The sequence below is a fragment of the Lepidothrix coronata genome, unplaced genomic scaffold (genome assembly GCF_001604755.1).
Source record: "Lepidothrix coronata isolate B3197 unplaced genomic scaffold, Lepidothrix_coronata-1.0 Scaffold177, whole genome shotgun sequence".
NCBI classification, from domain to species: Eukaryota; Metazoa; Chordata; class Aves; order Passeriformes; family Pipridae; genus Lepidothrix; species Lepidothrix coronata.
The window spans coordinates 337,056-409,144 of record NW_016690357.1 but is presented as its reverse complement, the minus strand read 5'-3'; the positions used below and the strand labels follow the sequence as shown (position 1 = coordinate 409,144).

Here is a 72,089-nt window from a genome sequence, read left to right as displayed (position 1 = left end):
TGCAGAAGAGCATTCACAGACAAATTTCTTTAGAGATATACAAGATTGTACAGCTCACGCATAAGGTAATTCCATCTTCTATTTTATAATGTGATATCACTTTAAGCAGCTTTCCAGAAAGTAATTTTTTAAGTTCTAATAACACAATCTTGATTACACGCCAGTAAATCTCCTTTTCAGCAATAACACTCATGTACAAACACACAGTCCATTGACATCATAGAGCTGATGAATCATTAACCTTTTTAGAATTCCTTCAGACTTCCAAACACTACTCAAAATTTCTTTACATTACAGAACAAGTAATACTGTCCTTGATCCACATGGCAAAATAAAATCAGTTTCTTTCAAACACTGATGCTTCTTCAGCAACCAAAAGTAATTAGATTTGCTTTTCTAACCTAAGTGCCATCAGTCTGTTAAAATCAGAATGATGACTTCCCCAAACTGTCTTACTTCATTCTGAAATAGCTGCCTTATTATACTTATCAGTCATTTATACCTGATTATTTTTATCCTTTTTCCTAGAAAATTACACAAATGTAATGGAATTATTTCCATCCTTACCGTATGTGTTGACATTAAACGTGATTTCTATATAATTCAAATCTAGATCCTTTTCTACAGTAAGAAGTAAAAAAAAAAGAAATTGTCCATAATTTTAACTCAATCTTTTTGTCCCAATTTGTATATAAAACTTAGTGACAGCTTTAAACAGTTTAAGATCTCTGACAGAGAAGGAGGCATTTACTCCTTCCTTAATTGCAAAAGCTAAACACAATACTGTTACAACCAGTAAAAGGGGTGGTCCTTAGCTGGAGAAAACAGACTAGATTACCCTCAATCATTGCTGATAAATACATGTCTGGAGTTTACTTTCTAGGAGTAGTTCGGACTAATGTATATAAACAACGAAACAAAACTCAGTTTTGTGAACAATACTTTCAAATAGGTAATTAGGTAGTGTTCCCTAAATACTTTCTATTCAAGTCTTGGGACCCAACAGCTGAAGCCTAAATTTGATCTAATAATACTCACCACAATGAAGAGCTAAGTCTCAAAATTTATTAGAAACCACTTGTTAAGTATTTTGCAAGTATTTTAACTCAGAATTTTTCTTATGTTATGTTTGTTGAAAAGAGTCATTTGCTACTTTTGGGTTGTTAAGTGATAACAGAAATCAAAGGAGAGATCAAATTTCATCAATGCAATTTGATGACATCAATGACATCTAGCACAATCATAGTATTGCTTAAGATTTAGATGCCAAGTGTGTACAGGAGCAGATGTAATATTTGTTTTTCAGATGTACAAGGAACTAACCCCCACTTCATATCACTTCAATTGAGATAGGAAGGCAAAAGCAGTTTCAGAACAAAACCTTATTGTAGAAATATATCCATGTTGTTAAAAGTTTGAATTTCATTCCAAGTATATTTGAAACAATAAAAAGTTAAGATCATTACAGCATTCACCTGGGATGTGGAAGACTCAGAAGTCTCTGCCCAATCAAAAACAGAGCAAGCACATTAATCTATTCACCCATAATCAGTGCTGTCATCACGTGTGCTAGTTATTCCAGAATAACTAACTCAGTCTCTTCTGCAAGTTGCATCACTTCTATATATAAAACGTTATAGTATTTATTGTACTACATGTCTACTAATTCTGCAGCCTAACTGCAGCAGGTCAAAATTGTTCCAACATACCAGGAAACAAAAAAACTTCAATATCTTATAGTTTTTCAAGAAATCTATTTTCTGAGTATTAATTAGCAACCATAATGAAAACCCACTCAATATTCTGACTTTATTTCTTCTCTTGTAATCACAAATTGCAATAGAAAATGCCAGCAAAAAACGTAGTTTGGTCAGATTAACACCACATTTTTAAATAATATAATGCTGTGAACACCTTGTCAAAATCTAGAATTGTAGATAAACATTATCAAATACATTCAATCAAGAAGACGCAATTAATTAATGCTAATGAAAAAGATGAACTCTGCGCTTTTAGCAATTTCAAGTACCTTCATAATAATCATGCTAAGGGATTAATATTTCCCTTATTTCCCCTTTAAAAATGAGGAAAAAAGGTGTTTTCTACTGCATGGTTTTAACTGACTTTTTATCTGTTAAATGAGACCTGCAGTACAAAAGGCACTTGATATAAAATCTAAATGCATTTTTGTCCAAATCTATCAAAAAAGTTAAAATATGGAGATGAAGAGTTCTGAGGTTTTAAAAATAGCTGTATTTTCATATTCTTACCACAGGAATATTCTTTCATCTATAACAGACAAATACCTCTATAAATATATCATTTTAGGATCCTTAAAAATGCTGAATACAACAACAGTTCAACTTACTATCTGCCTTCTTTTGCTATGCTGAAAAAATTATTTTGGTCCAATTACCAAAAACTTTAAAAAGCATTATTTTTATGACTTCTCAAAATGCACAGAGATGTAGATACAAAGCTGCTGCTTGGTAAATCATTACATTCTAGTATTAAACAGCTGTGCTGATGATCAAAAAGAAGTTATTCAGTCCCACTGAACCATCGGGAATTGCTGGTGCTGGAACACAAGGCAACCTAAGGGCTCACTACAAGCAAAAGCATCAGGAGGTGATCTTTAGGGTCTTTCTAAAAGCATCACGATTGTACAGACAGTGTGACTACTTAAAGCTTGAAAGGATAACAGAAGAAAGGATACACAACTTGTAAAGGCCATGTTTAGTTCGCATTATTATCACTGCGCCTCTGACCTATTTGGCATTAATTCAACCTCCCACCTCTTTGATGGGAAAATATGCTGAAGAAAATAAAAAAACTTGTAACCACTTTGCTTAAAATGCTTCCTGCCTTTCCCTAATGTTCACAAAAATTCTGAAGTCTGGATCTACAGAATACCCCTAAGAGCTCCTTTTCAACTTAACTTCATTAAATCCTCATGTTCATATACTCTTAGATTACTGTATCATAACTCTATGTTTGACACCTCCTTGAACACCTTTAACCCTATATGATAAGACCGGTTTAGTATGAATTTATACACATGAAACTCAAGAAGTTACAATTCTCACACCATTTACTGTTCTGTTAATGGCATCTATATAGTATGATTACAGCCAAGCTGTCTATTGAATGTATGTCACTATATACAGAAAACAATATTTTTTATTCCCTGATTTTAAAGTCCTTGTACTATGTCAATAGCTTATTTTTTTTATGTGACTGTCAATAAAATGAAATGAAATTGCAAACACTTCAAAATGCTACCATTAAAACTATCCTTCTGAAATTTATATGACTGAGAGAAACAAGAAGACAGACCCAGTTGTTGCCTTGGCTGCAGCTCTTCCTCCATTTCTCTGGGAGGGTAATCTTTGCCAAACAGGGTATCTGCATACACTAACTAAATCTACATATACTCTGAAACACGATCTTATTGTAAAAATCATGAAAACATGAACTTTATGGTAAACCATACAAAAATCTGTGAGATCAGAGTATTCAAAACATTTCATTCAATCCTTAACTGGACCAACACTTTAAAATAAATACACTAATAATTCCATGCATCATAAATTCAGAACAGTATTTTTCTTTAGTAAATGGAGAGTACTAAAGTACATGATTTTGAAAAGTAAATTTTTATATTGGACAGCAGCAGACTATGGTATGGGGCAAAATTAAAATGCAAAATGTTTTACTACACTGTAAAGCATGTAGTGGTGACTACACTATTGCTTTTAGCAAGAAAAATTTTATTCCCTGACATACACATCAAAGTAAAGTAAGAAACAAAGACAGGGGATGGAAAAGAAACAGCTGAAATAATGTAGAACTTCTCTCATTTAATTCACAGCAACCAACCCAAGGGCAACAGCTGGCAAGTGTACTACCTACAGTTATGGCACATGCTATGACACGTGCCAGACATTTTCTTCAGACACGCTGCAATCAATATGTCAAAAAACCTGACAACACAGTTGGGGGTGTCCTGCTATTACAAGATCTCACCACAAACCCATTTATCCAAAATGACAGATTAGTGCCTAAAGAAGACTTTTATAAAAAGAAATGACAATTATCTTCACACATAAGTAAAAACTCTGAAGAACAGCTGTATAAATTCAGTAAAAAAGACTTTTTTTTCTCTTTTTTGGCAGGGCAGGGACAGGACAGGAATAGACTGATATGTGAAATGAGAATTAATTTTTAATTGATACACTTATGAATTAATTACAGGCTGTTTAGACACAACAGAGAGTGGGAATTCAATTAGCATTACATGTATGCTACTGAACAGTTTTAAAGGCAGTTACATTTTGAACGATTTATTTGCTCCACAAAGAATAGATTTTTGGACACGTGTCTGCAGACAAAAGGCAGCTTTTGGACAAGTGATGCAGGTCATATAGGTGATATGAACATTCCACAGCAAATAGTTTCTTTGGAAAGGAAACTGAATTTCTCACAATCACAAAACTTGTCAGTAAAGCAAGTAAAGGTGTATAGTAAGGTTCCGTGACTCCAGCTCTGAATGAGAACCCCTATCTAACCCTTGGCCATGTTGCTGTTTCCACATGAGCGCTGGTAGAGTTGCTCCCAGATGAATTATCACCCCTCTTCTTCCATGGAAGACCTTATGTAATACTCCATTAATGGAAGCAAGCAATCCAACAGAATACAAATCAAGACTGAACAGGCAGCCGCTGCACCACGTACTCAAAAGGAAAAGGTGCTGGTACCAAACACACAGGTGCAGAGGTAATTGAGCAGTATGCACAGCAATAAGCTGTCTTGTACTAGAAGAGCTAAAACTTAGCAGAGTAAGAGTGAATGGAGATCTAGACCCTGCCTGACTTTTAAAATGGAAGGCAGCATTGGCATACCCCCCCTTGAAGGAGGGTAACAGATTCTTGTCAACAACTATGCTGGCATGCAGCCACTTTGAGACTGCAACTGGAAGGTTCATCTTTACATGAAGGGGCCACACTTTGACCAACAGCTAAAAGTAGAGAAAGAGCACCCCTGCGAAGGGCAGGAGCCCTAGTGTCCTAAATAAGTTGGTTCGACTCAGGGGCAGCATTTTCATGGCTAGTAAATAACTTCATATTAAAACAGAGGCAGCTGTCATAGAAAAACCTTTCCCAGTCACCTGAAAGGTTCTGTGGTGGACAGAAATTTCCACTTCAGCAGAGCACAAAGGCACCACTCAAGGGTGTAAGAGCCCTCCCTGTGAAGCAGAACAGTTTCTGTTAACAGTCAACAAGGAAGGAGAAAAAAAAGTCTTCAGGGAAAGAACAATCAAATCGCCAATATCCTCATTACCTGAGTCCCTCGGTGGGACAACAGTAAGGTGTGAAAGGAGTGCATTTCCTTTCAAATAATTATCTATTGTGCTATAGAAAAGTAAAGAAAACATACTCATTTACAATACTACTTGAAATTGCATACAAAAACTATGAAGAAAACCCCTGTGGTATTCTAGCAGCTTTGTTTGAGCATTTCAGGACACCTGGTATCTTAGGTTTGATTCTAGGGAAAAGACAACTGCTAAGAATCAAAATCAGTTTGCAAGAAATGGGTGTATTACTCTTCCCAACTGCTGGTAAACATCACTGCATTGATTTCTATCCAATTCATAAATTGGAGCCTCTTCTTTCAATGCTGTGCTAGAAAGAGCATTTTATAAAAAACATAAAAGCTGAAATATTAGAACAAATTTCAGGACACAGCATGATGTCTGCATTCGCCCCAACCTATCTACTAAAGCAAACCTACAAAAATAAAAATAAATTCTTGAATTTCAATGTGTTTACAAAACAGACTCACTTATCACTGGAACATATTTTTTAAACTACAAAGCAGCTGCATGTTAAGAGTACAAAGGACTTCTTATAATACAGTCTACACCCATGATCTGGGTACACAGTTACAAGGTACAGATTAAAGCCAATGATATAAACAGTAAACCTTGCCTCTATTAACTTAAATAATTCTCAAGGTTGCAAGCAATCTTTATATGATTAGACAGTAATTATCTCTTTAAATAATTTTTAATTTATTTGTGGAAATCACCCGAGCTGAATGTTTAGGCCAACAGGAGCAAAAAGCAACTGCTGCATCGCATTTTGGTTTTGACTGCAACTTCTTAACGACTGGCTGTGTCTTCATATATTACTCATGCATTTAGAAGTAATAGAGTGAGTCAATGACCTCTGGGGGTAGTGCAGAAATCTCCAAGTTATTGAACATAGATACATATATAGATGTAGATATAGATGATCACTATATCAAACTAAAGCTTCAAATATTCCAAATTTTTTATAACATTTTTACTTGCTGCAATTACTTAAACAAATCAGTGAAAAAAGCTCTGATTTAAAATAGTACCTGCTCTTACTTAATATTACAAAATATCAAAGTACAGAAACAATACATCAAAATAAATGTTTATTTCAACTTGAAACTATATTAATATATTTACAAATTGACATACATATCTAGCAATGAAAAATACACATTTAACATCAAGTAAAACTCCAAATTATTCAGTTTCAAATTGTTGCTGGGGAAATTTACATTTTTTTCACAGCCATCAATTACTTTCACCTACAGATACTGCTTATTTTTCTCTAAGACTTCACCTATTCAAACAGAACATCAAAACTGCTTTATGTATGCTTTTAAGTATTTATCATTAAAATCAATTGCGAAGAGCTAAACAGTCAACCATAAGTGTGAAAAATTAACCAACATCTATAGTCAATTAGCTGGTACAGACTGTAACTGTAGAACTTATCAGAACAAACCAGCAAACTAAATCTTCTCAATTAATCTAATTTATTTTACTGCAATAACAACAAAAGAAACCTACATATTGTACTCTTTGTATCCCTGGGACTATAGGGAATCTTTGCTTGTAACACAGTAAAATGAAGAATAGCAGCAATTACTTTTAAAGACATTTTGAACGACTGAAATTCAAGTGACTTCTGACCTATGGAACTATTTTCCTGTACACGAAAGTCAGCTGTAATCTTACTTCTTCTAAGGACACAGGTTTAGTAAACTAAAGAAAATGAGAAAGTGATCTCCTAGGGATTCTAGTGTATTCCTCTTGAATAGTAGGCATTTATAACTATCAGCAAAAGACAGTTACAGTTTTTTTCCTTGTGAGTTATTATTAGACTGTGCCGGGGGAGGGGGAGCAGTAATCTATCGAGATTCTATAAAACTAACTTTTAGTCACTTACTGCATCTCAAATCAAATATATTCCGCACATTACTTTCCAAAAAGCATCACGGACACAGAGGAAGGAATTCTGCAAGCATATCAAGAAACCTAAATTTAGGAGCCTAACACTTGTGGTAGGCAATAAGATCTGATTAATGCCCTCAAAAGGCACCTGGAGTGTGAGTCAGCTCATCATAAATTAGGTCAACTAAACTGCTCTCTAAGCTCCACTGACAGTAAGGATTAGCTCTTCAAAAGTCCACAACAGGTTTAGGGGTTAAGAGTACACATGGACACTTAATATAAGGCACCTGAACCTGAGGAAGAAATTCCATCTTCAGTTTTCAAACTGATGTCAAGCAAAGAACCGAACTACATCCCAGGCCATAAAGTATACTATTTTGAAACAATTTTCAGTCACGTATGAGAAAACCAAAGGGGGATAAGGGAGTAATAAAACCATTTCCTAGCTGGAAAGGCATGCTAAACAGCTCAAAAAAATTCTAAATTAAGGGGGTCACATAAATGAAAGCCTACCTTCTTTTAATTTCAAGAATTGAAGTAGCCTACCTCATTTTCTTGGGAAACCTTAGAAAACAAAAGCAAAGTTCTAAAATGGTACAGAATATCAGGAAAAAAGCCCAAATTTATTAATGGAGAAAAAAACAGGTTTTGTTTTTTAACAAAATAGGTGTGCCTCTCTGTGTCAGTATCTACCCTATCTTCCAACCTCAAGAGAAAGAGCAACAAGACACAATACAGCCTCATCTTCCATGCAAGGCTGTTAAAATTCCATATATTCACCTAAATTATTATTCCTGAAGTGTTTCTTTAAAACCAGATCTCCTACATTCATTACACACATACAGTCTAGATTTTGAAGGAATTAGCGAAACAATTACTTGAATATGTTCTAACTTCAAAATTGTTTCAAATTGTCAGTGAAAATTACGAGGAAGTTCAAGACTAGCTGTTTTCACTTGTAATGAAATGCCACGGACAAGTCCTTTCCTCTTCCCCATCTCTCTGTCTTTTTGGTACAGCAAAAATACAGATGAAATAACCTTTCCTTTTATAAAGCCTCCTATTCTTATGATCTTATATCCCAGTTATGCAATCAATTTCATATACTCAAATAGCTAAGACAAAAATACATTAACGGAATATCCTAAAGCCCTGAAAATACAATGTACAGTATAGTTCCAACATCTGCACACTGATTCATTGTATCAGTATCTGCAGACCATGTTCTGTCCCACAGGTATTTATATTTGCTTTGCTGAAGTAGAAGATGGGTGTTACACCACTAAATATGATCCATGTAGTGTTACAAAAAAATTACCCCCCCAGAGTTGAAAAATTTCATTTATTTTGAAGAAACCAAGTAAAAATTTTATTAAAGGCAAAGCATATGCTTTCCTCCTGCAATGAGAATGAAGGGTTGTATTACCTTCATGCACTGTTATTCCACAGTTGTCACACTGGATTATTTCATCAGCATCTTCACTGTTATCTCCAAGACAAACGCAACAAATCAAAATATGGTCCATTTTCTGGGAACTCCAATTTTGAGACTTCTCAAGGATCAATGAGTCCTAATATTGAAAAATGAAGACACATATGGATTACACCAGGAACTTCGATTTTATTTAAAACAAAGAGAAGATCCGTTATTTGCCCAGTTTTTGAACAAGAATCAAAAAAAGATGGAAAATTATTTTCCCAAGGCTATAAGTTTCTCTGTTGTCAAAACATTCAAACACTTCACCCACGAATACAAGAACTGGGATGGATGGATGGATGTCAATAAACCTGTAACGTTACAGATCTGCTAAGATTCAAAGGCCAGAGAAGAGTTACTTCCTCAGACAGAAACATGTTTGCAAACCATTTATGTTCTACAACAAGGAATACCTAACAAGCCATTTAAAAGCAAAATTAAAAAAAAAAAAATGGCCACAGGTGACCTTCAAATGTTCCAATATTCAGAAAAGTTGCTTCATTTTGTTAAAATTTTAAATACAAGCCTGCCAAGTTTTCACTTACATATAATATAACAAATTATCAACTCAGTATGATTTTGTTGTAATGCAAATTTATATGGCTCCATGCAAAACTTCATGATTTATTAAAACTACAACAATTTACGTTGTTCTGACTATATACAGGAGTAAGGATTTGCAGAACAAGCACGCTGCCCTGTTCTGACAACCTGCAATATGAACTACAGATCTTATATAGAATGTGGGTTTTAACGGAGAATTTTTCTAAGGAAACACAGAGGAGTGCTTCACAAACCAAATAAAGCTGTATGTAAATTTAATTTTCTTAATAAACACTCTCTAGGACTCTCATTTTTTTCATTGTGAGATACAGTCACTGTATCTTCTGCAGTTTCATGGCCTCCGTGCAGTACAAAGAAATAGCAATAAATAGTTTCAAATCAGAGGCTGAGAGTTCAAGCCTAAATGGTATCCATTCAAAATATCAAAGATGTGAAAATATTCCAAAACTTCTGCAGCATCAACACAAAAAAAAAAAAGTGAAAGATGCCATCTCAAACATCATTTTCTAATTCTAACCTCCCATTAATGACATAAAATACAGCACCAATACCATGCCTAAGAAACCATCTAGAAGTAGAAAAGAACATTCAAGCAGTTATGTTGCTTACAGAAAGGCAGCTAACCATGAAAAATAAAAGATTCTCCACTACAGAGTTCAAACACCCTCCTTTTAGAACAAAGCATTTCAAGGAAAGCAATGAACTTGGACATTACTGTGGCCCACCATTACTCAAAATACCCTTGTTTAGCTTACCTCACATTACAGATAGGCAAATGGCAGATTAATTGTGCAATAGCACAGGTTTCCCTGATGTATCTCACAACTCTACAGATATAACTTATTCTGAGAGTACGTTTGACTTCAACCGTTATTTGGCTTTGCTAAGAGAAGTTTAAAAGGAAATTTGCAATCTCTACTATTATTATGGAAGCCCAAGGTCTGGTAATTAAAAAAAAAGCAGAAAAACAAAACTGTTACTTTAGATTGAATAAATAGGATTGCATTGCAAAAACAACATTAAAATAAAACTAGCTGTCTGGGCAGTGAGAACATGCAAAGACAGACAAAAAAACCCCAACAAACAAGCAATGATGAAAGGACATCGAATTTTTGATCTAATGATAGGATCCCCATCCATCATGGTTTACCTTACGTGAAGACAGTCAACAGGTCAAACAAAACAGCTGAGTAACTTGTTTTTCTATGCAGACACACAGAGAAGGAGTGATCTGGTAAGTATGCTGCTCTCCCCTGCTTTTAGTCCATATAAGCTGCTGAAAGACCCTACCTGTCTAAAACAAGGGAACATCTACAGAGAGATAGGAACTGCTGCCAACTCCTGAACTAGTCCTGCTCCCTACTGAGGTAAGAGAAATGATTTCACTATGTAATGAATCACTACGTAATTCCCATTTCTGCGGTGTTAATGAAGAAAGTGCGCATTTCAAACTATATGCCCATAGACTCCTAATTTAAAGGGAAAAAAAAAATTAAAAATACAATGACCACCTCCCTGAGAACAGGAGAATCCTATAAAGCGGTAGTAACTATAAAAACAGAAAAGCACCATTTATCTACTAACAATGCCTGACCTCAGGAAAGAAAGCCAAATTTTTATTCTGTGCATAATACAATAGAAAACCACATTGTATTTAATTACAGCACACGTTAAAATATTGTATATGCTGAAACAAGAGTCAGCCCTAAGAGAGTTAACTAAGATAGGCCCCCTAACATCTACTCTGCCTCAGCTACCAAGACTCGTTCTGTTCTGCCCACTGGACCAAAATTTAGAAGAATGCTAGAAGCAGTATACAATAGGCCTAGAGGTAATAAATTAGGATAAGGTAGGATAAGGTAGACATTTGAACAGGAGAAATAGGCCTGGAGGCAAGGCTTTCTCCAAGCTTCAGTGCGCGGGCCAAGAACAATGGAAAGGTAGAGAGGTCAGACCGATGACGATGAGAAGAAGACCCCAAAACCCGGGCTGAAGGTCGGAACCCCCACCGAAATTGGGGGCCAAGAAAAGCACCGCCTTTATCTTCTGATCACTGTCCTAAATCTAAAGGCAAGAAAGAACCTCATGTCCATGAATACTAAGAAGCTTCACAGAAGATACATCAGAGACAGCTCTGGGCTTCTGAAACAGGTCTAATTTTTCAAATCAATGGAAATTACGGCCATACTTAAGAATACATAACTCACAGCTTGATTCTGATATGGGAAACAACTCTGAAATAAAACTGCCTATCTCTGTTTCAAGTTCTAATCATCAGCAGAGCACTTTCAGCTCCTGAGTCAAGAGAATGCAAGTAACAATACCGGAATCACAGAGCTTAAAAATGAAAGAATATGCCCATATAAAAAGTTAATAAAGAAAAAAACCCTAACAAGATTTTTTTTTCTATCCCAATTATTACCAGTAATTAAAATAGCACAGCTCATTCACTATCATATATATACAATACATATCAAAGTATCAGAAATGGACACAGCTGATTCTTTCAAATACTCTGTAGTTCCCCGTCATTTTACACATGTAAATAAAGTTTTAAGGGAACAGCAGAACTCTAAATAATGCCATATCCCTATTATTTCTTAAATATTATGTTGACATTACAATTCTTTCCTGAAAATTGAATCCTGAAAAAGAATACAGCAATTCTTTTAACTTTGTTCAAAATTTTGCTACTGCAGGACATGAAGTCAGCCATACTGACAACCTGATATCTTAATTTTTCCACAGGCACAACCTTCAAAGCAACACTAATTGTGCATAGGGAAAAAAAGGTTGCTTTATTAAACACTTATATATATTTTTCACATTATGCAATCAGAAAATATTTAATATAATAATCATAGTTCCCAAATGCTTTTTAGTATGGTAAGAAATTAGTTCATTTGTGACTATTATAAGCAAACCCAACATAAATTATCATAATTATTCTATTTGATTTTAAACCCAGTGTGCATATTTCTTTACTTAAAATTCTTCAATTAGTGAACTTAGTGTTCAGACTTCAATGTCTGTCACAAAAAAGGGCTAGGATAAAGAATAACATATCTTTTATCTATTTTATGATTATGTCACAGATGCCTTTAACTTTTAGAACATTACAGATATGCAGCATTTACACTCAAACAGAACTAGAAGTCTTGCTAATACATGTTGGTTTGCATACTGGACCTCCTATTTTATTTTAGCGCTAATCCAACCTCCCTAAAGCCAAGAGAAGTCTCTCTATTGACTTTAGTGGCATTATGCTAGCCAAATGGTCCAAGCAAGGTTATTTCATACGCACTGCCTATTTAGCATAATTTTGTTGCTTCACTTATTCACTTATTATTGTGTTGTAAACACAATTCCAGCCAATCAGTTTAACTTTTCAAATTAACAGAATAGCTACTGGGGAGTAGTTTCCATTTGTCAAGAGATATATTATAGAAAGTTGGTTGCACTACCTCATTACTCTTGCTTTGTGAAAGAGCCAGGCTATCATTTGTCAATTCCTCATCATCTGCATTATTCCTGTTAAGAACTTTACTCTTCTTCTTCTTGGATCCTCCATCACTAGCAGTGCTGCTATTATCTTCTTCATTACCTTCCTCATCATTGTCATCCTCATCACTTCCACTCCCATCATCTTCATCATCCTCATTATCTCCATCACTCCCTTCTTTTCGCAGAGCATTTTTTCCTTTTTTTTTCTCAGCAGTAGGCCGCCAGTCATTGTCATCTTCGCTATCATAGTCATCCATATCATTTAGTTCTTCCATCGATACAAAATCCAGCAGAGGTCGGTTCCTGCGCAAATTCCATTTTTTTGGTTCATTTGTTTGCTCATCAGCCACAGCATCAGGTTCACCTGCTTTCTCTTTCTCTTTCTTCTTTTTTGGCTTTTCTTCTTCATCTTCTTGCTCTTTCTTTTCAGCTTTAATTACCTCTTTCTCTGCTGTTGGCACTTCTTCTTCAGTGGAGCTTTTTGGCTGTTGCTCTTCTACTTTCTCTTCTGCTGGTTCTTCCTCCAAGATATTTTCTTCTGATTCAGTACAGGAACCTTCACCACTGTCCTTTGATGCATCTTCACTCCCATGACCACTTCCTTCAGAATCTGTTGAGCAGATGAAAATTTAAAAAAAGTTCCGACACAAATGTACCCCCAAAAATAAAATCTGTTGAAGCAAGTTGTTAAACAAAAGAATGATGCCTGTTCCTCCCTTATAAGGTATTCCACCTATTTTTTCAGCTGGTATCCAAATATTGCTATTTCAAGTGGTATGTTGAGAATCTGTTAAACATGAATGCATTTTAAGATGCCAAAAAAAAAGATGGTAGAACTTATTAAATGAGCATTATATGTTCCTTTGAACTGCAGCTCATATTAACAATAAGCAGTAGCACAGAGTAATTTCCATGTGAAGTCACACCTTAAAGAAACAGCATTCCAGTTTTTAATTTCTGTAGGTATTTTCTACATCTTCAAAATAAAACAGCTATCCAATAGAGAGAAATTACAAAATGAAGAGTTTACGTAACAAGTACTAGTAACAGTATGGATAATCCCATACCTTCATTGTTAGTACATTTGTTTTTCTGGGTTTGAGGGTTCTTTTAATTTCCAGTGTTATTTCACTTATTAATCCCGTATAAGCTGTGCCTCATTCAGTGTTGCAGCTGCACAACAATGCATAAATTCTACCCTTATACCACCCATGGTATCATTCTATGTGTACTCACTATTTCCATTAATTAACACAGGCCAACTGTGCAATAGAAGAGGATTTGTATTTAAAAACTCATAAAAATAAGACAATTTTACTGTAAAGTACATGTAAAAAATATTGGAAAATGAAGTGAACATGTTAAATTTTATAAACATCATCCACCTTTACTATTTCTCATCTTATGGGCACCTACTGTTTTTCATTCGCAGTACTAGTTTTATTGAAGGAAAACTCAGAAAATGTGTTTTAAAATAAACAAGAAAATATAAAGTTGCTTGATCCAATGCAGGGATCTATTAGGCAATGGTTACAGTTTTCAGTTTGCTCAAAGCCATTACCAAGTTTTTGATCCAGTCATATAGATGCAAAGATGAAACATGTTGATGCTTGCAAATTAAAAAAAAATTCTTAATTGCTTTAGCTACCACCCAAAAATCTCCACCTCTCAGCATCACCTTACACAAAGAATTTCTGTGCACATCCATCTCTATATAAATCCAAATCAACAAACATTGGGGTCAGTGTGCTACACATTTCACATGGCATTTATTTCCACCCCACAGAACACTGCCAGTGATCAGCCAGTTGTTACTTCAATGTAATGGTCAGTTTTGTCTTCGTCTGCATATACCTGCATATAGAACTGTAGGAGATTATAAAATTATACACAAAAATAATCCATCAGTGCTATTATGGATCAGGACATTGATGCTATCTATCCCCTCACAAGCTAATAGAAACTAAAAGTTTCCAACAAATGTTCTAACCTTTAGAAACCCAGTAAAAAAAACAAGTTATTTTACAACCTTTTGAGAAGAGAGTAATTCAGTCAGTTACCTACACCTATCAGCCTTACTAACTGTAGTAATCAAAGTAAAACATAACTAACTGAAGTTCAAATAGTTGAACTCTCATCAGACATGCACGAAAATAAAAAAACAGTATTAAATACTATGAAGTCTAAAAATTTATTTTTCAATTATAATAACTTTGTCTGGATACAAAATCACAGAATACAGGATGAGTAAGGCAGGAAGGCACCACAGTGGGTCCTCGGATCCAACCTCCCTGCTCAAGCAGGGTCATCCTCGAGCGCATGGGACAGGATTGTGTCCAGACAGTTCTTGAATATCTCCATGGAAGGAGACTCCACAACCTCTCTGGGCAATCTGTTCCAGTGCTTGGTCACCTGCACAGCAAAGAACTTCTTCCTCATATTCATGTGGAACTTCCTGTGTATGTTTCTGCCTGTTGCCTCTTGTCCTATTGCTTGGCAACCATCAAGAAGAGCCTGGTTCCACTCTCTTGACACTCTCCCTTTCAAATACTTACAGACATTGGTGAAGTCCCCTCTTAGTTTTCTCTTCTCAAGGCTGAACAGGCCCAGATCCCTCAGCCTTCCCTTGTACAAGTGAGTGCATCCAGAGAAGGGCCAATGGTTAGAAGGCTGCAACACTCTATGGAGAAAGGCTCAGAGAATTGGGGTTGTTCAGCCTGGAGAAGAGAAGGCTGGAGGGAGACAGAAACAGAAACTTTTACCAAGGCTTGTAGTGACAGGAAAAGGGAAACCAGTTTTAAACTGAAAGATGGAGGGTTTAGATGAGACACAAGGAACATTTCAATGAGCATGGTGAGACACTGAAACAGGTTGCCCAGGGAACCTGTAAGTGCCCCATCACTGGAAATATTCAAGGTCATGTGGGATGGGACTTTAAACAACCTGGACTAGTGAAAGATGTTCCTGACGAGGAAGGGGGTTGCCTAGATTATCTTTAAAGGTCCCTTCCAACACGAACCATAATGTTGTCAACAGAATTTTGGGGTTTGGATATGTGTTGGTTTACAGGACACCAGGCCTGCTGGCAGCAGATACGGCACAACTGTCTCAAAGAAGGAAAAAGGATCTTTGCAGAGTAGTTAGCAGGGCTCATTAAAAGACTTTAAACTAGATCAGAAGGGGGAAAGAGATAAAACCATGTTCACTAGAGACATACCTGGGGGCAGCACACCAATGTTTGAGGGACAGAGTGCTAGCAAAGTCCTTTGGTCTGTGGCCTCTATGGAGGTAGGGTATCTCTCCACTGAGATCCATGTAGCAGTAAAGATACAAGGGTTTTGATGTGTTAGAAAACATGGAAGCAACTAAAAATAGTCATGTAAGACTTAGGGCTTGTCCCCCCAAAAAGGTGGTGAGATCAACAGTCCAACTGAAGTGCATCTACACCAATGTACACAGCATGGGTAAGAAATAGGAGGAGCTGGAAGCCGTTGTGCAGCAGTGAAACTAAGACATAGTTGCCATCATGTAGACATGAGATGACAGACAACTGGAGTGCTGTAATGGATGGCTATAAACTCTTTAGAAGGGGCAGGCAAGCAATGAGAGGTGGTGGACTAGCACTGTATGTTAGAAAGTGTTTTGATTGTTTAGGGCATAATGATGGTGACAATAGGGTTTAAGGGTAAGACTCAGGGGGAAGTCCAACAAGGTGGAGTCTGTTAAAGACCACCCACCCAGGATGAAGAGAAAAGCAAAACAGTCTATAAGCAGCTGGGAGAAGTCTCACAATCACTAGCTCTCATACTCATAGGGGACTTCAACTTACCAGATGTCTACTGAAAACAGCAGAGAGGAAATGGTCTAAGATATTCCTGGAGCATGTGGAAGATAACTGTCTGACACAGCTGGTGAGGGAGCCTAGTAGGGAAGGCTCCCCACTGGACCTGTTGTTTGTGAACAGAGAAGAACTGACATGATGGCTCTAAGCTGTCTTGGGCAGAGCAAAACTGAAATGATAGTTTTTAATTCTCAGAGAAGTAAGGAAGGCAGTCAGCAGAACAGCTGCCTTGGACTTTTGGAGAGCAGATGCTGCCCTGTTGGGAAGCCTGGTTGACAGAGTCTCTTGGGAGGTAGCAGAGGAAGACTGGACATTCTTCATGAAGGAAATCTTAAAACCGCAGGAGCAGGCTGTCCCCATGTGCTGAAAGACAAGCCAGTAGAAGACTGGTCTGGTTGAACACAGAGCTGAGAGCTTTGGTTGGAATGCAGGAAAAAAAGGAGAGTTTATGGCCTTTGGAAGAAGGGGCAGGCAACTCAGGAAGACTACAAGGATGTCATGAGGAAGAAAATCGGAAGGGTCAGAGCCCAACTAAAATTTAATCTGATTACTGCCATAAAAGACAATAAAATATGTTTCTATAAATACATCATCAATTAAATGGCTGAAGATAATCTCCAACCTTTACTGGATGTGGGGGGAAACATAGTGGCAAAGGATGAGGAAAAGGCTGAGAAACTAATTGCTTTCTTTGCCTCAGTCTTTAATAGCAAGACCAGTTGTTCTCCAGGTACCCAACCTCTTGAGTTGGAAGGCAAAGAGAGGGAGCAGAATGAAGCACCCAAAATCCAAGGGGAAATGGTCAGCCTGACCTCAGTGTTGGGGATGGTCATGGAGCAATTATCTTGAGTACCATCATGTGGCGGGTACAGGACAACCAGGGTATCCGGTCCAGTCAGCATGGGGTTGTGAAAGGCAGGTCCTGCTTGACCAACCCAATATTTTTTATGACAAGAGGACCCTCTTAGCGGATGACGGAAAGGCTGTTGATGTTGTTGACAGGTTCTGAGTGCTTATGTGCCCTACTTGTCTCACTGTAAACAAGGTAGTATAGGATCCTGCCATGTCAAAATTAACTGGATTTTTAAGTTAGCTTTTATTATTTTCTCTTATTTCCCTACCGTAAGTCCATCAGAGACATTTGTTTTGATGCTTTAATTGTGCTGTTGAGTTTCTAAATATACTTAAACCTTTTGTCAATTTAAGCTTCCATTTTATATTTTGTGGAGAATCTTAGTCTGAGTATAGTTTGATCTTTAACAGCACTCTAAATTACTAGCAGTGATTCTTGTACATCAATACTATGCCATGCAAACAATTTAAAGCAGAGAACAAATGAACACTATTTTCATTCACGTCTCTCCTTCAAACTCTCTTTGCCTTCTGTCTGCACATTTTGTTTCATACTCTCCTTTCTGCATTCATATACACACCAGAGATACCTATGGCAAGGTCTGAATGCACTCACTGTGATAGGTGCTTTTCCAGAAAAAGCTATTCTGTGATAACAGCAATTTTTTCAGGTGTTCTTCTGTCAGCTGTACTTTTACTGAGGAAGAGGCTGTAGTATACAATTTTCTCCTTGAAAGAAATGCTTAAAGAATGGCTATTTCAAATTGGCAACCATATCATGTCATTTCCTATAGGAAAGAAGTCAAGCTACTCTAAGTGAAAGATGGGGCCAGATACACCATCAAATAGTGAAGAATATAGAGTTCCACTGAGAACAAATATGAAAGATAACAGTCGGGAGAAAGACATCATTTATTCCTCTACACCTTGTATTCTTAGCTTTATTAAGCATAACAGCAGGTGGCAGTCAAATCCAAAGAGGATAACTGAAAGGAATTCTCCATAACAGAACATTATGCTACAGAATTAACATACCAAAAAAAAAGTGTAATAAAGAAACACTCCACTCAGCTGTGGAGTCTTGTATAATACGTACTATGCACAAGACTTCAGGGTAAAGCTACTAAAATCACTACAGCAGTCAAAAAGAAATCCTCCCAGGGTTTTGCAGGACCATTTTACAAACAACTCTAAACATGATACCCCAAAATTTTTTGTTTTTTTTAACATTCTAAGAAAATTCATCTATACAGAGAGTAAATGCTGCACAACATAAGTACATAGCCAACCACTCACAGTAGACAGTCTAATACTTCAATGCAGTATTTAGCTTAACAAGCAGCTCTGTAAAAAGCAGATTTATTGTTTAAGTGAACTCTAAACGATAAGCTAGTTAAAGGCAATCATGGACTCAATTTTGGACTTGCCTCTTCCATTAATAAAGCTTAACCAACTCCAAATAGTAGACAAGAAGCATTTGGAATCACATTAGAAAGTTCTTTTATTTGCACTGAGTCCTATCTGGTTGAGTCTTACCTGCATGCTCTAAGCTGCCTACCAAGAACACAATCAAGGATCCTGGAACATTGAAAAGTAGTGAAAAACCTGAAAAACTGACCATGCAATACAGAAAGAAACTACCAAGTTATTACTGCTAAATAGTATTGTTCTATAATAACCTACAGTCACCATGTGACAAGTTATCCAGCCCACAGAAGCCTTCACAATACCCTCTTTTTGAGGGCAGTAACAAAAACCATGATACAGGTGAGGTTAATGTCACTCAAGCACCACCACCTTGCCTATCCGTCCTTTAGCCTCTTTCTTCCCCATCACAAGGCGAACAAGTCTTTCACGTGGTGAAATTCTCTAGGTATCTCTGCTAAAACACCATGTTACATACCATGTACAACCCCTTATCCAGGGTGTTTGCATCCTGACAGATGGAACAGCCTCTGCCCATAAACTTCCTTACAAGAACAACTCCAGACTCACAAAAACTCCTTTGCACATGTGCTATACCAAACATGTAAAATCAGCTGTACTTCTCCAGAATACCTTAAGGAAATGTTTAAACTAATTAGGAAGTTACAACATTAATAACTGGATTTTAAAAAAAGGCAGGAAAACCTAGATCATACATGGAAAACAGGAAGTTTTAAACTGCCAAAGTTGTGTAACTGGTACATTTGTCTATTAGATTAAAGACACAGAAGTCCATTATGCTAAGACCGATATAAATATAAGCAAGAACTGAAAAGGCTTAATACCTCATTTTCAACATAAGTTCAAAAAAGAGAATTTAACACCAGTTAGATATCCCCCCCCCGGTTTTCTGTGCTTTTTTGCCACATATGATGATTAAACACTGGTAGACTACTGGCAATTCAACACCAGTAATGCTGGCAGTTAAAGAAATTGAACTGTCCAAAGTAAAATGATTAAAAACACACAAAACCAAACCAATAAAGACTAAGATCCTACTAAGATCTCTCCTATGGAGAGAAAGATGTTTCTCAAATAATGCTTTGAAGGGAAGTATCTAATCTGTATTAACTGCAGCTGTTGACTGGTCAGAGCAGGAAATGAAAATGACCACTGATTCGTGGTTACAGGTTTCACAAAACAAGTATTTAGTTTAATAGAAAAAACAATGGGAAAGGAACATAAAGGAAACTAATTTAGTAAGCAGTTTCTTCCCTTTTACACTAGCAGTAATTATATTATATGGCATTTCAGTAGATTTTTATTCAAGTCACAAAACCACTCAAAACTAAAGGTAGCCAATTTTGACTTGAGTAATTAGGAAGTGCCTTATTGACAATGTCATAACACAGATGAAACTGGTTGCCCTACCTCTTGAAGTTCCTTCACATTTTCCAGTTTCCTCATTTTTAACATCTCTTTGGGATAAAGTACTGCATAGCCCATGACTTTCCTCAGCAAAGCTGCAGTCCTAAATAATCCATAAAACTGACTTCCAATACAAATAATTGAATAATAAGCTAGAATATATATTTAAAAAAACCCAAAAACTAAGAGTTTTCCATCTTGTACAGGGGAACTGACATCTTAAAAGACAGATGAACGTGCATTTGGAACAAATTAAGACTAAGTCTCTGATGCCCTGTAACAAGTACATCCTCCTGAAACACTTGAAACATCGCATCCTCACTGAGCATGTCTAGACTCTCAGAGGAGGCCAGGCTACAAAAAGACCACCCCACCAAGCTGGAGTAACTAAAACACAAAAGAATCTTCTCCATGTGGCAGGGAATACACAAGAGATGGACACACACACACACACACACACAAAGGGGAAATGTAAAAGAAAGTAAAGTAGGAGCAGTAAAGTAGGAGACCACAAAAATCCTGTTCAAGACTGAGTGAACAAGCAGAACGACACTGAGCCAATGAGCAAGGGGTCTGTAAGGGGCAGACAGACTGGCAAGACAAGGCATAAAAAGTCACAGTAGGCCAAAACCAAAGAAAAATAATGTCATTCCATCACTAAATCCGCCCTGTACAGACACTGGAATGAAGCCTAGATTTCTGTTACATATCTCCTCTGGTGTCAATAAGCACACGGAATAACAGAAATCTCAGTGTTTCCAAAGGGAATGAAAGTTGGAAATGCTTGTCAGTCACTCCAAAGTTTTGCTTCAAGTGCCAGACGTTTGTACAGACAAATATTTTACTTGAAAGGAAAATAATCCAAGAGAAAATAATGCTTGCATTTTCCATTTTCTCAATTGGAAAAAGCCCTTGTGAATTCCACTCTTTGGAACTACACATTAATATGTAATTATGTGATAATTTACCAATGACTAACTCATCAATATTCTCTTTCACCTTCACTGTCTACTGAAAACACCTTACAACTTTACTGTTGCATATCATTTAAGTTTAGACTCAAAACCAAATGTATCAGTTTCTTCATCAAGATTTCAGTACTGTTTATCACTAGAGTATTTTGATGTTTTGCAAACATTTGTTTATATTACAACATTCTGTACAGGAAAGCAAAAGCAGAATCTCCATTGTGCTAACAGGAAACAAATTACAGAAAGGTAATTATATTTGCAACTTTTTATTTCTAGATCAAGTCACGGGTTTTTCAGAATACCTAATATATGCATTTATGCAGATCGTTACATGTTTTAAACAGAGCTCCTACTGACTTCAGTTGCAACAATGGTACATAATACATATGCAAGTCAGGCTCTACACTCAACACCAAAAAAAAAATTACCAGTGTGTCTAAAAATTTGAGTCTACAAGACTTGTAGCAGAAGTGGTGACAGGATCAGTTCTTCAAGGCAGCAATCAGCTGTGCTCTTCTTAGCTACGCTACGAGAGAGAGTCAATCCTTAAATTCACATATTATTATTGTTCAGGGACTACACTACATTTCTCTGCATCATTTCAATTTTAGTACATGTGCTGACGAAACTGAGTTCACTGGTAAGAGAGAAGAAAAGTGGTAAATCCTTGCTTTGGAGTTCTGCTGGGAATTACTCTACACCTATACTCTGATTTCTGACATCAGTATATCTCCAGCTGCTCTCACTGCAGGAAAAAAAAACTCAACAAAAAAACTTCCAAAGCATGCTCTGGTTAACTTAAGAGCCAAACTTCAAATAACCTTCAGTTGTGTATATTACAGTACCATCATTTCAACTCACATATTTGTACATTCCGACTCCAAAGGGACAGGTTTTTTGATTGATCCCACATTAAGATTACATATGACATTCTTTCTTAAGGAACAAATTATTCAGGATGTTTACAAAAAACAGAAGAATACAGTACTTTAGAACATGGCATTACTACTAGAAACAGAGAAGCTGTTCTAGTGCTTCGTCCAATATTAACATAATGAAAAGCCTGAAGGCCTGAAAACTATTTACATTAAGTAAATTTACAAAAATATAACAGTTTTAAAATCAGTTTCCCTAAAGAGATGTCAGAATGTTGAGATCTTTAAAGTGGTAAAGGCAGTAACTGACTACTGGTGTGACCTAAATCCAAAAGAAAAGAAATTAACTACACTGTAAGTAAAGGCCACATCTCCTATGGAACTTTTTGGTGGAAATGGAGGTTAGGTGATCTGAAATATTTTCTGTAATGAAAAAAATTTACCAAGGCACCAGGACTCCAAATACAAAAATTCAGAAATGCCAATTCCTTCCTGAAAGTATTTAATAACAACTTCTCAAATACTTACTGCATTGCACATTCCCAGAAATTTGGCAGAACAATGAACATGTGTAAAAGTTTAACTGTTCAGAGCTCAGTCCTCATAGATTTGCACAGTATCATGACTAGCATATACCACTGGAGATCCTAAATCTCATACATATGGACATCACACAATCATCAGGGAGAAAACAACTTCAGAATTCTTTTAATTCAGTATTTAAATAATCCTTTAACTTTTAACTTTCAAATTTGTTTTGTTATTTTAAACACCTTTATGTGCATTTGTGAATGAAATAAACATATTGTAGAGCTGCAGATCTACCATACTTACAGGACTTTTCTGAGTGCATAAGTAGAATTTATGCTCGTTTTCAAAGCACTTCTAACTGATTCTTCCTTCTGACACATTCATTTCCTTTTGCAAGCAAACTATATCATGTCATTCTGAATTCAAACACATACTAAATACTGATTTGCAACAGGTTGCACATGGAGAGACCTCTACAGTCATTAAAAGAAGAAAAAGAGCAACATCTCTGAGTGTACTGGAAAAAGGCACATTAGGCTTTGAAGGCTCAATTCATAGTGAGAAAAAGGAAAACCTGGTTTTTATTAGCAACAATATGGAACTTGTCTAGTAGGGTTGCTTATGCGCATACACACAAATTCCTTAGATATATATAGATAGATAGATAGATAGATAGATAAACTTTGAAATTATTCATTTTATTTATATGTATGTATGTGTGTGTGCACATAAAAAAGTCCCTTTATTTCATCACTTCTTCCATCCAAATCTAATGGACTAAGTACAACCAAATTTAAGAGTATGTTATACCAGCTTCCTTTTAAATCAGCACAGATATTCTGTTTCAAATATCCTGCACCTATTCATTTAACTTGTATTACATGTAAGAAATATTTTCTTTTTCTTTCCACTGAAGAGGTTATTTGTAATAACTTTCTATTCCCCAACTTCTCCAAATGCTCATAACTTTCTTCTTTCACATTGAAAAATCTTTGAATATAGTGTAAAATATCAAACTCTCTTGCTATTTCAAAGTGTTTTCACTAAATTTTAAACTTTACTAAACAGAACATTCATTTCTCCTATCAATAATAGATATAGGTTCAGAAACGCTAAAACAACACTGTATCAGATACATGAACACAAAACAGCAATTAGAAAAACATTTTTTAAGTAGAACTTGAGTTTTTTTCATACACTCATTTCAACTCAGTGTTGCGCTTTTCAGGGAAAATCCATTCAACTTCCTCAAAATGAAACTGAGATTGACTCTAAAGGCTATATACTGACCTGACCCCCAAGCATACATACAGCATCCTAAAAGTCAAAAAGGATATCAATTACAAATGAATATTCTGCATTTACACATTGTTGAGTCAGGAAGCTGTATTCATTATTTTTAATTAATGTCTTTTTGATCAACTAATATACTGCTCTGAATTCTGTGTTCATCACCCATACTCCCTTTCCAAATCTTTTCCCTTAAGTCCTGTCTACACTGCTGTTCCAGAAGAGGGAGGTTTTCTCTGGTAATTAAAAATCATTTCCTTTAACGGCAAATTGTACCTTACTCAAAAGAAAGGATCAAAAATCCCCAGAACAAAATTAAAAGAGTAAATGAAACAAGTCTTAGCATGAAATTGGTAAGGTTACATCAGTTTTATTCTCTCATGCCATTGAAGCCTGCTTCTACTAGAACAACTAAGGAAAATATGTCTAAGCTTGGGGGATAAAGGAAGAAGAAAAAAAAAAACATAAACAACCCCCCACCCCTAAAAACCACACCAGGAAAAGCAAACCAAACAAACCAAAACAAACCGCAAACAAGGAGCATTAATGCATATCTTAAAACTGACACTGGATAAATTATTATTAAGCATTTTTAAGTTCACCAATACAGAGGACCTGGCCAAATGTTAATAAATAAGCCTTTAAATGGAGATGGGGAGTATTTTTGCTCTGTAAACCACATGAAAACATACATCAGCATCCCCAGTGCAGAAATAACGAAGTGAAGTTATTTGATAATCTGCTTTTCTTATATGGTAAACATCCTATATCTCCCTCATTTCCCCCAGCATGTGCCACAGAACATCTAACGTGCAGTTTACTGACAAACATGGTCCTGCCCCTTCTTTCCCTTCCCTCCAACTATTCTTGAATTTATTAATTTTATTTTGACATCTTGTCTATTTTCAGTTTCTGTGAATGTTCACCGAAGATACAGGAATCTGCATATACAGAAAAGACTGCAAAACAACAACACTGGGGCAAGGACTTCCACCTAGTATGAAATGCATACACCTTTCTGCATAACTATCTGAATAGACATCTTAAGTTTACCTATTGTAAAAAAACAATAAAAGCCTGAACAGATTATCTTTCTGCTTTAGGTTCTTACTCACCCACTGGAACTAACCTCGAGAAAAAGGCAAGTTCCTAAGGTCACAACCAACTATTATCCAGACTTCTTCAAAACAAAATGGCTTTAGGTCTTTCTTATTTCAATACAAATACAGTAAAAATTTTAAACAAATCCCTACATTGAAGAAATAAAAAACAATAAATACACCTAAGGCAATCTGCATAGCAGCTACTCAAATGCTTCTACCAAAACCTGTTTGATAATCATGAGATATCTGCTGAGAAAAAAATCATCACAGTTGAACTACTGACTTCCAGTTATGCAATCATGTCACTCCCTTCAAGGGGCTCCAAGTCCCAACAGTTCACGACAAGCATTCTGTCCCTGTGTAATATTAAATAAGCAACCATAAACCAAAAATGAGAAAATTCTGAACCAAGGAGATGAGAAAGCATATTTACCTGAAGCATCTCCAACTTTAAAATCACTGTCATCAGAGCTATCATAATCTAAAGCTTCCAGCAGTGAAGCTGCCAAAGGCTTCACTTGTCTCCTCTTCGAACTGCGGTCCACTGCAGGGAAAAAAACCACAGTGTTGTTATAGGGTGGCACAATGAGGATTCAGCATCGCTACGGGCATTTAAATCAAAAGGCAGCACGGCGGTGACAGGCAGGGCAGTCCCGAGCGCACAGGCGAGGCAGGGCAGGGTCCGCCCGGCGGAGCGCGGGTGCTCCCTGCAGGCGCCGGGAACCCGGGAACCCGCACGGCACCGGCACGGCACCGGCACCGCGGGCACCGGGAGCGCTGGGCAGGCACTGGAGTGGCCGGACACCCCTGGAGCCACCAGCATCCCCAGAGGAAGCGCCTCGGCGTGATCCGCCAGCGACTCGAGGCAGGGGGGACGCGCAGCCGGGACCGCGGGACGCCCGAGGGACCGAGGGATGCGCCCGCTCGCCCGAGGGCGGGGACGCTCCACGGGCAGCGCGACAGCTCCGCGGGGCAGGGCCGGCAGGGTCGGCGCGGGTGACTTACTAAAGGCTGCGCGGGTGTGCGGCGGGCGGGCGGGGCCCTCGGGAGCAGCGCCGCCGAGCCCCGGGCCCCTTCCCCAGACAATGGACACGGCGGCGACCCGGATGCACACCCGCGCGCGCCCGCCCCGCCGCGCACGCGCCGCCCCAGCGCCTGCGCAACGCGCGGCGAAGCCGAGGAGGGGCCATGCCCGGGCCCGACCCGCGCCCGCAGGCGGCCGCTGTTCCGTGGTCGGGATCGCCCCGGGGGGAGGCACAGGCAGTCCCGGGAGCGACGAGCGCCGCTCACAAGGGCTCAGAGCAACGCCATTCGTTCTCAGGGGCTGCCTGCTCAGGATCTCTTGTATTACCTCAAGAACCTACTCTGGCACTTTCCCGTTCCCCCCGCGTGGAACGGAAGCGCTATAAAGATCTACTCATTTAACCCCCGCTCTAAGAGCTTTGTTCCTCGTGGCCTTTCCTGTATTGTCAAGCTCATTCTTGCGCTTTTGAAGAACAGCAACCCAATGCATTGGGAAGCTAAAAAAAAGGGGCGGGGGGGGAAATGGTGTTCAAGGGCAGGTTGGATGGCGCTCTGAGCAACATCGTCTAGTTGAAGATGTCCCTGCCCACGGCAAGGGGGTTGGAATACATGATCTTCAAGGTCCCCTTCCAACCCAAATCATTTTGTGGTCCTATGATTCTATGACAATACAAACCAAACAAACCCCAGGGATTGTTGTTTGACCTCATCACACAGGCCTGGGAGCTCAAAAGCACAAAACCTAATGGTGGGAGACAGACAGCGAAGGAGAGCAATGCTGAGCCATTGCCTGTTCAACAGAGTCCTAAGTTCACCTAAGTTCCACACGAAGTTTTGCCAGAACCCCCACCCCCACCCCGCCAAAATGAACCACAAAGCCTTTATGAGGTGTTTAAAAGGACCTGAGGAAATAATCTGGGGTTGGCTTTTTCCTCAAACCTGTTTTTGTAATTAGAAGAACAAGGGCATCTTAACTGATGCTCTGGCACACTGGTATGATTTCAAGAGCTCAAGGATCAAGAATAGTGCTAAACATGAAAACTTCCAGCAGAATTGTAAGGGCTTTAAAATTGGAAGACATGTGTTTAACACTGGATAAATGCAAGTAGGGCCAAACTAGGTCTACAATGAAGCGTGGAGGGAGCATAAAGTTTGGCAAGTGTACAACCCATGACCAGAGCCTGCATTACATTTAGCACAGCGCTGCATGTATCACCCACACAAGCATTCCCACAGCCAAAACTTCCCTTGATATTGCAAAGATGGGTAGTGTGTCATTGGTGTATAAGCATTCTGTTTTTAAATAGAGCACAGAGATGACTAGTCGGTGAATGATGTAATTATGCAGCTGAAATATTTTCAAGAATAATTTTCTGTGTTTCCAATTCTGAGTATTTTGAAAGGACAGAAAATTCCAAAGATAAGTGTGTATTCTATGTTAGTTCTGTGCTTGAATTTCCTAGTTTTCTTGTACCACATTATCACATTCACAGCTGATGTGTTCACACTGACACCACCTGTTTCCTCCATAAATTCTTTGGCTACATAGGAAGGATGACTGCAAAATGAATTCTTGTCCTGAACCTGGTTTTGCCAGCTCTACCCAAATATGCTATTGGCTCATGCAGTCTAGTATTTTCTTCAAAACTCTGATCAGCTTCCCTGTTCAATAGGAGTTGCATATGTCTTAGCTTTTCACTCCCTGAGTGGTTTTTTCCTTGTAACTGGCATCCTCATCCTACTTTCCCTTCACACACTATTTCAGTCTTAAAAGACAAGTGGCAGGGCTCAGATTCCCTCGTTTAGGCTCTGCAGATCCATGTTGACATGTGCAACAACGAGTTCTGCAGAACTCCCTTCCTGCCAATGGTCAAGCCCCTGATCTTGTGCCATACACAGTGATTGGCAGGACAGCTCAAATCACGTGTAAGGGGAAGGAAAAGTAAAGAACCGCCCCCAAATTTGCCCAAATAGAAGATCAGAATGAGGGGCACAGACAGCTTTGAAGAATGAGAGGTTTCAGCACAAGACAGGGGGATAGGAGCACCAAGTAGAACAGTGAAGGAATTTACAAATCCCTTAAATATGAATGTCAACACAGATGTATGGACTGTCTGGCTTTCAGTTCAGCCCTTTGGGGCAGCCTGCAAAACTGGGATTATTCCAGTCTCTACCTATATCATTCTGGCAGGAATAGGTGACCAAACAGAAGTTAATTAATGGCTGCCTGCCCCTTCTCCTCATTAGCACCTCACATTCCCCAGCTGTTCCTTCCTCCTTTCCTCTTATGTACTCTGTACCATTACTCAAGCCCTCTTGGCCCTTCTCTTACTCTTTCTTGTCTCAAACCTTCCCCTCTCCCCTTTTTTCCCTCTCCAAAGGAATATTCACATTTTCATTTCTGAAAATAGCATGCACACACTCTTTGTTATCTTCTGTCCTCAGCTTGCATACTTTGCCCTCATTTCTCAAAAGGGAAAAAAACCCCCACATCAATAAAATGGAAAGAACTGTGAAGTGACTAAAATTTATTCACTGTTTCCCTAACATTCTGGGCAACAAACATAGGGCTTACAAACAAATACTCCAAATGTAGTAATTAGAAGTAAATAAAACATACAGCATAGAAATTAAGTAGAACTAGCAGTTTCTCTTTTGGTCATCATTCTTTGGAAGATTCTGGCTATTAAAACACCACCTATTAAAAGGTAATTCCCCCTTAGTAGATGCTAACTTCCCGTAGTAGAGTCACATTATTTCAAGTAAGGGGAAAAGAAGGGAGAATTCATGCTCCACATGAAAGGAACCTCCTGAATGTCTAATCCCCTTATTTCTGCGAGGCCTTTGCCAATGTCAGCAGATAATCGAGAATGTTGAAATGTTCAGTTGCCTTTTTGGTTGAAGAAATGAGGTATTATTGGCATGCTGCTGGGAGCTGGGCACTGTACTGACATTGCTATATCCACTAAATAGATTGTAAATGTTGTCAGTTTAGCACCTTTAAGTACTACCCTATTAAGTACTACAAAATATTATCTTAAAAGGTCATTTTTAGAGGAAAATTATGAAGAGCTGAAACAGTACATCTAGTATGAAAATGTCATGGCAGCTCCATCACTAACATAATACCTAAAAAAAATGCCTAGAAATATTTCAGTATTTCAGGTCATGTCAAGCACATCAGGTCTTTGAATTATCTCAGCATTTCAGTGCTTCTCTTTAGGTTGAGCCTTCAGAGCACAGCCTGTTGCAAGAGTAGGTGTCTGAATCTCCATTTCAGTGCTGCTCTTCAACTGCTAGAGAAAGAGACTAAATAGTATCTTCTGCCTGTACTTTTGCCCTAAGAAAAAAAGAATCTTTGTTGTGGTTCTGTTAAGACCATTTTAGAAGGAGTTACACAATAGCAAGTCAGCAGAGAATACAGTCACAGTCACATAAATTACCTTAAAAATATCATTCTTAGTTTAATGAAATTGTCAAGTTTTCAAAGGAAGAAGTACAACATTTTTTCGAGTAGGGAATAAACTCAAGACTAAGTATGTTTTTAACTCATCCATCAGCTGTGAATGGAGAAATAATAGTTTGAAATCTTGTCTCTATTTTTTTTCCTGTCAGTGAGCAACAATTATAGCATGACCTACCTGTCTGAATCCAAACAGCAAATTCTTTTTTGTGCATCAAAACATCACCATCTGTAGTAGGGAGACTGACCTCTTGAAATATCTTTCCAAAGAGAATTTTTCCAGCTTTTACTCTTTAACTGTGCCATTGCAGTTAAAATGATCTCTGCTCTTTTGTCCGGTATTATATGGTAAAATATAAAAAGACTGAATCAGATGCCCTTGCTGTTTTAAATTACAAAGGGAGAAAGTTCAGTATGAATAGTCTCCAACAATAAGGCTTTGAAGTAAACTACAGACTGCTACAAGGTCTACTGCAGTCAAATGCTGCCAGGGAATGTTCCCATCAGATATTGAGAGATTTCTTGCAGTCCTAAGGCCATGCTTAGCCTCAGTCAATTAATTATGGGGGTTTTTTGATTGTATGGTACACATGTTGTAAAAGAGTCCAGGAAAAGTAGAGCTTTCTGAATTATATACATACATTTATATATATATTCCCACCTGGCTCTATATGCCTACCTACTTTTCAGCCACTATGAGACCACCCCCTGTCACTCACGCCTGTACAAAGGACATCACCCTCAACTCAGACCTCATGGCAGATTCTGCCACTGAAGTTACATTTAAAACATTCATTGCAAAACATACCTCATGTGCAGCTTTCCTATCTGCCCATTCGGCTAAAATTCTTGTCTAGGCTCATCTCCCTTCTCATTTACAGGAATGTTCCTTCCTCTGGTTTTCAAAAATGCAGCTCTGATGCTGCCATATCGATTGTAATGATTGTCCTCAGCGTCTACCATGTTTCTTTTCCATTTTAATCCCTCCAGTTAATTCACCTTGGCTGCATAAATCATAAATTTCTTAAGTTTGAATTCAGTATATTTCACAGATTACTCTTCCTTTCATCTGCCATTTCTTTACAGCAGACAACATTTGCCATACAAATTTGCTTAACACAATGCATTGGCCTCCTGTTCTCTGCTGAATTTTCAGACAAGTTTTTGGGCTTTTTACCTGGCATCCTTCATACTTAAAACGTATTCCATGTAAATACCTGCAAACTGGGTTCATTTATCCTCTCAAATACCCTTCTACCACCATACTCCCAAAAAATTTTGTAAAATCAAATTAATATTGTGTCTCATATTGTCTCACAGTTTATTTGTACAGCTGCTATACACACATAGCAGTATAGCAATTATACGGTGCTATACCTGTCTATTTTTGTTTCTTGTTCTATGTTTGTATTACCAAACCATTTGGGGCAGACTTAGTATTTCCATTTTTGTATTGTTTTTCTGTCTATGATTTATTTCAGGTGTGGCAGAATTTTGAGTCATGATTAAAGCTCCTAAACATAAAACCTACAGAAGGAATATTAACAATTTTTACCATGTGCCTTTCAGACAACAAAGTCATCCAACAAGCAATGTTCTTTTTTTTTAAATACGTATCATTTGGGCCACTGTATAAAGAAATAAGAATACTAAATACTAATACTGGTACTACTAATAATAACAACAACGTAATACAAAAGTTTTAGACTATAGAGGTGCTGTGCTCATTCAGATTAAGGGTATATCTAACTTAAGTGGACTAGGATTGCTTTTCCTCAGAAGCATAGATTTCTTTATACTATTTATACTATTTATATTCTTTATCTATTTATACTGCATTTCACTTCTGTAGTGGGGGGAAACAGTTTTCCCCCTGCAGTTATACAATGGTAAAACCCCAGGGGGGTAAACTTCCTTTACATTTATCTAGATTGAATTGCATCTGCTATTTTATTTACGGCTCAGTCAAGTAAAAGTTTACACCATTAGAAGTTGAACTGTTTCATACCTGAGTTCATTTAGAGTGTTTGTGATAGAGTGTTGGTTTCCTAGTATTTTATGAGAGAATTTTATCTTTTTTTCTTAATATTTTATCAGTAGCTGCTACCACGATAACTTCAAATTCAGACAGATTGTCCACTGAGCCCTTTCCCCCCAGAGAATAGCACTCTGGCATGGGAGCAACTTCATTTCTTTTCCACAGAAAATAGTGATGGAGAGAATTCATCTTCCTGAGTACATGTTTCATACAAATCATCTGCTGGCCCAAGGGATGCTGGATTTCTGTTTTAAATATGTCTTAGTACTAATTTTGATACTTCTATCTTGCTGATTCTCAAATTCTTTTTCCAGTCTGCCTAATTGATCATATTTTTACATTTCATATATTAGAGCTTATGATACTTTTTATTTTCTTGTTTTAAATACAATTTGAAGGATTCCTTCCTGTTCACAGTAGTCTCCCTGACTTTGCTGGAAAGTGATTTCACTTCCTTTTATATTTACATAGATGATAAACAATAATGCTGTGATTCCAGTATAGTGTTCTCCAGTAGCTTACATGCCTATGAGAATTTAATTCCTTGGACTACCCCTTTCAAATGTCTTGTTAAGAAGCTCCTTCTTAACATTTCTATATGTCCCTTTTGAAGTTGAGCACAAGAAATGTGGATTTTTGAGATCTGATGCCTTTGTAGGAATGCTGAATAAGAACATGGTCACAGTTAGAGAAGAGTAATTTAGTAGTAATATTTTGATTAGATCCTGCTAGTGATGGAGTATTAAGTCAAGGTTTGTATTTTTGAGTGTGGATTCACTAACCACTTATTCTGTGAAAGAGTCATTCATAACATCTGACATTTTCATCTCTGCTTATCTCAGCAGCATGTTCCTCCAGTCTTAAGGAAAGTAACTGAAGTCCTTCAGTACAACTGCTCTCTTCCTGATTTGTCTCAGAATATTGCACACTTTCTGGGTTGTTATTAAGAGAGACCCAGTACTGGGTCCTGTCCAATTCAGACCTGGAATTTCAATCCATACAAATTCAGTGAGGTGTTTCATTTGTTGATTTTATTTGATTCTGATTTCTTGAATGTATACTATGTCTTAGCCCTGGACACAGTTTATTCTATTATCTCATGTATACGTCTGCCTTGGTATTACAGTGTGCCACTGATTGTCTTCTGCCTGCCAAGTTTCCAATGCCCGCTAAGTAATTCTTTTTAAATAAGGGAGGACATTCCTGATTTTCTATTTTATTTCCTTAACTTCTAAGATTTGTCTGTAAGCATGTGTACCTCTGTTTTGTTCCCATCTTGGGAACTTGTTTAAATAACAATGAGTTAGTTTCCCATTTCCTACCTGAGCATTTACATCCTTTGACCAGTCCTTTACTGGAAGATACAGAACTTCCAAGTTTTTCTTTTCAGCAGCATCCCCATTTCAGAACCATGTGCTATGCATTTGTGCAGTCTTTCACATTCTCCCGTTTAAATAACTCTCTCAGTTATGACTTTCTAGTTTTTAAGTGTCAAAAATCACACAGTGTCACTCTTTGTTTGGGACCTGCACCAATGTGCTCCTCAACTTCCCAGGGCAGCCAGTGTCTGCCAGTGATCAAGACCAGTGATGTGATGCAGCCTTGAGACCTTAGATCAGGCTCTGGAGAAAGAGCTGTGTGAGAAAGTGCTGGGAGAAGCCTTGCTGAGGGGGCTCTGCAGTTCTGGAGCTGTATTGAAGCTCAGGTCTTACGCATGGTTCCTGCCTCAACGACATTGTGTTGCCTTGCCTGGTCTTAGCAGGATCTTGCCTCATCACTGTGTACTTGGCTGGCAGTCAGCAAACCACTGTCTGACCCTGGCTACCAGCTCCAGGTCTGCTCTGCTCTGTTTCTTTGGGCCTTGGCACTCTGCTCTGTCTGCCTTGCTGTCAGCACCAGCTTCTCATTCACCTCCCCTCAGGGAGCTACTCCCCCTGCAGCTCCCTGTCCTCTCATTCAGAGGAATTTCAGATAAAGTACTCCCTTTATTTTTGAACTGTTCTTGGTTTGTAGTAAATGTGCATTCTTTCAACTTACATTATCCAATCAAGGTAGTAAAAAATCTGACTTTCCACCTCTTCCCATGGTCCCAAGGAGGGCAGGAAGCATTTTACAAAAAGCATTTTACAAAATATGTCATGGTTTAGGAATGGTATTCTCCAATTTAGTGCTCTCACTGAAATCACACTCACTCACTCACTTCCCCCTCCCCTCCCCTGTGATGGGCTGGAGAGAAGAATTGGAGGCATTAAAGGTAAAGATCATGGGTTGACATAAAACAATTTACTGGAAACAGCAATGAGATAAGAAAATAAACAGTAATGGCAACAGTATTAATAACAAAAGTGTACAAGAGAGAGATGACTGATTCACATGCAAAATGCTCACTGCGGAGCCCAACCTGACCATGCCACAATACCCTGACCCAGAGGCTAATCCCTTTCCCTGTCCCTGGAAAATGACTGGAGGTGGTATAGAATAACCTGGAATAACCTCCAGGTCCCAGCCATGCCCCCTCCTGGCTACTGCAAAAATTAACCCTGTCCTGGCCAGAACCAGTACAAAATACTATCATAGAAAGCAGAGTCTTTAGCTTCCTGATTTGCTTAAATGTTCTTCCCTTTTCTCAGTAGTACTGGTGCACCACAGCCAGTTACCCTTTCCCAGCACTTCTTAGGAGCCTATCCAGACTTTCCAAGGGTGTTTGCAACCTGGTAATCACTGTGCAAACCTGTAAGCCTAACGGGATCCCAAACCCAGCAATCCATAGGTGCTATGACAGATTATTTCACCAACACAGCCTTTCTGTTCCTCACTGTTAAAGAAAGAAGTTATGTGCAATACAAGTAAAGAATGTCATTCCATTCTTTTTTAATAATCAAGACTTACTCCCTCTTAACAAGATATGAGAAATGTGAACATAAGCCAGTGATTCCCACTGATTTCAGTGGGCTCTAGCTCAGGTTTTTAATGATGCTGACTGATACACTTTTTCCAGATGCAGTCGTTCATCCATCAAACCATTCCGTTGTTCTGAGGAAAGCTGGGATGTAAAGAACATCTGCCACAACGAACATAAAAAGCACAGACCTGCTGTTACTAATGGGAAGTATTCTAAGGGCTTGGATTAAAAAAAAAAAATTAATTAATTTACAAGAATAATTACTTTGAATGTGAGTGCCAATGACCCTTCTCACATAAAGCTTTTCCAATACAATCTTGTTTTGGTGTTGCTGAGGACAAAAAAATGCTTCAGCTGTTCTGAGAAAAATCTTTGTGAATTACTATAAAATAAATTCTACTGAAGGGATTTCTACAGCTTCCTTTTAAATTCTATTTATTTCATATCTGTAAATAAAAGAAGCTGAGCTGGCCTGGTTTGGATTTGTATGAAAAATTACAATTAAAATCAGTAAGCAATAAAGAAAAGAAGTAACTGCTTTTAATGTTCCTTATGTGACACTTAGGAATCAATTTACTGCTTTTTCTAATACTTATTATATCACTGATTAACACAGTGTTTAGCAAGGACAGAGAAGATGTCTTTTATTGTCACAGATTTTATAGCATCTAATCTGTTTTTAATCTGGTTTTGCCAACTTGTGCAGGTTTCTTTTCTTGAAAAATTGTGATTTTGAGCTGATTTAAGATCCAATTTATTGCAAAAGAAAAGGCATTCAGTTTTGCTACAGCTGTCCTTCATCAAGACACATATACAGAATTTTCTTTCTTTGTTAAAAAGGAAAAGCAATCGCCAAGACATGTCTTTGTTAAGGTTCCCTGCTGGCGGCATATGGCAAAGTTGCTGGCACCTTGCCTGGAAAGTGCAGCAAGAACTGATAGATCTGATCTCATACTATGGCTAGGGAGAAAATAGACTACACGAAGGCCAGTCTTACAGCCTGTGACCATCAATTGCTTGGCAAGAAGCACAAGTTCCTGAAAACAGATGTGCGAAGGTGAACTGATTTTGCAAGTCAGAGAAAAGAGATTTTACCATCCTAAGTGATGGCAGAGCCCCCCAGACAGTTCTTTTTAGAGCTGGACAACAGAAGTCTCTATGTAATTGTGTTTTATATGCTGCTATTAAATAAAACTTTCAAGGTATAAGCGTTTAAGAAATAATAGCATTTAAATGCATACAGATATTTAAGAAATAATAATAATATAATAATAATAATAATAACAATATTATTATAAATAATATTATAGTAATTAAATGTTTTTACAGGTCAGTCTCAATTTCAAGCATTTCTTGACAACTGGTATGAAATCATCCTGCTGCAGAACTTCTGAAAAAGAGGCAGATTTTCTTCCATATTGCTTGAGCCAGACATTCAGAGTGATGACCCATTCAATGTGAAAAAGAGAAACATTGACTGGCTTTTTCTACATTATTTGAAATTAGCTTGGCAGTACTTAGTTTTGGAGGGTTTTGTAGTATTAAGTGGAGGGGGAATCTACCGTAATTTTGACAGTTCGTAAAACAGAAATCCTGAAGAGACTTGAACATCTCCAGTCCTAAACATGGACAAGACTTCTAGCAATAAGATTCTGCTCCATTATTCCAAGATATTTGTATGATGAACACACAATAACAATGATAATTTTTATGCTTTTACAGATTATGTACATGTGACAATTATAGGGAATGGAGTTGGTTTCCAGATTGCTTTAAATATTTGTTAAACTTGGGAAATGCCATAAAAATTAAAATAGAAAAGTTCTTTTCAATTACAGTGGCATGATTATAACTGTTTTTTTATGAGAATGTCTAACCACAATGATGTCTCCTTAGTCACACTGATGGTAGGGTGCAGTTTCACATGAAGTCTGACATCTTCCATTCTCAATACCTATATCCAATTCTGTAATTATTGAACCATATACTGAGCCAGTTTCTGATCTGACAGAAATCTACCCTACGAAGAAGCCCTGTGGTTCCAAGACCAACTGATCCAGGGCAAGCCAGGGACACAGGGTCAGGAAATTGAAGGAGAGAGGAAAGCAGGCACGAATGCCCAGCTTGCCAGCAATCCATGTTAGATCAGGTGTGAGACACAGGCAGCTGTACTGTCAGATCAGTCAGGTCTGTCGTGAGACCTGACTGCAGGTCTCATCTCCTCTCTCCCACTCAGTTCTCCGGGATGTTTTTTGCAATCATATCCTTTATGCTTGCACTAGAAGTGACCTGGAATTGGTCCAGATAAAACTTTTTTGTTTCATCTCTTTTGCACCACCTTATGTGAACTGGTACTGGAACATGAGTACCCAAGATCAAAGGAAGGATAAAACTCTCTCTCTGAGTAGCACTTTCAGCTTACTGTGAATTAAAACTACTGTGTTACTTTGGCCTAAGTGATTCACTACATCCTTTACTGTTCCATGTAATAAAACCATACCTGTCTGTGTTCTCACTATTATTTATTTGTATTCTGTGATGCAAGGTGTCTCTAAAGAAAAAAGATTTGTGGAATCCAGAGTGCACAGTCTTTTCTGTTGCCCCTCAAGTAATTCTCTCTCTTCCAGATTCTGCAGTCATGAAACAGTATACCAGGAAGTCAATTTAAAAGAACTATAACCTTGAAAATCATGCTTCCTCCCCTCCAAAATCAAATGAGAGAGCTGAGAGGGAGAGACAGGGAGCAAAAATTCCCACTGCACTGATTTGTTTCTTTAGAAATGAAGTATGGATTACTTCTTTTATAACTCATTGCACTGGAATTTTCTGATTTTAAAATCACAAGTCATATCAATTTAGTCAACTTTTAATGAAAGGTCATTTCACACTACAAACAAATATACTGAATTCAAGTTCAATAAGACAGATGGTTCTCTTAAGGACTTACTTATTTTACTTAATTCATCTCCAGATTGGCCTCTTACAGGAATTTTTTTTCCATTAGTAATGATTCTGCTATGAAGAGGTTGTGTAAATATATCTCCTATGGGACATATTTTTGACAAGATTATTGCTTTTCAGAGCTACAGAATTTTAAATTATGCTTGCGGAAGATAACAATTTTAAAATTTATTAATTTTATCCACCTCTGTTCTTCATTCCACAGAGAAAAGGCAAGAGTATTGGGTGCCTGAATACTTTAGGAGTACTATGTGTGTTTGCTAAGACAGCTCTTTCACACAAGTGCTAGTGTTCTGCTTATGTCTCTGTAAATAGGGATGGCAGCCTGAAAGACGTGTTTCTTAAGGGCAGGTCCCAAAGAGGAAAAACAGATGGGCAAAGACATCATCAATGGAGTAACATCTCAAAGTATACAAGCTTATAAGTTAGTCAGACAAATAGGTTAGTGGAAGACAGCAGTCAACTTATTTGGACCAAGGATGTTCTGAAACAAGCAAGTAAACAAAACATTCTGTTGTCTTTAATCTGATTTCTTGTGTTATGTAAGGAGAAAACACCCTTTAACAGAAAAAAAAATACTTTATGAAACTTCTTTTTAATTAAACATGCTCTTACATTCTGCCTGTTCTCAAAGAAAATTTTTGATGTCTCAGTACATATAAGAAGAAATATCAAGGCATGCTGTAGTTTTTCCCTTCACATAATTTTCACTTCAGTAAGGAGTCTGTTGCTCAAATAAAATAAATTCCTGCTCAGAAGTCTGATTACAGTTATATATTTCATGCAATCATACACTGTGAATCTTACAGATATGTTGTATATGTTATTCAGAGGATAGGCTCAGTCTCACATCAAAGAATGTTATTATCCTTCTCCCATAAATATAATAATACCATTCCCTACATTTAAATGAAGCTATATTTAAAGAAAGGATAATATGAGAATACTACTTCTCAATAAGTGGTACATCACACAATTTTTAACAGAGTAGAAGTGTCAAAAAAAAAGTAAGTAAAACTCAAGAGTAACCAAAACAATTTCTTTCATGCACTTTTTGATAAAGGTTTTGTGATTTATGAGAGAGAGACCATGCAATGCTTGGTATTCTTAGAAACAGAACACTGTTTTGTACTAATCTAGATAAATGCATACACAGACAAAAAATGTTATTCCTCAAAATGTGTGGCAGATGAGTTAAGAGTACAATGCAGCACTTCAATCTGCATCCAGGTTGAACATGGTCTGAAAGAGGCTATATTTTCCAAATAGAGTACAGTATATTTATTTAGTATTTACCCAGAAAGGATGCCAGCTGGGATTGGATTTCATATTCTGCTATGCTAGAAATTATCAGCATAAAGTACTAATGATTCAAGCAAATGTGATAATTTGAGATATTGTAAAAGGGCAATGGCTTGGAGAGCCACTACTTGCTTCTTCACAAGAACCTGTCACTATGCCCTCCCATGCCAATTTTATTTATGTCTAAATTGTACTTCAGCTGGAAAAGCCATGAAAGGGTTTAAACCCTTTTTAAGATATCAATTGTTTATCCTCATTTATATGCCACTGTCTGCAAAATCAGGCTGCTTACAAAACTCATCAGCCCTTGCGCTGACTGACATCATAGCCCTCGTAGGAGGAACCCCAAAACTAATGTTTTTGCACAGCATGAACCATGTGAGAATAGTAAGAAACAGATTTTATTAGATGTTCTGCACAAGTGTTCCAGGTCTTACCAGGTTCATACCAGGATACTGCAGCTATCCTGGTTTTGCTCTGAAGGTTAATGAAAGCATGAGATTTATCCAGTTACACCTTCTGAAATACAACTGAAGTCTATCCCTGTGCGTCAGCTTTTATCTCCAGTGATTTTGGCAAGGGCCAAAGATGACATCCTGAATGACTGATTTATTCTAACTAGTTTAGATTGCCTCTGGGAAACACTTGTATTTTTCTACAGCTTTCAGAAGCGAGACTTGCTTAAACTAAACTCCTAACTTTTGCATTTCTGAAGTTTTGTTACGTGTGTTGCCCCAGTGCACTGTCATGCACTGAAACCCATGTAGAACATGCTCCACACCCCTGCTTTTCAGATGGCTCTGTGTTACCCAACAGTGCCAGCTTCTGCAACATAATTCAAGACTCCTAAAGTAATCAATAATAGTTCTGTCATTTGGCATAAGCAGCTGAATTGACGTGTCTCTTCATGCTGCAGTGCATAAAACATACTGGATTTCTCAGCTACCTGAAAAGCATTCATGTGCAATTTCAATTCAGTACTCCTTTCTACTTTGCAAACACTAACCTTCTTCTAAAAACTACAGCAGAAAAGGAAGGCAAATAATGTTTTCTTTGGAAAGTACATGAATAACATTCTTACTTCCAAAATAGCGGTATTTGTCCTGTTCATAAATAGCAAGAATCCCTCTTTACCTTTTCCATAAAGAAAACAAAAGCATACAGTCCTTGTTAGTGGAAGATGAATGAGAACTTTCTCCAGCCTAGGTTTGTGGAAAATAGTTTGATCAGAATTATGTCTCATCCTGTTCTCTAAGGGCTCTATCACTGTCTTAAATGAGAACAAGTTTTGGCTTATTGAAACTGTTAGATTTGAAAGCCTTATTTTTCTGTAAAATGTGGTTCCATTAAAATACTGACATTCTCCACTGAAAAAAAGAATACAGAAAAATAAATTAGAATACAAAATCTATTTATACTTTCCTAACTGTGTAATCCTTTGTTGGCACAGCTTTTGCAGGTAGTGCCACGGCAATAAGACTATACTTTATAAACATGCACAGTTTTCATGTTTCTCTCTTATTATTATATTGTTCTCTCTAATGTTTGGAATGCATAGTGAATGTGAGGTGTCATGTATCATTCCTTACAGCTGTTGCACAGTCAATTATACTTTGTGTGTGTGTGTGTGTGTGTGTGTGTGTGTGTTTCTTCAGTTCAGAAGCTGCCTATAAGTAGTTTGCTCTGTTCTCAGACTGTCTGCTCAAGTCACTCCTGTGGCAGCTGTATCAGTTTCTCCTAAGTAGCAATATGTCCTGGAAAGGGCTATCAATACCAAACTATTATTTTCCAGTAAAGGAGAAGACCTTTATTCAGAGAGCAAACTCTGATCAGATTTTTATAAATAATTATCTGATAGCTGATGAAATATAAGTTTTTACTAGCGTGACCCTAACTGTCATGCCAGACCTGAAAATCTGTGACTTGTCTCAGTCAGTGTAGATTCCAAGCATTAAAAAACAAAACAAACCCCCAAACAAACAAACCAAACCAAACCAAAACCAAAACAAACAAACAAACAAAAACAACCAAACACTTGAATAAATTTTGGTAAAACTATATGCAAACAAAACATTTACTATCAGCTAACAACTTTTGAACATCAGACCAGAGGACTTGTAAGGACTATCTATTTCTTCCCCAGCATATGTAAAAGAATGTCACAGAATGGTCCTGGAAGGATTTTTCAAGCATGCTTCTCCTTATTCCATACCAGAAATTAAAACTTCCTGTATTTGGATGAAAGATCAAATACTTTGAGACAATTATAGGCATTAGAAACAGAAGTAGCTTTATTTTGTCTCCAGTAAGTTATTTCTGAGTAGTTGAAGCAGCATCTACTTAAAAACAATTTCAGGTACCCATCCTTTTTTACATTTTTAGTGAAGATATTGACTTTCTATTGACTTTCTATTGAGGCATTCAACTTATATTTTATTATGGAGTTGTATGTTTTTTCAAATAAAACACAAGAGCAGCTTACGGGGAAATACCATTATGTATGGATGCAATTGCATGAAAGAAATTATTTATAAAAGGGCACTGGATGATCAAAGTTTTTAGGGTATCATTCCAGTAACAACTTCTGATCAGATTCAACTCTCCCAGTTGGGTACAAGCTGTGTGGGGTACAAGCTGTATTTCTGCATCCTAACCTTTGGCAGATTATATAATTGAAAATAAAATATATTTTAAATATAAAGGCCAGCTGCTTCATTTGTTCTCTTGAACCTAGACAGTAAGCAGGGACCATAATTTAGTTCCTTTTAAGGATTTGATTCTCAGCTGTTATGTTTCTGCCATGTCATTCTTAGTTTTTGTTCCTAATAGTCATGGAGTGATACTGCATTAAAAAACAAACAAACAAACAAACAAACCACCACATCCATTTTATAAACGTTGGTATTTAAAACCTGAATACTTTCATCCATTTTGGAATGTCTTATACTCTTACACATCTCTATTTCTGATTCTCTTCCATAACTACTGAAGTCTTTCATGTTTTATTTTCAATGGGTAAGGCAAACTCTTGCTTGTGACCTGATTGCTTCTGCAGGATCTGTTACCTGAGCTGCTGCTCACTGTCTCATGCCGATCCAAAAATCCCTAGAGAAAATTTACTGAGCCAAATTTGAATCTGTCAACTGGAAGATACAATCCCTCAATATTCCATTATGAACAACCCATGCAGCCACCTGGTTCATTTTGCAATATACACTTTAATAGGTTTTCTATGCAAAGAATGAGGAAGAGCATTTTTATGCTAAGAAATGTCCTGTCCAATGATTCTTTTCATACTCTGTATGGATGAACAAAGAACTTCCCTCTAGATTTTTTATAAAGTTTCACCAATTAAAATTTATGACAGCTGAGGAACTAGGATTTTATAAAAATTATGTTCAAGGACAAAATTTTAAAGTCTTGAAAATATATCCATATTTTGCCAGAAGATGCTTAAGTTTGGGAAAGAAAAATTAAGGAATTTTTCTGTGAATTTTCATTTTATTACTGGCAATTTCACTTTTGCTAAATAGCACATGTTTACATAGCCACTCTCATTGTGTAAAGAATGTATTTATTTTCATTTTAAATTAAAAGCCTTCATTTTAAAGTAAGGATTTATTAGCTTTACAGTAATTATAACTACTTTAATGCTACAGCAGTCTATATAACTCTACACTTATTAAAAGTGTAATATTACTGAGGATCTGTACATTAGGGCTAAAAACTTTAAGTTTACCAATAGCACTGTAAAAATCCAGGACATAATTTGTATTTTTAATATAAATGAATAATTATAAGTTATATACATAAGTACAAGTGAACTAAAAAAAAGTTTTTCTGTCCTAATAGAGTATTACTCTTTGGCTTGCTGAGCAGATTATAAATTCTATAAAACAATTCTTCCTTTAGTAATAGAACATATAACCACTTTTGCCAATTTTTTTTTGTTTTCCAGATCTCTAGCACCCCTATTTAACAGAAATTTTGCTTATATGGTTGTTACCAGGTTATGATGCATGACATGCCCCTAAACTGTATAATATTATTGTGTTCTTTCAATGGATGTATGGAGACAGGACCCTTTACCAACCCATAGTTTTGACAGACATAAAGGAGAGAAGTAGAATATTTCTGTGCCATACATTTCAGTACCACTTATTATTAATTTCTTCTCTCTTATAGCCCTTGTGCTTAGTATTAAAATTTCCAGTAGTTTTTTTTTTTCCTTTCACCCTAGTTCTCTTAAATGCTAGACATATTTTTGGTGGTGTTTAAAAAAAAAAAATCTTGTTTATATTCTTAATTTTTTCTTTCCTTTTTTTCCCCCTGTAAGCATAACAGTTCACTTAACTAACTGTAACATACTGAAATTCTTAAGATTTTTTTTTTGCAGAACAGTTACAATGTTTACACTTAATGGAAGATTTATCACAGGATGCTGTAGTGCAATGTGACTGCCCCTATGCTTCCACCTCAGTCCCTACATTCCCTTCTGCCCTTAGACCAGGGATGCCAGAATAGAACATGCAGCCACTCCATTTAACAGTCTTAAACCCAAATTTAAGTCAGATGTTAAGGAAGATGTAAGCAAACCACTCCAAATGGGTTTGGCAGAGGTCTGCATACATATATCCTGTTCTGTTGTTGCCCCCTGCTAAGTGCAGAGAAAGGAATAGAACGACTTACAACTGAGGGAACAGATATACAAATGGGATCAAAACAACACTGAAGCAAAATATTTTGTGTATTTGTTGCATGTAAGCCAAACTTACATTTTTACATATTTTTCAAAGTTTTTAAATACATTTTGCTCTCCTAGAATTCCTTTTCTCTGATAAGAATTATTTTTAAAAGTCCTTGCCTTTTTACCAAAACTGGTAAGTTGTACAGAAAATCCTCAGTTTATACATTGTTCTGATTAACAGAGAAATGTCCTGATGCTGTAGGGCAATTCATGATGAATTTAGTTTCTTAATCAGTGACCAACTGGAACATCTCCAAACCTAGTCATCTCTCCTTCCTATTTTCCTCCAAGTGAAATATGTAACTTCAAATTGACTACAATTTTGTCTCTGTTTCTTTTATTTCGTGAACTGACTCTGTCAAACCTTAAGAGTGCAATTCTTCAAATAACCTCTGATTTTATTATGACTTCAGATTCTTGTTCTTCAGGAGATCAGACATGACCATATCTGTGGCTAAAATCAATTGCTTTTAATATAAAAAAAATGAAGCACACCATAACTGATGTTGAACAGAGAAGAAATCTGCAGATTTCTATGAATCAATTCATAATAACAGGTAAGGTTTAGGGAAGAAAGATTTTAGAAACAGGAAGGCCACCAAATAATAAAACAAAGCATCTGGAATAGAAAAGTTTCTGAAATCAAATGCTCAAATGAGCCTAAGGACAGGAACAAGGTACAATAGCAATCAAAGAGGAACAAGTGAGAGACAGAAGGCATGAGGTGAGGCTGTACAGAACAAAAGAGGAAAAAGTAAATGATAAAGGACTGGAATAAACTGAGGACTTGGATTTTCAGCAGTGCCGAGCACTACTGGAAATCTATCTCCTTATTCTTAATGGACTGGTTCATCACAAAATCATTCTGAAATACCTGAAGGATTTATGGATTCACTTATTTAAAAGCAGAAACCTACACAAAAATAACTTTACTTAAAATAAAGGAAGTGACATGTCTAACTAAAGCATCATAAATTTAATTGTCAGGCATGAACGCAAAGACACCAAACCTTAAGAGGAAATAAACATGTTTACTTTCAGCTTGAGTAGCTGAGAAACAGACAAAAAGGTGGCAAAATTCTCTAACTTTATCTAGTGTTCACTGTCTTTTGGGAATGGATAGATTCTTGACGAGTAATAGAAAATTGTTAGTCTTCAAGTATGGCCAATATAGTGACAGTATTACCTTATATTAACCCATATAATTTATATCACTATGGCATAGTACAAGCACACAAACATGGCAGCTAAGAAGGTATTTCTAGGAACCACAGATCCACCATCAAGATTCCAAGAAGTGGCTTGAGTTTATGCTCAGAATTTCACCAAGTGAAACAACTGAGAGATTGAATTTTTAGCAGTGCTTGCACTGTGTGATATTTAAGAATATTAACTCTCAGTTTCTAAACTTAGAATGAAAAAATCTCATTTTGGATTGTTTTCATTCTTTAATTTTTTTCATCTGCAAAATTCATTCCTGTACACAAAATTTCAAGTACCATAAATAATAAAACACATATATGAACAATGAAGCAGCTGAGCCATACAGGGCCAGGCAATAAAAGCTGATGTACACAATGATAAAAATTTATGAAAGCCTATAAAATGCATGAGAAATTTTGCAAATTCACAAAAGCACAAGAAGACAAGTAATAATATAAATCATTGGGAAAAAAATTATATTGAGAAGCATATAAAAACCATAATGTTTTTCCTAAAAATATGTGCCCGAGACATAGCCTAGTGGAAATAATGTATCCCTGTTGATCTTGCCTCACTAGTGTATAAAAAGGACACTCAAGGTGTCTGAATTTCTGCACTTAGCCATATGTCAGCTGTGCAGAAGAAAGCAGACTGTTTCAATCTGAGGCGAGCTTTGCTGAGCACCCACATGTGGTTTCTGGCTACCCATCTACCCTTAGGTCGCTCCCTGGTTATCCTGCAGCTGCTTTGGCAACTGGTAATTCCTGCAATCCAACTATATGGTGAAAAGTTCAACTACTATACTGGAGGATGAGTAACCTTCCAAGTTACTCTTGGAGGTTTCTGGTATTTCTCTTTTATAAAAGAATGATAGTGATACTGTCATTTTCCATACTTTTAGCATAGGTAAATTGCTCTTGTCATTTTGAAAAAACATCAAAAGTACTGTCCCCACCACAAAATGAATACTGGAACAGTTAAGAGACTCCTAGAGCATGCTAGCTATGCTCCTTTTCTGTTTACCAGCTCTGGAATAAATGAAGGAAACAGGTAATAGGATTGCTTTACTCCCAAGAAATCATTGTTATAATTTTTTTCTGGTGCAATCGAAAAACTTGACGAATGCATCTGTTCAAGTTACTGAATAATGCCAACTGCCAGAATTTTTGTCTTGTCTATAGTTAGCTGTTATTCAGGTTAAACTGGCTCTGGCAAACTGAAAAAATATGATTTTTTTTTTTTTTTCAGAATTTACTGTGACAATTTAAGACAATTCTTGAAAACAAGCAGAAGCCATTCTGTGGAACTAGTAAGTGAAATAGAAGACCATTTGCTTCGACACATTTATTCCCTGCCATTTTGTTATTTTATACTTCAAAATTTTACTTCATTATACAGCCTCAGAAACTATGAGCATACATATAAAGTTATTTTGCTTCTAACCTAGGAAAGGAACACTTTCTGTCTTGGGTTAGTAGCATGCTGATATTGCCTCTACCTAATAATGCATTTTGTAATGCCTTAGGGGCAAATTTACCTTTTGAGTTGCCTTTTGTGAAAGAAATCACACATGAAAGTGGCTGGTGATATTACCCAAAGATAAGTACTAGGTTCCCAATTCTATATAAGATACACAGTAATTGATAAAAAACTAGGGCAGCACTTGGACACAATACAATAAATAGCCGTGTTGCTCATTTATAATTATATACCAAGAAAAATAATTTAATCCAACCCAACCTTGGCAAAAATATTATAGAATCATAGAATGGATTGGGTTGGAAGGGACCTCAAAGGTGATCTAGTTCCAATGCCACTGCCATGGGCAGGGACACCTTCCATTAGACCAGGTTGCTCAGAGCCCCATCCAACCTGGCCTTGAACACTTCTAGGTATGGGGCATCCACAACTTCTCTGGGCAACATGTTCCAGTGCCTCACACCCTCACAGTAAAGAATTTCTTCCTAATATCTAATCTAAACCTGTTCTCTTTCAGTTTGAAAACATTCCACCTTGTCCTGTCACTACATGCCCTTGTAAATAGACTCTTGCCAGCCTTCTTATTAGTTCCCTTTATGTACTGACAGGTGCTCTAAGGTGTCCCAGGAGCCTTCTCTTCTCCAGGCTGAACAACGCCAGCTCTCTTAGCCTTTCCTCATAGGAGAGGTGCTCCAGCCCCTCTGGTCATCATTGTGGACTCCTCTGGGCTCGCTCCAGCAGATCCATGTCTTCCCTGCGCTGAGGACCTAAGCGAGAAGCAGTATTCCAGGTGGAGTAGAGGGGGAGAATCACCTATATGTATCACCTATATGTAACATTTCATTATAAACCACTTTTGAAAATCAAAGGTCTCTCTCAACGCCATGTACATGCCCAATTTTTGTCACCCTGACTATGGCAGAATAATTAACTTGGCAGTTTTATGATGAATTTCACTCTCTGTGCCCTTTTCAGGACAATGAAACTCTAACTGTCTTGTCTCATCTTTAAATCACCCCTTCGACTTTTAACCCGGGTGATGGTGAGCACACAGCCCTTCCCAGCGAGGTGAGCCCTGCCGGGGGCAGACACAGGAGTGCATGTGTGCACCCACTGCCACCACACACCTCCCGAGCAGTCCTGGTGCCACAGCGGGAAGGGCAGGCACCTCCCGGGAAGGCCGCAGTGGGCTCTCGCACAGTTTGAGGGCAGCGCCAAGAGGGGATCCTGGTGTACAACAAGCCGTCCATGAGCCAGCAGTGCCCTTGGGGCCAAGGTGGCCAGTGGTATCCTGGCATGCATTAGGAGGAGCAGGTCGAGGGAGGTGATCCTTCACCTCTACTCAGCTGTAGTGAGGCCCCATCTGGAATACTGTGTCCAATTCTGGGCTCCTCGGTAAGAGACATTGAGCTCCTGGAGCAGGTCCAGCAGAGGGCAACAAAGGTGATTAAGGGACTAGAGCATCTTTCTTACAGGGATGGGCTGAGGCAGTTAGACCTATTAAGCTGGGGCCGCGCTGAGAGGCCTCTCATTGTGTATAAATATCTAAAGTGGGGCATCAAGATGGAGCCAGGCTCTTCCCGGTGCTGCCAAGCAACAGGACACGAGGCAAGGGGCAGAAACTGATACACAGAAGTTCCAAATGAATCCGAGGAAGAACTTCTTTACTGTGTGGATGACCGCAAACTGGAACAGACTGCCCAGAAAGGCTGTGGAGTCTCGTTGGAGATGTTCCAAAACCGTCTGGATGCACTTCTGTGCCACGTGCTCTAGGACGACCCTGCTTGAGCAGGGAGGCAGGACCAGGTGACCCACTGTGGTCTCTTCCAAAGTGACCGACCCTGTGATCCTGCGAGGGGCGGGCAGGCAGCCCCACGATCCCGGCGGCCGCGGCTCCCCCGCCCTGCCAGCCCAGGGCGGCCCTGGCGCAGGCGCTGCCCGCGCTCAGCGGGCGGTAGGGGCGATGCTGCCGCCTGCCCAGCTCCCCGAGGTGCCCAGGTCGCTGCCTGTTCCCCGTCGGCGCTGCCGGAGGTGCGGGCGGGCCGGGGCCGCGGTAACACGAGGCCGCACAGCCCGGGACGCTCGGCGGGACGGGAGCGGGCGCGGGCGGCGGGCGGGACGGGGCGGCGGGCGGGGAAGAGCAGCGCAGGGCGAGCAGGCGAACGCTGGAGCTGCTACATCCGGGCTACGGCGGCGGCACCTGCTGCGGCGGGGGCCTCGGTGACATTGGGGCTCGGCGGCCGAAGGGGGAGGCAGCTGCGGAGCCTGCAGAGAGCGAGATCTTCGCGGTGCCCGCTGCCACCGCCACCATGCTGCGTGTCATCGTCACCCACGCCAAGAAGCACCCGGCCGTGAGTGCCCGGCCAGGCCCCGGCCCTGCGCCCGCCCTCCCCTTTCGCCGCTCGGTGCCCCTGGCCCCGCCGGCCTCCCCTTTCTCGCCCACCCACTGCTGGGATTCCTGTGGATGCCGGGCCGCTGGGCGGGCAGACACGGCCAGGTCCCTTTTGCCTCCGGTCTGTCCGGCCTTGCTTCTGCCGCTAGGCTCAGGGTGGCTCCTCCGTTCTCACTGTGCATCCCTCTGCCCTCAACGCCCCCACTCCCATGTTTTTACTGCATGATCGGAGAACAAGCGGTAGGGGCTGTTTTGGCAGTGGAGGGTTGGATGTTTGTCTTTCAGAACCTCGCTGTTGCAGTATTTTTGGTTTGGTTATTCTGCATGCAGCAGTATTTTTTTCATTCATGCCTTAGCAGGTGATGGTTCCTCTGTGATCTGGGGGATGTACCACACACATGGAGCTTATGCCAGGGATTTAGAGGGCCATGTGTTATGTCTTGCAGTGTGTGAGCTTGTTCTTTAGTTTGCCATTGTGGAAATCAGTAATGCTGTGTGTTAATACTATTTTGATACATTGTGATATGATATTTAATTTTTTTTTGTCGTTGTTCCAGTTGATCCCTCTGTTTGTGATCATTGGATCTGGTGGCATTGGCGCAGGCCTGTATCTCATGCGCTTGGCAGTGTTCAACCCTGAAGTCAGGTATGTATACAGTAATTAAACAGTAATTCCCAGTGCCCAGTCCTCTTGCTGCATATGTTAGACTTCACTGCCTTGATTTTTGTGTTCCTGGAGGCCTTAATGTCTTGGTCCAGTACCTGTGACACTGTGTGAAGACTCCTTTAATTTAGAGATCAGTTAACTAACTGATATTTAGATACTGTATGATATTTAGAAACTGCTAACGAAGGACTATGCCTTTTTCTGTGGAAACTTGTTTGGATGTGTGACTCCGTAGCCTAATAATCACAGTACACATGCAATTTTTTTGTGTGTATTTTGAAGATAGTCTGATTCTCTTAATATGCTTTCATATCTTGCATTTCTTTCAATAGCTGGGACAAGAAAAATAACCCAGAACCTTGGAACAAAATGTCTCCCAGTGACCAATACAAGGTAAAATGAGAAATACAGATTTTTAGGAAATAAAATGTCAGAAGTGTAGCCTGTTTGTTTAGGATGTTTGGTTATATTGGAAAGTAACTGCATGAGTGATGTATTTCCTCTGCTGTGCAACATTTGTTTTGTCTCTAGAACTCACAGCAGAGAGGTTTGAGTTTGAGGTTAAAACTTTCCTAGTGTTGGTTGATAATGGAGTCTGTATGAAAGCAGTCATATATATATATATATGTATATATATGTATGTATATATATATATATATAGCGCTGTAAGAAAAAGAGGAGCTATATGTGAGAGGAAGAATATACTAACTCATAATACTAAGAAATAAACTACAGGGAGAGGGACAAAACTTCAGAAGTTGTGACCTAAAGCTTTCTAAGGTCTAACCTGTTGGCCTTTACTCATGAGAAGCACTGCAGGAAAGTGTCAGTGTTTAACAGAAACACTAATTCAGTTCTCCAGTTGACTGTTTGAAAACAAAACAATTGTAAGTAACTGGATGCAATAGAAATATTCTTTAACTGATATTCCGGTTATTTCATTGAACTAATGAGGAAGCATGCAAAGAAAATCTACAAAAATCATGGAATCACAGAATCATTTAGGTTGGAAAAGACCTTTTAAGATCATTGAATCTAACCTTTGACCAAACACTACCTTGTCAACCAGACCATGGCAATAAAGTGCCATGTCCAGTCTTTTCTTGAACATATGCAGGTATGGTGACTCCCCCACCTCCCTGGACAGCCCATTCCAATGCTTGACAATTCTTCCAGTGAAGAAATTGTTCCTGATGTACAACCTGAACCTCCCCTGGCACAGCTTGAGGCCATGTCCTCCTGTCCTGTTGCTTTTTGCATGGGAGAAGAGCCCAACCTCCACCTTGCTACACCCTCCTTTCAGGTAGTTGTAGAGAGTGATAAGGTCTCCCCTGAGCATCCTTTTCTTCAGACTGAGCAGCCCCAGCTCCCTCAACCACTCCTCATATGGCTCACTCTCTAGACCCTTCACCAGCTTCGGTGCTGTTCTCTGGACATGAATCATGTTTTAATCATGTTTTACAGAAGTGCTGTTTTAGTAGATTGCTGTTAAGAATATTTGAAGATTATTCTCAAGCTACTTAAAAATCAAACCTAATGTGTTTTCAAAGCTAGTGTCTCTTTGGTACCATGTCTTACTATTCCAGTCATTGAAATAAGCAAAAAAACCCCTGTTCTTCATAATAAAATATATTGTTGTTCCCTTAAAAGTCCAGGAAGAACATAATACTTTGTTTTCGTTGCTGCTTCTGGAATGTCGTAGTTTCTTAAATATCTAAATTAGGCAAATTCAGCATAGTGCGTAGCACAAATTCTTTTAAAGAGTGCGTGCCTTGTGGAGCATTCCCCTTCTGCCTTAGCATGCAAACACAGCCTTGGGGTTTGCCATATTTGGGTGTGTGTATCATTGGGGATTTTTTTTTCCAAATCTGCACTGTGGGAAGTGAAAAAGACAGATGCTCCAAACTGAGGTTGACTGTTTAGTAAAATCTTCTGGTATAAAAAGTTTTAGCTTTTGATGAGATTGTTTTTCTGTTATAAACTTCACTTTGTTATATTAACTTCCTGAGCCTTCTCAAATAAGAGTCGAAGACCTAATCATTACTGTAGGAGTTTCACAGGAAGCTGTAATTTGAATGTGCTGTAGGTTGTCTTGTTTTCTTTAAAAACGTTAAACAAATTTAAAATTGTGCATAATTAAAAATAATCAAGCTAATAGTTAAGGATTTCTTTTTTTTTTAAGGAAAACTATAACATCACATGCTTGATATTAAGTCATGTGGGGAGGCCAAAATCTGCCTTTAGCCTGTAAATTCATTGTGCTCAGTGCTATTTTTGGTTATTTTGAATTGCTTGTAATAAGATCCACTTATATTAATATAAACTGAGCATGTGATCTGTTCTTTACTTTCATTCTTCCTTGTCATCCTTTGCAGTTCTAGATGCAGCTACTTAAACCAAACTTGGCTTTTGCAAACTTGTCTCTAAATGTTCCCTTGTGGCACTGTGTGTTCACATACAGCAGTACTGTAAGAAGTTCCTCTGAATGGACTTCAGATTCTTGGGGGTTAAAGAAGAAACACTGTGGGTTTTCTCTAGTTAAAGACATGAGCACTGCCTCATTTTAAATGAAGAACTTCTAATACCAAATGGAGAATTAAAAGTTACTGCACATGAAAAGTTTGTATTTATTTACTTATTATTGTCCAGTTCACAGACTCAAAATATGATTTCAGTTTCCTGACATGAGTTCAAATGATGCATATTTTTAGTAAATACCAGGGAAAATGGGTAGTCAAGCTTCTTAACTAACTTTTTTCCCCTTCTATTTCCTAGTTCTATTCGGTTAATGTAGACTACAGTAAACTGAAAAAGGACCGCCCTGACTTCTGAAAACACACTCATGTCCATAAGCTGCACAGAAAGGTCTTCCGGAAGCCGTCCGCACAGTTGTCATGCTTAATCATCCAGGAAATAATCAAACTTGCCTCACGCAGCACTAGGTCATGTTTAAAACTGTTTTGTTGAGGCTTAATAAATGTTTGAAACTTGAAGTGTCTGCTCTTTCATTTTACAAAATGACAATATCCTCCTGTTAACAGTTTTTGCTGTATGGTGTGTCAGATAGTAAACGAAAGTGAATTCATTTCCTCAAAAAGAAAGCAGAGTTGTTTGGATGGGCTTTATATTTAGTCTGTTGACTTCAGAGAAATAATTGCATATTCGTGCTGTTATACCAAACTAGAAGAACTTGAAAGTACATATTTATATATGTGTGTGTATAAATATATGTATATATATATTTGGTTTTAATTGCACCTGAATTTATCTACTTGCCACTTTAAGAAATTTTGGTAGCAGAGAAGTCAATGCCAAGAAGTCATTATCCAGCAGGGAGGCAACAGATTTTGCCATATATTGCTGGAAAGAAGGAAAAAAAAAAAGGCCAAGCTCTCTCCAAAAGCTTTTATTTCTTTTCTTTTGTTTGTTTTCTGAAGTCAAGCAGGTTTCTTAATAAACAGGAAGACAACTTTCAATATATAAAAAATAAAATTATAAACACATACTCAAGATTTCCTGTGGATCACAGTTTTAAGGAAGGGATGCACACAGCAGAACAGGGTGCAGGTTTCGAGAAATAATTGGCTACTGATGTAAGAACTAAAGTACCTTTAGGAAGGGCAAAATCTTCTACTTCGTACTTGGCTGAGTCTTGCTACAGGAAGACTAAAAGAAAATACCCTGGCAAGTCTGTAATTAATGGTACATTCTTTGTGCTTTTCTATGAACATCTGGCATTTCCTTGGATAAGGGATATAATTCTGGACTATGGCAGAGTACAGCTGTTGGTATCTTGAAATACTTCAAGTAGACTCTAAGAATGTAGGTAACAATAGGAGCTGCTATAAATAATAAGGGTAGAATCAAAGAAATCAAGGAGCAAGAAAAACTGTTCTGTGGTAATTGCAAAATAGCTTGTGCGAAGACTTCATATTTTGTATGGAAAAATCTTGCAGGTAAGTTGATGGGGTTTATTTGGTAGCAGTTCAGGTTATCTTTGCATATACCAAAATGTCAGATTTATTCACAGTTTTCGTTTGGTTATTTGAGAGGCTCTGATGGAGTCTGAAGAAGAAAATGAGTGTTGTGAGATGTTTACAGTGGTGGGCAAAATCTGTAGGCGTCCTTGGAGACTGGTTGCTATCTGAATCAAAATATTTTTAGGAAGTAGAACATTCTGTTGCAATCCTTTTAGTTGTTCAGTTTTAAAAGTATGTAATGTAAAAATGGGAAGTTTGTTTTATAACTTTCTGGTTGGCAGTCCTTTTAGGTTTTATGTCTTCAAATGCAGACTGTGTCTCTGGTCAATATACAGGAAGTAAAGCTCATTCTTAGGTGAGACAAGGTTGTTCCTTTTGGACAGGGCTGAAGAGGGTGTAGGCTCATGTTTTTCTTAATAAAAGCACCTAAGATAAAATAAATATTCTGCCCTTGGCATGTTTCAAATATATTTAACAATTATTTAAGCTATTTAAAGCTCTATGGATTGACTAGAAAACAAAAAGGCAATTCATTCAATGCTACTTGTCTATCCTTGTTGCAGCATACTTGCTGCAAAAAATATACAAAACTTAGTCTTCAAGGTTTAATAATTCTAAAAGTCATTATCTTGAGGGGACACTTGCACCTTTTCCTTTTAGGGATATACTTTTGTCCTATGTTAAGTAGTAACAGACAATAGTCACCATTACTTGCCAAACTTGAAACTAATAAAACATACTAAGAGGTTTTTTTCTTTCTTTCTCAATATTTAATGACTGAAATATTCAAAATATAGTTTCTTTTTGGAAATTGTGTCAAATGAAGAATGCTGCATATTTTGTGTGAGTTAGCAGCTCAACCAATAACTATTTTCATATACTATGTTGTATGCTGCAGCTGTAAGGCTTTAGGCCGTGCTACTTAATGCAAGTCTGTCTAAAGTTACTCTGTGGGCAGAAGTTAAGCACTGGCTTAAATCTTCAGCTTTAGGACATAGAAAAATCAAGAAAAAGCCCACCAACTTCACTGGTAGCACTACAGTGTGTGTTCTTCAAATTCCTAAAAGAAAAGTTCCACAATATTTGATATATCATAGTAAACTAGTAATTCAATTCTATGATCTGTTATTAGTTCCTCATTATTTTTTTTATGGGTTGTGTTGTGGTTTTTTAAACATAAAAATGCACTTTGTTACTCCCTGGTTCCCTTTTTTTGTTTTGTTGTTTTCTTACTTTTTATATGGTTTTTGTTCTTAAAATTGCAGTCCTGCAAGACCATAAATTCCTGTTTAGTTTTTTTCACTCTGGGTTTTCCTTAGGGACAGAGGAAAAATTTATTCCATTCGAAACCAAATGCCTGCTTGACCCTAGTTTATAACTGCTTGGTAGTGGTCTGCCAGTATCCAGTACGTGTCTTTGCATTTTCGTAGGGTGCTGTTGTTGAAATAGAAACAGTTTTGCAGATTGGCCATATTCTATCTGCATTAAAATATTAAAAGCTGCTTCTTTAAACACATAATCTACTTCTTTCTTCAGGAAGTCAAAGATGGTATTCCCTGAAGACAGCATGAAGAAATAAGTGCAGTTTGAATTCTTTGGATTCCAGCTCCTTATGTTTATCTTTGGCTATTAACTTCTACGAAACAACCAAATCCCATCATTAGTAGGAAAAGTGAAATCCTACATTAACACCATGGCATGTCATTTTGCTTGAGCAGATGTTGTGTTATCTGAAAGAGACTGATATTCTGCTGTCTTAGTTTTCACTGAGATGGATACAGCTGCTAAATTTCAGTTTGTGGAAGTTTTTTTTTTTTTGAATGATCAGTGTGGGCCTGGCCTGCGTGTCCTGTTCATGAGCCACATACAGAAGATTCCTTTCTTGTTTTTTACAGTACAGCATTTTGCCTGCCACTGCCATATTTCTATTAACAGAGTTATTCTGTGCCTCCTTGTCAGTGGTCCTGATATGCAGCAGGATGACTAAATCTGGAATTAATTCTGCCCATCTAGGACAGAAAGACTTACAGGTTTCCATAGTTCTTGCACATGAACACATACTCCATGCAACATGTTGTAGGATTTATTTGCCAGCAGTAAGGAAAGCTCCTTGTGGGCATAAAAAATCTAGCGGCCTCTAAGAAATTAGACAGGTGTGCCTGATATTAAAAGAATAATTTAAATTTTGTCTAGGATTTATACCCAAATGTCATCTGAGGCATACATTTCAGATGTGTTTTCAAGCTCTGCTTTACCTTTAAAGATAGCTTGGTGTGTGACTACTGAATGACCTTTAAAACTGAGCAAATGTGTGTTTAATGCTGATTGGTCTCTAATACTTTGTCAGAAAGAGAGGTTGAAAAGTTATTACAGGAATTTAAAAAACGTATTTCGAATGAGTTATTGAAAAAATTAGAGATGTGCGAGTACAGACAAAGGTATTGTTTCTACTTGTTGACCAGCCTTACTATGGAAGCAACTGGATGAGCTAGAGAACCATTTTTCCAGGACAAACTGAAGCACAACAGGTCTGTGAGAACTCTGGAAAACTGGTGTTCACTTGCAACATTGCCACACTAGGTTTTTTTATGTTACTTCCTAGAAAGCTTACTCTTCAGTCCTCTGTTTTGAAATCCAGAAGTTGGTTGACTTCATGCCATTGGGATTTCATGATCCATCCACTTTTCCTTAGACATAGTCTTGATATCATTTAGTCGTGAGAAGTTCCTGTGAAGCTCAAATCATTTCATCTCCTCCTCTGATCTTTAAGCTTCTTGAGAGTGTTTCTGGACACTGTTATGATGGCATATTTCCCAAATGTGTGCTAATTCATATGCCATATAAAAGTTGGTGGGGGTTTTTTCAATAATTTCAAAATGTTATTATCTATGGTTGGTAGGGCTTAACACTTTCTTAATAAGAACAAGAGCCAGTACAATGCTAGAAAATGCACAACTCTTTTATTCTTGAGAAGCAAATCTATATTTAGCATCCAGAATAACATTTATCTGAGCCAGAAAAGTATTCCACATTTTTTCTTTTTCTCCTTTTTAAAAGTTTCATGTAAATGAAACTATAAAGTAATTTTTAGACTTTCTAAGTGAACATTATTCTCACAGTTAAAAGGTGAAGAGCCTAAGAGATCACCACAGTTGCTCTTGGGTTTGTTTTTTTTTTTTTATTTTCAGTCAAAATCAGTAATACTTTAGGTCATGTGAAATGTGAACTTAAGTATGCAAGTCAAAGCAAGAAAAATGCGTTCAAACTGTTGATAGTTTGCTATCAGCTGCCTGACATCCATTTACTACTAGAACTGACGCAAGACTGGCAAGTGGAACTCCTGCAAGAGACAGCAAGTTCTGAAGATGATCAGAAAACAGTTTGTTGACACATGGCAATGCATACATTACAAAGAAGAATAGGAATTCTGCTGCTAATATTCATGGGTATTATCAATGCTTTATAACAGACACCTAAAATAATATTTCTAGGGTCATTAATTTGAATTACTTTGGACAAAATAATACACTACGCCATTTACAGTTCATCACTTTAATGTAAAGACAACTTTACAAGAGAACTGCACAAGCCATAACCCAATAGACAAATTTATAGACTTGTTTTTTTCGCATTGGAAGCAAACTAACTATGAACATGAAATGTTTTCTAATTTTAGTTTCCCTACTGCAGGCAAATGAAACAAACTGCTGAGAAGGTAATGAAAACAGATTACTTAATGGTGAAAAATCTGAGTGCCATTCTTTCTCTACCAGTGGTGCCACTGCTGGAATTTAATGGAGTGGCACCAGTGTGTCTGAATGAAGATTTTGATCCTAGCTATTTAAAAATAGGATTGAATCTAATAAGATTTCCCCAGTACTGATAGCTTTTTTTTTTTTTCCTGGACTATGAGCAAGAAGGTAGCTGAACTCATCAACAGGAAGAAAATGGAATTTCATCCCAGTTTCAAACTTCCTACACTAGTACCACTTACACCTCAGGATTGTCTATAGAATTCTGATAGAGTGTTAAGGGGATAATTTGCTTCAGATGTTTTTATCTTCGTGTTCTGTCAAACAAACCTAACTTCTTAGCTTTTGGAAACTTAGGGGAGGAAAGGTCAGCCCTGCAATAAAGACAATGTGTTTGAAAGGACACTGAAGTAGGGATCATTGAAGTAGGGTTTTTGCACGTGCAAATCACCTCTCTCCTTCCCCTTTGTAAGAGCTCAGGTAAGATCAGGAATTATTCCAGAAAAAAAAAGGAGCAATAGACATGTGATGGATTAGGCAGATGGAGAGGCATCAGTTTGTATATCAATTACAGTAAGTTTGTGGGTTTAGTGCAGGAGCTTTCCTTCTTTATGTCCTTCAATTTCTACATGTATTTGGCAATGCAAAAGTTGTTCATTACACCTACCATGACTGCTTGGCCTATTATAATGCAGTGAAAATTAGGCTGAGAGTAAAAACAAAAGCATGATATTCCAATGGGTTTAAATTATTGCACAAAATAAAAAAACAGTAGCAGAATAACTACAGAAGGTCTGGTGCATCCTCTTCTGAATTTAGATTGCTAATGACAAGTTTGTGTTAGTGCCATAGTGTGAAATAAAAAAGACAAGTGTATGGTTAATTTTGAAAATAGCATTCTTTCTTTCTGCATAGCCTCATAATAACACAATTTCTAAAACATTCAAACAACGTAAAATGTATATGCGAATTGTGTCTGAACTGTATGTATTTTAATTTTGTATGCTTTCTTTTAATGATTTCATTAACTGTTTATATTAGTTTAAGGTCATAGTGTTTTATATCTCACCCTACGTTATTATTCCTGAAGAAAACTTGTCTTAAACCTTCAAACAGAAAAAGGGTTTCAAAGGTTCTTCCATCTTAAATCTAATTTTATTTTTATGTATGAAAATTGAACACCTGCATCACCAGAAAGAGATGTTCAGCAAATTGTTACTCAGCATCAGAGAAGGGACCTCATCACTTTTTCTCTAATGAAATGTAGCAAAGTAAATGTTTGGATATGACTCTTCCCAAAATAAAGAGAGACAAAATTTCCAGGAGCGGTTTTATGCAGATGGTGCAAAATCTAAATATGGAAGAACTCTTTTTCATGGATGAGTTGTGAAGAACCCAACCTGCATTTTATCCAGGGCCCTGGCAATTGTTTGCTTTTGTCAATCCCTGGCAGAGGGAGAATAGGGTCAGGAGCTGACTAATGGCCCAGACTACAACAGCTGAGTGCTTAAAAGGGCTCTAGACTGACCATGCAGTGTTTACACGGTGAAGATAAAAAAGATGACTCAAACCTTGCTGAAAACTCAAACCTTGCCTGTTTCCCATATCAAAGCAAATCTTTCACAGCTGGCCTGGTAACCAGAGTAAAGATTAGTTGAGTTTTTACAAATTCTACAATTTATTAACCTATGCTTGAGCTGATAATGAATAGAGAACCATGGGCAAAATTAATATGAGATCCTCAAATTTAGAGTAACTTGCCAAATAACTATTTCCACCACAGAGCACACTATGCAGTGGTCAGGCAGGTAGGTGTTTTTTATTGTACTCAGCAATAGACCTCCTAATCTTGCAGTCTAGGTTCTTGCCCCAGTAGTCGAATGAGTCATGTAGCTGCATTTACTGGCTCATGGAATTTAAACAGTATGCTTTAGAAACAGTGGAGCTCTTCTGGATGAAGCTTAATATTCCATTATCTACCTGTACGCACATCAAATGCAAAATAAACAGTCCAGTAGTGTATCTGAAATTCTACTTGGAATTCTATTTACTGTGTTTCTTAGTCGTTATAGAGAGCTTTTATGTGAAAGAAGAATGGGCTTTTTGAGACCCCAGAAAGAGAAATTTTTACATCCAAAGGAAGGAGAATGGAGAGACAGAAACGAGCAGTCTACTCACTCAGGCATAGGAAAGCTGAGAATGTAAAATGTGCAGTGGAAGTGTAATGAATTCTTCCATTGCAAATTAGTGTCATAGGGAAATGTTTTCGTGCATGAATTCTGACACAGAAAATTGGATGGATTTTTTGTTTGTTTATATGTTGCATTTATTGAAAATGAAAAACTTCAGTGACAGCAGCAGTATATAAATGTGTATAGATATGTTGCTTCAAGTCTCCATTTTTCTTGTCTTCAGTCTATATTCTCTCATCCTTTCCTCAGCTAGATAGCCAAGATTTCTGCTTACTAACCTGAGAAATGCTCTTCACTCATATATCTTCTTCTTGTCAGGAGCTTTCCTTCTCTTAGGCTGTGCCATTTCCTGATATGCTAGAATCACTGGCTGCTATTGAGTTAAAAAGAAATAGAGTCTTTTCCCATAAACATCTTACCAGCCTTCTGAGTAAGCAGGAAAGTTATCTGAGTAAAACTTCCTAGAATTTGCAACAGAAACTTCCCTTGGTACCAAAATGTCTACCATCAAACTGAGGATCGGTGATGGAAGCCTGTTCTCTCTGAAAAGGAAGGTATATCATATCCTGGACAACACAATATCACTGTAAATAGCTAGAATATTATTAACTCTTTCAAGATTGTATGCATATGTGATTTGGTACCATAAAACCAAATAAACTTAGTGTCACATAAACAAAGAATATAATAAAAAATATATATTAACAGTGCAACTGTAAAGGACACAAAGATATTTGTACCCTATATCATAATTTTTTGTTTTCTACTGAAAGACTGTTAATACCGAGAAAGATCTTTGTAGATCCAAAAGTGAAACATGCAAAGCTACTTGCTTCAAACCATATTTTTTATTATTGTACAAGCAGTGGTGCCTTGTTGAAATTAAGAGTTCCCTTTCAGCTACAGAAGGCTTTGTATTAAAAGCCTATTGACTATTTTAGGTTCAGGGAGGAGGGAAGAAATATCCAGGGTAATATTTTCACGTCACTGTAGCCAAATGGAGGTTTGTGATTGCTTTGAATGAGATCAATATTTCCCTGTAGGACTGGATTTTCAGTAGGGTAGTGTGCTGGGTTTGGCAGGGATACAGTTAATTTTCTTCATAGTAGATAGTATGGGGCTGTGTTTTGGATCTGTGCTGCAAACAATGTCAATAACAAAGGGATGTTTTGTCTATGGCTGAGCAGCACTTACACAGAGCCAAGGCCTTTTCTGCTCCTCATGCCACCAGTGAGCTGGGGGTGCCCAAGGAGCTGGGAGGGGACACAGCCTGTACAGCTGACCCCAACTGAGCAAAGGGATATTCCACACCAAATGGCATTATGCCCAGCATGTAAAGCTGGGGTAAGAAGCAGGAAGGGGAGGACATTTAGTGATGGTGTTTGTCTTCCCAAGTAGTGGTTATGCATGATGGATCCCTGCTTTCCTGGGGATGGTTGATGCCTGCCATGGGAAGCAGTGAATGAATTCCTTGTTTGCAGTTTTTGTTTTACCTATTAAACTGTCTGTATCTCAAACCATGAGTTTTCTCACTTTTACTGTTTTGATTCTCTCCCCCATCCCACTGAGGGAAAGTAAGAGAGAAGATGTGTGGGGCTTGATTGCTATCTGGGGTTAAACTATGATGGGTAGATATGGTTCACAAAAGCTGCTTTACAAATCCAAAGTGTCAGAGATGACTCTTAGAGCTACTTCATGTATTTACTATTTTGCATATGCACACAAATACATTTAACATTAGCAAGGTCAGTTTTCACATAATTTTTTGACTCATTGACATTAATTCTGTAGTATGCATACTATTTTGCATTTTATCTCTGTTTCCTAAGCCAAATGGCCTTTGCTTTTTTTAAGGAATTTTGACTGTATTAATTTTCTTAGGACTACTTAACACATGCAACTTCCAACAGAGAAGAAAAATTACCTTCTGATTTCTGGTGAGAGGTGTACTTGGATGTTCTGGCCAATGCTGTCAGTTGAGGGACCATATGGCTCGCTTCCAAGTACACCCTAAGCCTTAAGGAAACTTGTTCCGCAAAATGCTGTGCTCTGCAGCACTATGACTTTGGGGAAACAAGCCTGTTTTTTCACACTGGTGGCAATCTAGTCGCACAACCATAGCACATGACATCTGCTCAGACTAGCAGAGGTGCCTAACGCTGCCATAAGGCCATGGCTTCAGGTCTCCAGGCCAGCTTGTTAAGAGCTATCTCAATTATTGCTGTGCCTCAATTATTCACTCTGCCTTGTGAATTTGTGTGGTCTCGAACATATTTAATGGTTTTAAAGGGCAAGGCTGAAGGATTTAGACTGTTTCATGAAAAAAGGAACAATGGGAATTTTTTAAATTTTTGTGTTTGCACACTACAAAATGCAAACAGGACAAAGAATGTGCATTATAAATGAGTGATGTTTGTAAGGCTGTGAGTATAAAATACTTTCTACTAAAGTGTGCACATGTGTGCACACATAATTCATGCCTGATATATAGATATAGTATACAGACGTGAAATATTTTTTAATATTGGCACTTCAGGTGATATGTTCTGCATTAATATGGTGGCACGCATGCAGCCACTGTAGAGTGCTCATCTCCTGTGGCATTTAAATGGCATATGTTCTTCTCATGGTGTGTCCTTTTGCAGCTGAATCTTATGGGGACATGAGTTCTTAAAAAAGAGGCACTGATGTTGTGGGAAGCAGCAGGCAGGATTTCTAGGGCTGAGCTCTGTGTTGCTGGGGCTGGAAATGTTCCATCGAGCAGTGCACTGTGCCAGCCCTCCAAGCCCTTCCAGCTGCATCTACATCTGTGCATCATTAGAGCAGCGGAGGCTACTGTGGTCACCCAGTGGCTGTTTGTGAGCAGCTCTCTTGCCTTTTTACTGCCTGGAAAGGAAAATTTCTCTTTATCTTTCCTCAACTGAGTTCCCAGGTGTGTGAGGTGCTATGGTAGTGATTACACTGATAATGCGTATCAGGCAAGAAGCCTATTTCTTAATGTGTTTTAATATTCCATGTTGGTATCCCAGCATACTTGAAAAGGAAATCTTGATGATGTTTATATTTATTTCTCCATGCTTGCATAAAGTTTATGACTTTCAAAGTAAAGAAGGACTCTTTATCAACACTCTTTTTAATATAGCATGCTACTCTGTTGAAATATTTTTAATCTTCCATGAGAACAGACCTATTTCACAAAAAATTTTGGTGTATAGTGATGTTATGTTATAAATGGCAGAGTTTTATTATGAAATCTTAGTTTCTTTCAGTGAATATTTTCTATGAATATTCAATGCAGGTATAATCTTGGCTTTATCTACCTATCCAAATCTTAAGGAGATTTTACTTAATATTTTAAAGTCATCTTTTTAGATATTTAGGAGTTTAACAAGTGTAGCAAAAATAGGCATCATCATACTCAGTACACTGGTGTGATTTATTGTTATTCTCATATAATCAGAGGTAAAATTTACGGTTGCTTTAAATAGAGCCAAGATTTCTTTTGGAGTTATTTAAAAATCATTAATGGAAGCTTTTACAAACTGAACTAGTGTTTGCTTAATCCTTGTGTTTTCAGTGGAGAAACATATTTATGAAACATGCATGAGATGTCTGGTTCTTGGCAGGAAGTATGCTGGCTGCTTTTTGCTGCAAAGCATCTCAGCCTTGGCAAAATAGGAGTAACAAGCTTTAAACAGATTAGTAGTTTATCTGATTCAGTGATCATTTTGCTTTAGGACAGAGTTAAAACCATCAGAATCCTTTCTTGATCTTACACGGAAAGCATTCATTGAGAAGTGAGAAAGATGAATTTTGTGCAAATGTGCTATCACTGAAATTAATGCTCTTGGGTGTTACTGTGGTATACTTTCTGAGTGTTATTCTAGGATAGCCCTATTTTTACTAATAAGTGTATACATATATATATAGTATATATAATATATATTTGTGCTGTTCTGTCTTGCAATAGCTTTTAAATACAATAAATACTACAAAGGAGGACTTTGAAATCCTGCTTTTTTATTATTATTTTTTTCTTGTTGCTTGGTCGGTGGGGTTTTTGTTTGTTCTTATATTCACAGATAAGACCTGCATAAGAATAAGTAACACATGCAGTCTAGAGGGAAATGTTCGGTTCTGACAATCTCAATTTTTTGTATGAATTTTTTATTTGGTAAGTGTTCTCTGAATACCCTTACAGTCCTTGAGATCAAAGAGTAAGAGGACATGTCTCTTTTGTCAGCTGCTAAGTTCTCTGTAATTTCCCTCCTTTTTATGTAGTGTACTATGCAGTTTTAGAAATTCCACACTCCACTAGCAGCTATAAATCTTTATCCCTGTGTTTATTCTAATCTGACTATTCAAAGACTCAATTTTAAACATTTGCACTATGACAGCTCCAGGATCCAATGCATACTCCTAATACTAGTTTGGCCTTTCCTAAAGAGCATACAGTCTGAATCCCCAGATCTTCATTCACGAAGCCTAGCCATGACAGTCTGAATAAATAAGATAGGAAGGAGCTGGAGAAAGAGTGCACATTGATCTACAAATACAAAAGTAAAAGTGACAATTTTGTAAAATAGCACACAACAATTCTTTTATCAAATGGATGTCTTCACTTTCATTTACTTTCATTTATTGGGCCTGCCATATGGCCACAGTTTTTCTTCACAGACAGTGATATTATCTTCTTTTCTGTGCCAGTGTCCTAGCCCTTGAGGTTGTTTATCCCTGAAAAAAGAGAAGATCAAACTTGTAATCCACTGCAGCAATAGTCTTCCAGACTCAATCAGATTTCTCGTTAATCTCCTTGACAAGCATGAGTGCAGCTTCCTCTGCCTAAAGAAAAGCTTAGAGTTCACCAAATCTCTAATTCCCAGCATGGATGGTTATAATTCTCACTTTTGAACTCTGAGAGCTGAAAACACCAAGTTGGTTCAATTTATTTTTAACATTGGAACTGATAAACCTTTGTAAAATTACCTCAACCCTAAACTCAGCATTGCGGCCACCCAAGGAATAAAAAAGAGTAGGAAAGATACATGAAATTGATTGTATATAGAGACAAGTATAGTGAAGGGAAGAGAAAAAAAGGGAAGAAACAAGTTTTGTACTTGATTTTAAGCAGTTTCAGAATTGCCAGACGACCAAAATCCAGCAGATAGCATAGATGTTGAAAAAAGGTTTCTAGAACAGCAGAGGAATATAAAGAGATTCTATTAAGAAACTGGGACTGTGAAGAAACCTTTTGGAGGAATGCTATGCTCAGCACAAACCCTACACTGCTGTGTGTCATATGCATCGTGCCCTGTACACACGTGTCATAAGACCCATAACCAGTAGGTTAGTCCTGATGCAAAGTTAGAATCATCCAGACATGACCCCCTTCCTGTGTTTCAGATTCTGTGAATCATAATCAAATTTCAGTAAGAACGGCTCATTTAATTTCTTTATGAATCTACCAACTCTCGAAATGGCCGTTTCGCTGGAAATGCTGAAGAGTTTGGAATAAAACATGGGCATCTATGCAAAGGTTTCTCTCAAACTGAAGCTTAACTACAAGAAAAAGATTTGCATGTAGAAAGCACATAATTTGAGAGAAAAGTTTACGCGTAGACTCTATGCTATGATTCTATTTTATGTACCTAGAGTCCTTGTTTCCCTGTCTCATTAGGTGGAATCAACTACTGGTATTAGTGAGGTAAACCAAAACTTAATACCTTGTAAAATAAATTAAATTGATTTGCCTAATAAACGGGAGGTCAAATGAGAGCAACCATTCTGTTAGCCAGAGATATCTGACCATACAGCCATCAATGACTACATGAATATCTACCCCTAAAGCTCATATAGATTTGCTTTTCCAGTGTTGTATTATTTCCTGTCCCAAGCAACTCCTTCTGTGAGGAAAAAGAAAACTATTACATGTAGTTGAGCACAAAATGTTCAGGCACTAACAAGAACTGCATTGTTACATTATAGAGCAACCCAGTTAACTATTGCAGAAAAAGTAAAAAGCCATGATCCTTGAATGTGAAATTGTATAAAAGTCTTCTGCCTAAGAAAAAGATTCAAAACATTTCTTGTAGCATCTGTACCATTTGCTAGGTATAAACTGGAGTATCTAATAAATTGTGGGAAAAGCTGAGAATCATTTGTCAAGGCTCCAACTGAAATAAGAAGTTGATTATTTTTCCATTAGCCTTTTGTACCTTAACCAAGGTACATAAACCCAAAGTCACTGTAAGACAGCCCAAAAATTGTAATTGCATGCAGATAGTCTTTGCCCTTATCCATTGTTGGAAGGGGGAACTGAGGAGAAAACTGTATGATAAGTAGTGCTGTTGGATACCTGGCCAGGCTCAAGGGCTTGCTTTCCATCTCCTGTGGCTGCCAAGGTGGGAAAGAGAAAAATGCAATAAATTTTTGTTCAATGACTCTTTGTGAGAGAAATGGAAAAACTGAATGCTGCATGGTGAGTTTTTACTCCTTTAAGTGAAACCCCAAGGAATCATATACCGATTTTTAATTAAGCAGTACTTTTAGGTATACTGCTTCCTAATAAACTAAGGGAATATAAAACTTAAACTTTTGATAATTTATTTTGGTATTTTAAAGCACTCCTTTTTATACCATGCATAAAACGAAACAGAAACTGGGATAACCTTAGCACACAAACTTACAAGATTATCAGGAATGTGTTGTCTTAAATGGAATTCAAATCAAAATAGTTAGATACTGGAAATAATTGGGCTTTTTTTAATAGTAGTTGCACAAAATTGTAACCAATTATTATAAGTCATTTTATTAAGGAACTCAATAATTTGGTTCTTTTATTTTCCAGTACTTATTGATATTTATTACTTGACCATATGAGTATACTGTAAACTATATCTGACTGGGTTAGTTTTTTTGTGTATGCATTAGCACCATTCCATTCACTACATGCTTACATGCATGTTTTCTGTGTGACTCAATAAAAGTGTTACTTGGCTTAAAATTTTGAAACCTTCTTACCTACTAAATACCTTCAAGGTCAGTGGGATCAGTGAGAGGAATTATCTTTATTAATTTCTCTTCCGATATTAGGAATAGCATTTATGAAAATGACAAATTATATACTGTTAACTCTCCATTTAGAATGCTATATAAATGCATAAAGATATATTGCTATCAATGAATACAGTGTATATACAAAATTTGGGGTCCTAAGTAAGAGCAATTAGCTGAGGTTCAGGTGAGCCTCTGTTCTAGAAATGGATAGAACTAGTAGCATTTTGTCTAAAGCAATAACATATCCTTAAATTAAGCGAATTGGCAACCATTTAATACAAAATGTTATTTTTTTCTTTTCTGACTTTCATACTTATAATAACATAATTCCCCAATCTTCTGCATCTTGGTTCTGTCTCAGTGCAATTTCTTTTCCCTGACAACCCCAGCAAATGCCCAGACTGCCCAGATATGCTCAGAGTTTCCTTTTGTTAAGCCTAACACAGATCCAGAGGAATCAGTGTACAATGAATAGTCAGGATTAAAGGTTCGGAGATGCTTTAAAGCTTTACAAGGCTCCTGTATCACAGTTTATAACCAAATGGGAGCAGGCACATGCTTCTGGCGTGAAGCAGAGAAGGACTGAGAATGAGGAGCCTAAAAATGGGGTGATGAGTGACTCACGGAGACTGGCAGTCTCCAGCAGCTTAGGTGCACTTATGCTATCAACAGAACTGTAATCATGATTAATTTTAAATGGATTTGCTTAACTCAAGTTAGCCAATGTACTGAAACACTGGGAATTTTTACTTAGTGATCACAGCTTGCATTAAAATCTATACTGTAGTTACAGTTCTCACCTACTTTTCTGATGGAATTAAAATATAGTTGCTTTATCTTCAGTGCAGTTTCACCAGTGCTGTTAGATTTGCCTTGTCCTCAGAATATTTTGAATAACCACCTAATTAGGCCAAGATGTTCAACTTTTAACTGAAAAACTTAACTTATATAAAATGAAGCATTTCTTTTACTGTGAGCTAGATGCTTAGAAATTACTTTAGGAACTGAGCAGGGCAGACTAGAAATAGAGCAAATTTAGCTGCCTGGCTAAAGCAAAAAAAAAAAATTCACAATTTTTGAACCCACTTTAACACAGAAAATTATATGTTTTCAGGTTGTCACATTCTGAGGCATGTACTTTTGTGGTAACACATTTTACTGCATTTACTATGTAAATTGAGTAAAACCAATTTTGTAGTGGTGCTTAACTATAAAGAATGATGGAAAAAACGAGGTGATTTGGGAAATAATTTAATCAGTGAGGAATAAAATAAGTACAAATGGAAATAAATGTCAGAATGAAACTAACTCAGGAAGAAACAATATAGTTTATACATAAATTCCTTTGTTTAGTGATGGCTGTGGAGCTAAACTGATGGTTTTGTATAGAACATCTTTATACTAAAGCTCTTATAAAACTACTTCAGCACTTTGTTAGATGATGAAAAAGGACAGAAAAATGAAGTCCAGAAGCAAAACTTACTGTTTGTTTGTTTGTTTGTTTACTTATTTAAATGACAAATACAGAAGAGGGGGAGGGAAGTCAGCTACTTTAAAATTAGGGGAATTACAAAAACATATATGGAGAGCTTTATTGTCTACACTGACTTTTTTTTTTGGCTAATATAACCTGCAGGATTGTCCAGGAATAGTAAATATATTGCATGAAGAGAGAAATAACTAAAATATAATTGTGTGATCCAAATTAATATATGTAAAACACCATGTACAACTTTGCTCATATGACTAACCTCTCTGAAACCAAAATGTACACCCTTAAATCAGTAGACAAGTTATTTGCATGAGCATGTTTTCACAGGTTCAAACCCTTTAAGTGTAGCTACTGTGCAGCTAGTTTTGATTACAGATTTAATATGACTACTTGACAAAAATGTCTTTTGCCATGAAGGACAATGTAGCCTGTGAATCCCATCATTCACCCCATGAATCCCAGCAGCAAATCAGCAGTGCCCCAAGTATCTGTAAAAGTTTGTGATGAATTACAGCTTAGGGAACACAGTTATTGAGTATGGAAGCATTGAAATGGTTGGAACTCACTCTTGCTACTCATTCTCTAATTGCCAATCATTGTACCATCTAGAACACGTGGACTTTTAAGCCCTTTATCTGTGTCACATGCTACAGCTATTTTAAAAGCTGGTGTTAATAAGATGTCTTCCTAGGAAAGCTCAGAAAACAAAGGATACAGGATTTACTCAGTTTTTTTCTGCTTCCAGATGTCTGAACAGTTGACCAAGAAAATCTGCTTTGACTGCAATATCTCCCAACTGCTTCACATGTGAAATTGCTTGGAGTGCTTGGATTGCTTTGGTTTCCCAGACAAGTCAGTCCTCTTCTATGCAAAGCTTTCTATAGGAACAACACTTTGGAGCTCATGATGCTTTCAGCAGAGAGCAGAGCACCTGAGCAAACAACAGCACAGCAGTCATGGAATTCTTCTGTATTTGGGTCTTCCTCAATGTCATATACATTCCTCTTCCACTGAGGAATCACAATATCCTGTTCTCCACTTAGCTACACGTTTCTCAGGAAGTATCCACAGATGGGCTAATAGAGAGAGATGTTAGGGACAAGAGCAGGCAGAGATGGGCAGAAAATAAGATGGAGAATTCCTCTGTTTTTATGCTTCCCTTACTTTTTTCCACCACTTTCTCCCATGATGCACTCAGATGTGTGCATCTAGCTGCAGAATTCTCATTCCTCTGCACCCAAAATATCTGATTCTAGACTTCCTAAGGCTGTGGTCCTCTCTTTCCTGTTTTCACAGTAAATGCTGACATTTATTTTTCAATTTTTGTACGCTGGGGCTTTTCCCCCCATATTTGTTCTTTTTGCCATTACTTCCCTTTATCAAAAAAATTGATACTCTTTCTCCACCAATTTTCCCAATCCATCCCTAAAATGCATTGTAACATTAAGAAAAATATTGCATTTTCAGAACTAGTTCACCAGTTTTCATTTTTCCTTCATTGTTTTTCTATCTCCTCAAAGCTCAAGATGTATGTGCATATGTGTGTGTATATAAATATATTCTGGAACTGACTATAGTACCACAATGACAAATACTTAAGAAATAGCTTATAAGAGCTCTAAAATGCTTGCAATTCTCTATAAATAACAGAAAACAAAAGAGCACTTACCCATTTCTACAGCACTGATAGAGTAAACAGTACTACTGTGGGAATTATTTATCATGGCTGACAGGAGACATCAAAAAAGACTATTTGAAGGAAGGACAAAATAAAATATTTTATGAGAAACAATCACAGAATTCTGGTGATGCACTATGGTAATATTAGTTCAATTGTTTTAATTTATTTGAGTCTAACCATTGTAGTCATTAATGTTTAATGGTTCCACTTAAATTTTCAAAGGTTTGCATGCAGTAGAGCCTCACTAATCTTTTTAAAGTCGATGAGAGCAGTGTTTCTAAATCTCAAGCAACTCCTTGGAAGTTTAGCAGTTATGTCAGAAATCCTCATCATGAGGATGATTGTACTGGAACACATTAGGGAGACAGTGGTAGTTGTTGAATTATTAACGATTCATTTCCTACAGATTTTAATGTCGTCACCTAACTCTTCCAAGAAAACTAAGCCCAAATTTTCCGTCATCTCGTGACATTCACCAGAAACATGTGCTGTGACTAGCCATGGTCCTAGCTGCATGCTTGTGAGGCTATCAGCTTCCAAATGCAACCAATAACTGTCTCCTTCTGTCTGAATTTCCATTTCCCCCATATCAGAGAAGCATGTTTGGGTATCATCCTTCCAGGTGCCAATATTCATGAAGGCTGTAGTAACCTACTCACTGTAGAAACTTAAACCACTGTCTTCATCTTGTAAAAGTAGATCAACAGATTTACATGTTGGTAGGGAAGAAGAGATAGGCAGATATAGAAACAGTGTCTTAATTTATTTTGCACAAGAAGCCTTAATTTTCTTTGAAAAGTTGAGTAGAAAGGAAAGCAAAATCAATTGCCAGATAGATTATATTTATTTAGACACAGTTTAAATTTAATCAATCATGTTGGTACCGAAGCACTGTAAACATACCAAAAAGTTTCTCAGCAGTGGGGAGAGTCTACTGGATTTGGATTTTAAAACAGGAGTAGTAAACCTATTGCTGCATGAAATTTGCTTTACTGGAGGACGACTCAATGTTTCACAGAATTTACACCCCAATGAACATTTACCTGCAATCATTTATGTCATTTATTCAGCCTTCAGGATTAGATGTAGCATTATACTGCTCATAATCTCTTAGCTGTTTTCCTGGAGACCTTTAATTCTAATTACTGCCATACATGAGTCGTCAGATCAATAAATTTTGAAGAGTTATGTCTGAGAAAAATAGTTCCTTCATAAGCAAAATTTCCTTTTTTGACTTCTGATGGGCCATTGATACCAAGAGCTCTATTCCATGTCAAAGTAGTACTGAAATAATTGATATTTTGATTATTTTAATTACTTTACCAAAATATCAATGTTTAGTCTGTGCCCAAATTACAAGTAGAGATTTTTTGTTGTTGTTGTTCAGGGAACGTATCTATTAATTTTTCGTACAAAGGTCCTCTTTAAGTACAGCGTAAAACATACCCAATTGTGGTGTCTTTCAGGATCAAGAAGGCAGAATGTCGTTCTCACATCAGCTCAGAGCTTTTAATCCTCCTAACCTCCTTCTTCTATCCATAAATAATGAAAAACATCGGGGGGAAAATGCAATTTAGATTCTGGAATTACACCCTCCTTTCAGGTAGTTGTAGAGAAGGCTTCACGAGCCTGTGTGGTAATACCACAATCAGACTATTTTTAATTCCCTAAGTATGCTCATAAAATTATTAAATAATATTGGGTGAAATTCAGTGTTGGATTGAATTTCATATGGATTTGAAACAAAATCATTGCACTCTTTCATGCTTTTCGTCAAGTGTAGAGCAAGCTCGTGCAATATAAATGTGAAGTCTACTTAACAAAAATAAGTAATACAGAAATGCTTATTTGTATTGAACCTTCTATGAAGAAATAGTATTTTTATTAGGCTATATTAAGTTGGAAAGAAGCAGCTATTTTCAAGGAAGTGCAAAGTTCAATATCAGCTAAGTATGCCAAAGTACTCCAAGGCCCTTATCTTACCATAAAAAATTTCCAGCCCAATTTCTGGCAATCTATACTGGTATGACCTCCAGACATGCACATCATCCCAAAACCATCAGCTATCAAGTTACACTCAAAAAATGAGATTTGCAGAGCAGATCCACAGCACCATCCTCACTGTTACCCTTGCCCTACATTTTTCTAAAACATTCAGCTACAACTCTTAATCCTTTTCCAGACAGAGGAAGAGTTCTTGTCCAGAAGATTTATAGTCTATATAAAATGCATATGAGGGATGAGAAATTACATTTAACAAGGACAGTAACTTATCCTACTGCTCACATGATTATTAATAGTTAATATGAATGTTGTCATCGCTTTTTGATACCGAGATGTTAAATAGGCTGGTGGTTTTTGGTCTTCTAGAAGAAATAAGTCTATATATAGTGGCAGGGAAGGTCTTTCACAAACTTAGTGAGACATGTAGTGGTTTGGACCTTAGTTTTTCCCCCAGAGGCTGAAAAGTGGTAGACCCCAAGGGGTGGAAACCCCTGGATGTTTTGAAGTTTTGCCCAATGGGCGCTCCTGCAAAAATGTAAACATATCACAAGCTCACCGGAAGAGATGAGTTGTAGTTTTGGTGGTGGTTGGTGGAGAAGTGGCCATGTTGTGAGCCACGAG

The 72,089-nt window shown here is 37.6% G+C and overlaps 2 protein-coding genes across 6 annotated transcripts in view; one reads left to right on the top strand and one right to left on the bottom strand.

Moving 5' to 3' along the window:
• The window catches only part of PHF14 (PHD finger protein 14), a 161,748-nt gene extending 135,501 nt beyond the window's left edge, over window positions 1-26,247 (bottom strand). For all 5 annotated transcript variants that reach the window (XM_017830360.1, XM_017830359.1, XM_017830362.1 and 2 more), the window contains exons 1-4: window positions 26,140-26,247; window positions 25,568-25,678; window positions 12,779-13,428; window positions 8,700-8,844 (exon numbers count right to left, since the gene is read on the bottom strand). In XM_017830360.1, the coding sequence (XP_017685849.1) occupies window positions 8,700-8,844; window positions 12,779-13,428; window positions 25,568-25,678; window position 26,140 (907 nt within the window). In that variant the 5' untranslated portion in view covers window positions 26,141-26,247. The remainder of the gene's footprint in view (window positions 1-8,699; window positions 8,845-12,778; window positions 13,429-25,567; window positions 25,679-26,139) is intronic.
• Window positions 26,248-48,436: 22,189 nt separating this feature from the next.
• Window positions 48,437-52,304, top strand: NDUFA4 (NDUFA4, mitochondrial complex associated). The gene is made up of 4 exons (XM_017830367.1): window positions 48,437-48,603; window positions 49,202-49,290; window positions 49,644-49,704; window positions 52,087-52,304. The coding sequence occupies exons 1-4, from the start codon at window positions 48,562-48,564 to the stop codon at window positions 52,141-52,143; spliced, it is 249 nt and encodes an 82-aa protein (XP_017685856.1). The 5' UTR covers window positions 48,437-48,561; the 3' UTR covers window positions 52,144-52,304.
• Window positions 52,305-72,089: the final 19,785 nt, after the last annotated feature.

What these genes read in the sequence shown, in the direction of transcription:
- NDUFA4 (XM_017830367.1), top strand. Translation starts at nt 48,562, where the DNA reads ATGCTGCGTGTCATCGTCACCCACGCCAAGAAGCACCCGGCC. An exon ending in ACGCCAAGAAGCACCCGGCC is followed by an intron (nt 48,604 to 49,201) that starts GTGAGTGCCCGG and finishes TCGTTGTTCCAG; the next exon opens with TTGATCCCTCTGTTTGTGAT. An exon ending in CTCCCAGTGACCAATACAAG is followed by an intron (nt 49,705 to 52,086) that starts GTAAAATGAGAA and finishes TCTATTTCCTAG; the next exon opens with TTCTATTCGGTTAATGTAGA.